The sequence below is a fragment of the Chanodichthys erythropterus genome, chromosome 4 (assembly GCF_024489055.1).
Source record: "Chanodichthys erythropterus isolate Z2021 chromosome 4, ASM2448905v1, whole genome shotgun sequence".
Taxonomy (NCBI): Eukaryota; Metazoa; Chordata; class Actinopteri; order Cypriniformes; family Xenocyprididae; genus Chanodichthys; species Chanodichthys erythropterus.
Window position 1 is genome coordinate 37,696,547 of NC_090224.1, and position 72,089 is coordinate 37,768,635.

Sequence of the window (72,089 nt, forward strand, 5' to 3'; positions counted from 1 at the left end):
TAGAAGCAGACGGATGTTCCCTTGTACAGTATCTACCCTTAATGCATATTAACAGTGTGACTGTTAATTTTTATCAGCTTTTGGAGTGTTTCACCTCCAGACCCACCAAACCACCCAATCTTGAAGTCTCAGTTTTATTTGTTCTGCCATCATTTCTTGCCATCTCAAATAAAACGAAAACAACTGTTACTGTAACTTCCAGAAAGAGTCGACATTCCATCACAGGCTGCAAAAATGTGGCAGAGCAGGTGAATTTCTCCACTTCTCTGGTAAAGAGGTAATATTCAGACACCTCAGTTCACCTCCAAAGCCAGCCCTCATGTTCACGTCACCCACAAAGCAGAACCAGTTTTACAATAAATAGATCCTTGACACAATGCTTCATACATTCACAGCCATGAAGTCCTGTCTTGAGGTTTGTGTGCTGGCCGTGATGATGCTGAGCTTGGGATTGTGGGTCCATTGCGACATTCCCAGCTCCCTGTGCAGATCGTACATGGAAGGAGACGTTAACATCGCAATTTTGAGCTCGATTCACTCAAAAGTATTCAACCTTCATAAGCGAACTAGACCTGAGCCATTCGTCTGTACTGAATGAGTATCCGCAAGGCTTTCTCATATTTTTAAATGCTGCTGACACCAAAAACTGATCATTTGGATACTTACTAATACTAAGATCACCAGATTTCTGAAATGGAAAGTATTGACAAGTTCAGTGATCAAAATGTCATTGAAATCTCATTTGTTATCATCTGAGAATTAAAAAACAATGCATTTTTTAAATTGTTGTGGGATCCATGTACTATTATTATAATTAATAATACATAATCTCACAGCTGGTCACCTAAGTAATTAATACTAAGAAGTATCTTTCTCTTTTTGCCAGTTTTGATCTGATCACATTTCTATAATCGCTGGGTGCCATCTTTGCAATTGAAGAAATCAATAACTCCATGTTGCTTCCAGGGATTAAGCTGGGATATGAAATCTGTGATCCCTGTGCATCTCCCACCAAAGCACTGCACTGTGTGGAACATTTACTGGCAATTAACGACTCTCTGCCGGCCCTTTCAGACTACTCAGACTTTCGTCCGCCAGTGAAAGCTTTTCTGGGAGAAAGATACTCAGAGTTATCCATCGCTATTGCCAAACTCCTCAGCCTCTACCTGTGTCCTCAGGTAATTTCTTAACTCTGCACCTCATTAAAGCCAGAGTTTGCATGAATAATTCACCAAATAATGTTCCGCCATCTTTTACTTGCACTCATGTTTCAAATGTATTTTTTTTCCAAATGTATTTCTTCTGTGAAGAATCTTCATGCCGCTTTTTTCCAAAAAACAACAGTTCATAGCCTATCAAACTCCAAGAAGAACAAAGAGTACCCTGAAAGGACAATTAAAGCAATTAAACGTAATAAAACTGTAGTTCTTATGACTTGCATGCTATATTCCATGAATTCTGAAGTCATTTGATCTGATGCTTTGGCAAATCTTTGCTTGATGGTTCCATAAAGAACCTTTAACATCAATGGAACTTTCCCATTCTACAAAGGTTTGCTACAGTGGAAAAAGTTTTTTCATTTGTTTGTTTTGTAGATTTTTAAATAAAAAGGATTCTTCTCACAAAGCAAAAATGGTTTCTTTTAAGAAATGATCACTAAAAGGTTTCTTTGGGAAACAAAAATGGCTCATCTATGGCATCACTGCAGCAATTTGAACCCATTTTGAACCCTTGTGTAGATTCAAAACTGGAAAGAGTACCACTGATAAACACTTGTAAACAAATGTTGGTCTGTCCGTCACACAAAGCTAGCATGGCTTTAGAGTAATATTGTCACGATCACCTGTGAGAGTGCCCTTCAGCCACTAGAGGGCACTCCTTCCCGGACTCTCTGTTTCACCCATTTCTTGGACTACATTTCCCATACACACTCCCCGGACTAATCACTATTCATCATTGCACCAAGCTGTTGTTTATTTTGTCATTAGTGTCTGTGTATTTAGTCTGAGTTGTTTCTGTCTGTTCTTGTGGTTCATTGTTGAATGTCACCCTCGAGTCTGATCCCTGGTTTTCATGTTTCCCCGTTTTGGTTTGTAGTTTCGTGTTTCGTGTTTCTTGTTTTATGTTTGGACTGTTGTTTTGGATTCTGACCCCTGCCTGTACTCTGGATTACGCCTTATGGAATTGCCCTCAATAAACACCTTTGCTGCAATTGGATCTTTACATCTTGTTCTTGTGCACCCGTGACAAATATAGCACACAAATCATATTTGGAGCTTGACGTGCTGAATAAAGTCATCTTCTGATGACAGAATTGTCAGTTTTGGGTAAGCTATTGCTTTAAGACCAGTAAAACTTTCCGATGTATGAGCAAAACTCACAATGAAGACACTTTTTAAACCAAGCAGCTTTCTGTTGGTCTTTTGAATTTGCATGACCAACTTGAAGCCAATGTGTGGGGGAGTCTTTCGTCCTCACGCAAAAGTCCCAATCATGTGGATTCCACTGCACTCGCAACCAAATCAATCAAAAATCACAGCCAATCAGAAGAGCGTGTGGGCAGAGTCTTTCTGCACTCGCAACCAAATCAATAGAAAATCACTGCGAATTAGAAGAGCATGTGGGCGGAGTCTCTCTGCAAACACACTACATTTGCCACCAAATCAATCCAAAATCACAGCCAATCAGAGAGCGTGTGGGTGGAGTGCTTGCGCACTGAACTCGCAACCAATTGGATCAATTCACAATCAAATGCATAAATATTAAACCATTTTAACATTATTAAAAACACATACTGAGTGGCTGAAACAGTTTTTGTCATAAAATACTTGTTTGTTTACAGTTTTAACATTCTTGTTTACTTTTATTTATTTTCAAGCTCTGAGGTGAATTATGTTGTTTCATTATGGCTATAAAAGGCAAACAAAATAATATCCAAACTCACAATAATTTTTTTAACATTAAATAAGGCACATAATCAGCACCTGTGATTATCATTGTCATAATGTACATTGTTGTTTCAGTCATGACATTACAGGGATAAAAAAAAAAAAAAAGTTTCTAAAATAGAATCGTTGTATATTGCTATCGCAGCTTGTTAAGACAAACTGATTAACATGGAAAAGATGCCTTTTATCATGTCACAGCATTGCATCTGTTTAGGACACCGTGTTAAGCAACTACCTTTATCTGTCAACAGGTCAGCACCTCATCCTCATCGCCAGTCCTAAGCGACAAACTGCGGTATCCGTCCTTCATGCGCGTGATTCCGAGTGACATCTACCAAGCTCAGGCGCTGGTCAGGCTCATATCTTATTTCTCATGGAACTGGGTTGGTGTCGTGTATGGAGATGATGACTACGGTAGAGCGGCCTACCAAAGCTTCATGCAAGAGTCAGCGGGAAAAATATGTGCTGACTTTGAGAAAGTGGTACCACACTACTTGGACCACGTCGATGTTGAAAAGTACATCAAAGATGCTGCCAAGACCATAAGAGAGTCTTCTGCCAAGGTGGTGCTGCTCATTCTGAAGCCACAGCTGGTGGAGAAGCTTTTCAAGGAGATGATCCAGACCAACACAAGCAGAGTCTGGATTGCAAGTGATGCCTGGGCCATGTACCGGCCCTTAACAAAGATGAACGACATAAACAAAGCGGGTAAAATATTTGGCTTTTCCTTTTCCATGGGAAATATACCAGGGTTTGAAGACTACTTGAGAAACCTCAGGCCAACGGCAGGAGCAAGAAATGATTACATAGAAGAGTACAAGCAGCAGAGACTGAACTGCTCGCTGTGGCCCTCGAACTGCACTGTAGATGACATTCTGTACGCAGTGGACCACAGAGAGGCCTACGGAGAGAGGGTGGCCATATATGCCATAGCGCATGGGCTCAGGACACTCCTGAAGTGCGACGAGACCGCCTGCTCCGGAGAGACCAACTTCCCACCCTGGAAGGTGAGATTTTTCTAGACAACATCTCTATACATGAGAACACTTTAGCGTGAGGTTCAGCTTGTTAACATGACATTTATTAGTCAAGGTTAATGGTTATTGTTAACTGTTGTTTGTTCGCAATACATTAACTGATGCTTTTTGTTACAACTGTTGGCAAAAATATGGTAAAAAATGCATTAGTATATGTAGAAATCAATGTTAACCTAGATTAGGGTTTCCCAAGTGGGGGTTTGTGAGTGGATTAAAAAATGTATATGTACATCATATGTAAAATTAAAATAAATTAATGAGGCTGCATGATAACATCCGCTGTTTTCAGCGTCTCAAAACCTGTTTTCAGCCAGTGGAACTGGAGCCTGTTGTGAATAGGCTGCGTGTTTCCTCAGACTTGAGGAACGAACAGTGATGTAACACCAGTATATCAGCAGCTCACATAAACTACCAGTACTATCATCTGTCCTTTTTGGAGATAAACTGAAACAAAAAACTGTTGACTCACGTTTGGTCGCTCTCGCGCACACAGTTTTGTATTTTTAAATATAAAGAGCAATGTAGTGCAGCGCAAACACTGAGCTAGATGAATAAATGCTGTCTATTGTTCATTGATAATGAATTAAACCTTACTGTAAATACCATGTTCTCCAGTGTTTTTGTAACAAGCATTTAGCAAGCATGAACTACAGTGTAATAAATTGTGTAATCTCAAGAACACATTCTTTTTTGCAGCTAGTGGAAAGTATGCGCCGTTTGAATTTCACGCTCGATGGCAATAGATATTTCTTTGATGAACACGGTGACTTTGTGGATGGTTACGACCTCATAATGTGGAAGGAAAATGGTGATGAACGAATTATTGAAACTGTGGGAAAATTCCTCTTAAAAAAAGGAGATGTAGAGATCTTCAGTGAATACCAGTCGATAAGTAACAGCGTGAGTTGTGCTGTCTCTATTCTAGCAATTCTGTTGACCACCACAATAAGAAAACTACTGACAATCATTGAGATGTCTCTCTTTTATCCTCCAGCTCGACTCTTCCAGGTGCTCAGCGTCTTGCGAACCTGGTACTGTGAAGAACCAGTCAAAGATCTCCTGCTGTTACAACTGTGTTAATTGTACTGAAGGAAATTATACTAATGGATTTGGTAAATCAAAATTCATGTTCTGTTGATGCTTCTTCTAGCACTAATGCTGACATTTTGGCCAATAGCCTTCAAAATTGTATAAATTATGTTTTATTAACTAAGTTTGAGCAATCCGTGTTTTCACTGTTATACGCTGTTATACGGTACACATCTTCTTAAAGAGTACAGAATCTCCAGATCAAAAAACAGGTGAAGAAGAAGCAGAAACAAGCGATCGAAGCACTGCTGATGCACATGTAAAATAATAACGTGATCATCAAACATTCAACAGCCTATAAAATGTTGACAGCACATTACCCCACTACTTTCCAGGTCAATTAATATATGGAAATAGTACAGCACCTCACCTGACCAACACAGCAATTCATTACAGTTTAGAGTAATTAGTTACAGTTAAGAATCCACTGACAATCACAATCAGAGAGAGGGGTAACAAGCCCTGATATTAGCTGCTTCCAATATACCAAAAAAATAAAGAAAAAAATGTTATTAGGGCTGATAGAGATATATATTGTGCTTTCCTAGAACAAATTTGATGCATTTTCATGATGACATGCATTTTCTTTTTCAGATTTCCCTGAATGCCTGAGATGTCCAGAATGACTGTGGTCTACTGTGAGAGCAAGTAAATGTGAGAAATTTAAGGAGATATATCTGTTTTGGACTGAAAGTTATCCCATAGCTCTGTTAGCAGCTACAGCAATAGGCTTGGCTCTGGTGTTCACCTCATTCATCATTTTCAGTGTGCACAGATACACCACAGTCATCAAAAAGGCTGACAATACAATGTCTTGTTTTATGTTTCTGGGGATGACGGTCAGCTTTGTAAGCGTTATCATGTTCATCGGCAGGCCAACTGTGCATCATTGCAGGGCACAGCAGGCCTTGTACGGTCTTGGTTTCACCCTGTGTGTTTCTTGCATCCTGGTTAAAGCCTACCGCACTTTCTTGGCTTTCATGGCCTTTGATCCGGACAAGCAGCACCAGCTTAAAAAGCTCTACAAGCCTGTTATCAATTTGGTCCTGCTTACGGGTGCTCAAGGACTCATCCTGTTGTTATGGATGACTCTGGGAAAGTCTCCTGTACCAGATATAAAGTGGCCTGGTACTGGCCTAGAAAAATATGTTGTCTGCGACGAGGGCTCCATTATAGGTTTTGGGGTGATGCATGGTTACATAGCTCTATTGGCCTTCATTTGTTTCTTTCTTGCATTCAAGGGTAGAAAAGTCCCACATGATTTCAATGAGACTGGGGTCATCATTTTCAGCATGTTGATTCATCTGTTTGTTTGGCTTTGCTTTATTCCCATTTATATTGAAAGAAACAAGACTGAACAACGGCACATCGTTCAGGCTTCAGCCATCCTGGTTTCCAACTATGGCATATTATTTTGTCATTTTGTCCCAAAGTGTTACATAGTCCTGTGGGAACTATCCGAGAACTCAAGGGCATCAATCATGGGGAGGTTAGCTGGAGGCGTTAAAGATGATGCTGCCTCGGACATTAACATATTAACATTAACAGACTCAGGCATCAACTCCCCTGGTGTAGGACCACTGGTGATAGAGATCAGTGCGATTTCTAAAGATGTTTCCAGTACTATAAAGACTGAGGATTTTTTTAATACAGATACAGGCAGTATAGATCCAACAGTGTCCCGCCATGTCCAGCTGAGGCAAAGACACAGTACGAAATAAAAATAGGAGTGTTGTCTTGCATTCTTCCAGCAATTACTGCAACAAACAAATCTTTCCTTGGCCAGAAAAGTTAATCTTCTTTCTTACATAAACTAGATTTTCATCTTACATACATTGTAAATAACTCAATACTGTATGTAACCACTTAGCAACTCATGATGAAAGTTGCTAAAAGGGTGATTTGATGATTTTTGCTATAAGTTTTTATATATTTATTCTTAATTTAAACATTTAGATATTAATGTACTAAATGTAATGGTGAAGTGTGTAATCCTAAAAATAACGAACCAAACTGTTGTTACCTCTGGCCCATGGCACAGAAATTACACACCTCTTGCTGTACTGTTCTTTTGCATATTGTAAAAACTGTACATTTAATAAACAATAAAAATGATTTGAGCTTTGAACTTTAATGACATTATCAGTGTCTGTCACTGTTTGTGATTCTTGTGGATCATTTTTCCCTGTTTAAATCCTTTGCCAGCAGATTGCGGACATCACTGGCAGAAATCCAGGGAGGATTTCAGTCAGAAGTAAACATCTATAAATTCTCCAACCTCAAGACACATTGAACTTAATTCACCATGTGCTACTGTTGGTTGTTGTTCAATTTCACAGAAACAAAATTGAAACAGTCACTTAAACAGTTTTTTAATGAAAACTCTTACCACTGTAGAAAAAAAACTGAAGTCACTTAAGATTTTTACTGCACATTGTGATTATAATGCATATACTGTATAATGTTAATTCAATCAGAATTAACCAGGGGTAAAAAAGAAAAAGAAAAGAAAGAATACAAGGTAACCAGCAGGGTATCTGATTAGAGAGATGAGCTCATGGTCTTAAGCTTTATTCCTGTAGCGTGATCATGTGTGTGGGAAGGACTGGAAGCTTCAATCCTGTTCTTCAGTCTTGGGCTCACTGTGGCATACAAAACACCAACTGGTCAGTGATAATAAGTAGAGAAAGTGTGGACAGGGTCAGTGAAGGACAACAGAAGACAACTGGTATGGTGCGTAAACAAGAACCAAGTTGAGGTTTTCTGGCACACCACTTTCAATCTGCAGTTGATAAAACTGATCAAAAGAAAAGGAACAGGATTCTCCCATCAACATGGGGTGCTCCCCCTCTAAAGGTCAACTATTTAGTAAAAAAGCTTTGCTGTCTGGTTCACCGGAAAGCAAGAAAAATGCTGACCTGCCCTCTGATGGGGCAGAACTTCAAATCAAAGAAGAGATAAACACTGCTTCAGAAACAAAAGTAACGTAACACATTACATAAAAACTAAGTAATGCAATTCGTTACTTGTTTTAGGGAGTAATGCAATATTGTAATGAATTACTTTTAAAAGTATCTTTCCCCAACACTGGTTGTATTATAAAGTGACCATTAATTTGATGTTTATTATTAATTTATTGTGTATTGCACCATCTCGGCCCTGGATCATTGGCTAGTCCTGAAGAACACAACATTTACCAGCGTAAAGACAATAAACAAACTGTTCTGAGAGGGATGCAATGCATGACATTCTGAATTAAGTATTACACAGTGGTGTAGTCCTAAAAAAATAAGTGGTGTACTATTAGTACACTCAGTTTTATATTATTTATTACTATATAAGCGTATCAGTTTGACAGAATTGTCTACTTCATTGTGTTATAAGAAGTCAAACTATCATTTTCCATTATAAAAGCATTTGTTATGAAAAAAATAGCCTATACACATAGCCTATAGAAACAAGATGTCACAGATGTAATATAAATCTAGTGAATTCCCTTAATTGTCACGGTTGCACACAAGAACAGGATGGTAGATCCAAGTGCAGCATAAGTATTTATTGGGTAGTCCAGAAACGTAAATCCAAGGCAGGCAAGAGGTCAAAATCCAGATAATCAGTCCACAAAACAACAAGCCAGAGATACAAAACAGTGCACGTAACAAATACAACAAACCATAACCAAGGACAGACACAACTGAGTATAAATAGACAGACACTAATGATGAAACACAAAACAGCTGAGTGCAATGAGTGTAATAATGAGTCCAGGGGTGAATATGGGAATTGTAGTCCAAGGGGTGAAAACAAGAGTCCAAGATGGAGTGCCCTCTAGTGGCTGATGGGCACTCTCACAGGTGATCGTGACATTACCCCCCCTCAAAGGAGCGGCTACCAGACGCTCCACCAGACAAAACAAAAACACCAAAACTCAGGAGGGAGGTGGACAGGAGGAGGATCAGGGGGAGGGATGGCGGGTCAGATCCAGGGTGCCCAACAGGTAGCCAGGGCGGTGCTGGAGGAACTGACCAGGCTGGTTCCAGCGGTTCTGGAGTCCTGGCTGAGAGCCAGGGTGGCGCTGGAGGAACTGACCAGGCTGGTTCCAGCGGTTCTGGAGTCCTGGCTGAATACCAAGGTGGCGCTGGAGGAACTGACCAGGCAGGCACTGGCAGGTCTGGATTCCTGGCTGAGTGCCAGGGCGGTGCTGGAGGAACAGACCAGGCGGGTCTCAACGGTTCTGGTAGTCTGGGCAGCGGCGGCAGGGCAGAAGGCTTGGATGGCGGCGGCAGGGCAGAAGGCTTGGATGGCGGGAGCAGGGCAGAAGGCTTGGACGGCGGCGGCAGGACTAGCCAAGGGTGCTTCGAGGCCATATCAGGGTGAGCGGGCAGCTCGGTAACGGCCTCCGTGGCTGTATCAGAGAGAGCGGCCAGCTCGGTGACGGCCTCTGTGGCCGTATCAGGGAGAGCGGCCAGCTCGGTGACGACCTCCGTGGCCGTATCAGGGAGAACGAGCAGCTCGGTGACGGCCTCCGTGGCCGTATCAGGGAGAGCGGCCAGCTCGGTGACGGCCTCCGTGGCCGTATCAGGGAGAGCGGACAGCTCGGTGACGGCCTCCGTGGCCGTATCAGGGAGAGCGGAGGACTCAGGGACGGCAACGTGCTCAGGCTGGAGCTGCTCTGGGACGGCCGCGTGCTCAGGCTGGGGCTGCTCTGGGACGGCAGCGTGCTCAGGCTGGGGCTGCTCTGGGACGGCAGCGTGCTCAGGCTGGGGCTGCTCTGGGACGGCAGCGTGCTCAGGCTGGGGCTGCTCTGGGACGGCAGCGTGCTCAGGCTGGGGCTGCTCTGGGACGGCAGCGTGCTCAGGCTGGGGCTGCTCTGGGACGGCAGCGTGCTCAGGCTGGGGCTGCTCTGGGACGGCAGCGTGCTCAGGCTGGGGCTGCTCTGGGACGGCAGCGTGCTCAGGCTGGGGCTGCTCTGGGACGGCAGCGTGCTCAGGCTGGGGCTGCTCTGGGACGGCAGCGTGCTCAGGCTGGGGCTGCTCTGGGACGGCAGCGTGCTCAGGCTGGGGCTGCTCTGGGACGGCAGCGTGCTCAGGCTGGGGCTGCTCTGGGACGGCAGCGTGCTCAGGCTGGGGCTGCTCTGGGACGGCAGCGTGCTCAGGCTGGGGCTGCTCTGGGACGGCAGCGTGCTCAGGCTGGGGCTGCTCTGGGACGGCAGCGTGCTCAGGCTGGGGCTGCTCTGGGACGGCAGCGTGCTCAGGCTGGGGCTGCTCTGGGACGGCAGCGTGCTCAGGCTGGGGCTGCTCTGGGACGGCAGCGTGCTCAGGCTGGGGCTGTTCTGAGAGCATCCTCCAGGCACGCAAGACCGCCACAACATAGAACGTGAGGACAGCCCTCTTGGCCCTCACTGGACTGATAGGGAGAGCATGCCGTACTGGAGCGGACTCACTGGCTGGAGCGGACTCACTGGCTGGAGCGGGCTCTGTAGTAGACCCACTGGCTGGAGCGGACTCACTGGCTGGAGCGGACTCACTGGCTGGAGCGGACTCACTGGCTGGAGCGGACTCTGGAGTGGACTCACTGACTGGAGCGGGCTCTGGAGTGGACTCACTAACTGGAGCGGACTCTGGGGTGGACTCACTAACTGGAGCGGACTCTGGAGTGGACTCACTGACTAGAGTGGACTCACTGACTGGAGCGGGCTCTGGAGTGGACTCACTAACTGGAGCGGGCTCTGGAGTGGACTCACTAACTGGAGCGGGCTCTGGAGTGGACTCACTGACTAGAGTGGACTCACTGACTGGAACGGGCTCTGGAGTGGAGTCACTAACTGGAGCGGGCTCTGGAGTGGACTTACTGACTGGAGCGGACTCTGGAGTGGACTCACTGACTGGAGCGGGCTCTGGAGTGGACTCACTAACTGGAGCGGGCTCTGGAGTGGACTCACTGACTGGAACGGGCTCTGGAGTGGAGTCACTAACTGGAGCGGGCTCTGGAGTGGACTTACTGACTGGAGCGGACTCTGGAGCGGACTCACTGGCTGGAGCGAGCTCACTGGCTGGAGCGGACTCACTGGCTGGAGCGGACTCACTGGCTGGAGCGGACTCACTGGCTGGAGCGGACTCACTGGCTGGAGCGGACTCACTGGCTGGAGCGGACTCACTGGCTGGAGCGGACTCACTGGCTGGAGCGGACTCACTGGCTGGAGCGGACTCACTGGCTGGAGCGGACTCACTGGCTGGAGCGGACTCACTGGCTGGAGCGGACTCCAAAAATTCAAGTCCTGTAGCCCTTCCATCTCACACGGAGGTAGAGGATCATCCAGGCAACAATTAAAAATCTCCTTCAGCGCCGCATCGTTGTACCTTAACCCCACCGCCATCGTCCAAAAGACCTTAGCGAAGCATCCTACCTCCCAGCCGTCCTGACGTTGGGCCATCAAAGCCCGAACTCGAGCCATCCGCTCCCTCGTGGTGGCTGGCGGAGGAATCCGGAAGCTCATGCTGCTGGATCTTTTGTGTGATGGTTTGTTCTGTCACGGTTGCACGCAAGAACAGGATGGTAGATCCAAGTGCAGCATAAGTATTTATTGGGTAGTCCAGAAACGTAAATCCAAGGCAGGCAAGAGGTCAAAATCCAGATAATCAGTCCACAAAACAACAAGCCAGAGATACAAAACAGTGCACGTAACAAATACAACAAACCATAACCAAGGACAGACACAACTGAGTATAAATAGACAGACACTAATGATGAAACACAAAACAGCTGAGTGCAATGAGTGTAATAATGAGTCCAGGGGTGAATATGGGAATTGTAGTCCAAGGGGTGAAAACAAGAGTCCAAGATGGAGTGCCCTCTAGTGGCTGATGGGCACTCTCACAGGTGATCGTGACATTAATAGGTTATAAATTCTACAAGTTAGCCAAATTTACCATAATTACTATAAAACTATATAAATTCTAATAAGGGAGGGTCATGAATAGTTTAAAAAGCTCCCTAATAATTGTTGGGGCAAGATTTGTCGTCCTCTTTTCAGTCTTTTGTTCATTTTGTCCATCAGTCTAGATCACGTTTGACTTTCTCTATAGCGTTATAAAGTGTTTAACTCTCAATAGAATTCAAATGGATCGCACATTTTATCATCAGTGTCGGGATGGCTCGTGGAAATCTTTTCACACTTTTGGAGCTTAATAAGATTCATAGTAGCAGCCTAGTATGTTTCGCTTTTGATTCGCGCACTAATGCATTAAATAAGCAAGGCTTCATTTGCGTTTATGGTCTTTTCAGTTTGTACGGGAACTTAGCGCTTATAAAAGCTCTGAACGCATGATGTAGGCTATATAATTAATGAATAGTCTTATTTCCTCACCACCATATTTCTCACGCCGAGACCGCTGCAGTGAGAGAACTGAAGAGAACAGTGAGAGCGCATGCGCTCAATGCGCCGCTCAAAACACCGAGCGGCTTTGATCGGAGTCTCTCACTGCAGCGCGAACACGCACAGCCTGGTTTTTAGCCGATGATGAGCGGAAAAAGGTAGAATGACAGAAGTGCTCATGCACCAATTACAACAAAGAATCGCGAGTTTACACAAAAGCATTGGACACACAGTTAAAGGAGAAGATAACAGGACATTATTTTATGGACTTTCGAAGCAAAAACAAGTGGGTATACGCAAATACTGATCCTTAGAAGTCGTAATACGCAAACAGCCCTGAGCAAAAAGTAAGCATACGGCGTATGCGTGCGTATCGCCCCGACTACACCACTGTGCTTACTATTTTTGTTTGTTTATTGTTTTTTATTTGTTTGTGTTTTAATAAATCAACTTTTTTTAAGGAATTTTCTTTGCATGAGTTAATGTGAACCTGTCGGTGAGCCAAAATCGGGGCTAAAATCATGCAGTCTGAACTCGGCATAAGTGTTTCAGGAGAAGGACACAAACCTGTAGTCATTAATATTCTTTTATTGTATCCATATTCAGGTTCAGATTTGATTGTTTCAGGTTCAGAATCATGAAAATATCTTTAAAATTGTATGTATGGCATAATTCTGTCCAGATTCAGTCAGTATAATATCATAATGAGATCATGTGAGAGGAATCTCTCATTGGAAATATCCCTCTATCTTCCCCTGTCACTCACAGAGATGTAAACTCACACAACAATGGGTCTCATTCGCTAATGCCGAGTTCAGACTGCACGATTTTAGCTCCGATTTTGGCTCGCCGACAGGTTTTGAGAAATCGCCGACAAATGCCAGAAATCACAGGCAATCACTGTGCTCGTTCACGCGAGTGACAATCACGCAGTGTGAATGAGCAAAGACACGATCTGAGACAATCGCCGATGAGTTGCCGACGCCCGTGAGATATTTGGCATGCTAAATATCTGGACCTGTCGGCGATTCAAAATCCTGCAGTGTGAAAAGTGTTCTGACTGAAAACTACATCGGCGATGACCGACAGCCAATGAGAGAGCAAGATACAGAGCAGCGGGGAGTTCGGGGAGGAGTTATGGACCACAATATCAGCAAGCATGGCTTCGTTTCAGATAAACATTACAATTCTATCAAACAGACACAAAGCACAAACATTTGCTTGACCATCCGCAACAGCAGCACATTGAAAAGTTATGTATTTACTTCCAACTCTCGTTGCAGAACACACAATCCACAGTCTCCCCAACCATTTTCTCCTCCATATTCCTCTTTTCTTTTTCTAGTTTTCGCGGCAAATCAGCACACAGGCATTTGATTCATCTGCGTATGAATGCGTATGAATGTTTTCACTAACAAACCATGATTCATCATTAAATTGTTATAAAATTTATTCTAAATTACAAAAAATGTAGGAACATTAGTGCAAAAATGACATTCTCTTGGTGGCCTTATAAACATGTTAAGATGAAATTTTAAACAAAGATATAAATCTTAAATAGGCCATATTTCATCATATATAGGCCTATCAGTAAAAAAAAAAAAAGAAAGGTGCTGTTACGTAACACAGGAGGTCGGAGACACAGGTAAAGGTTATGATGTTTATTGAGACAACCAGAGCAGTAGCAGGTGAATATCTCAGATGAAGTTTTCCAGAACAGAGCATATATCAAGACAGTAATACTTGACTTGATCTTCACACCAGGCTTGATGAAGGCAGAGAGACGTGGAGCCAGACAGAGGAGATATCCAGACAGGAATACTGAACTTGATCTTCACACCAGATACAACGACGACCAGGAGACTGGAACAGAGACTGCACATAGACACTCACGAAGGACTGGAGATCCTGGAGGATACAGGAGACACACTGGAGACAGGTAAGGAGTCCGTAAGGTAAGCATTCAGGTTAGTATGCATTAACGAGACCAGACAAGAGTGACTGTGAACGTCTTATATAGTGCCACTGATTGGACTGGTGATGAGTGACAGGTGCGTGTGATCAGTATTCTGGTGAGGGAGTGCGACGTGATTGGCTGGGTGCAGAGCCTGGTGTGTCTGTGACTGGTGCATCATAGCTCAAGCTGCAAGGTAACTCGGCATGAAGACGCAGATCTGCATATGTACAGCTAATCAGAGGTCTGTAATGTCTGTATACAAGGTGTTTATTGTGTTTGAACTTGTTTTGAGGATGCCACTCTTGGCAATGCTCGAAGATCTCGCTGTTTGAGAGTGATGAAAGCAAAGGGTGTGTGGAATGCCCTTATATGGACATGATGTGGGCGTGTTTTATGTAAATGACTAACCTCGGCAACCTCATGAACATTAGAACAAGGTTAAAGGCCTGTTCACACCAAGAATGATAATTATAAAGATAACTATAAAGATAACAATAACTATAACTATAAGATAACTAAAAAATTATAAAAATAACAATAACTATATTTGCGTCCACACCAACGAATGATAATGGTGCGTTTATTCTAATCACACACACTGCTGTTTCACAGTGTGTACATGTTTTTGCTGTTCTTGTTGCATTTATACGGCTTTAACCAGCAGATGTCATCAGCATGCTATGTTTTGAGTGAATAGCTAGTGTAATCGATCTAATCTAACAGTGAATTTAGCTGACAAAGTCAATATAGTGGAATAAAAACAAGACCTAGTCTTTTTCACTGCAACTTCAAAGTAAGCAAGACAATGTTGCGCTGGATACCTGAGGTAATTTTGTGTGCACTGTTAACTTGCCATAATAATCTCATTGTTAATACTTCTCAGCATTTATTTCCAAGGGTATGACCGATTGTTTTCCATATATCAGTTTTCTTTAAAGTATCCTTTAAAAAGGTGTTTTACAAGGGTAACTTGTCATCTCCTCTATTAGAATTCCAGCAGTGTAGACACTGCTAAGCGTATTACTGCCCTCCACAGGTCAAAGTTTGAACTAATTGTTATATACTATTGAACTAGCATATTGCATATAAAAATTAGTTCAAACTTTGACCTGTGGAGGGCAGTAATACACTTAGCAGCGTCTACACTGCCAGAATTCTAATAGAGAAGAAGAAGAAGAGAGCTAGTTCAAGATGAGCATTTCTGGTTAAAACTTATATAATTTTCTTTCTTTTTTTTTCAGAAAATGAGCAATGGTTTCACTAGATAAGACCCTTATTTCTCATCTGGGATCGTGTTGAACAATTTGAAGCTGCAGTGAAACTAATTATGACCTTCAACTGTTTGGTGCCTATTGAAGTCTACTGTAAGGAGAATAATGTTTTCATCAAAAACTTTAATTTCTTTTCGACTGAAGAAAGAAAGACATGGACATCTTGGATGACATGGGGGTGAGTAAATTATCAGGAAAGGTTTATTTAAAAGTGGACTAATCCTTTAAGAACAAAGTCAGGTGCATGCACATATGTTGTGAATTAGGCAGAAAGTTTTCGTGAGAAGTTCAAATGCGTATAAATACAAATCATGTTCTCAGTTATTAGTGAATGCGACCCAATGTGAGCAATGACCTAAGATTCATGTACATTTATCATTTTTAAATGGTCCAGTTATTGTTGACAATATGTAACATGAGTCATGGTGACGCCATAAAAAAAACAAAAAAAAAACTGCAGAAGTCAGAAAGGCAAACATGACTGGAAATGACCCTCCTATAGCTATAGGGAAGAGCAATAGCCATAGGGAAGACACAAAGCCTGTAAAAACACTCTCCTGCATTAATTTATAGAAAAAATGTTGAACATGCATCCCAGGACATTGTATGATTATAATAACTGTCTTGTAAAGTGACTCTTTGTCATGAACGCCAGTGAAGTTCCCTCGATCGGCCACCGGAGGTCTCACTCTCCCGAGTACTAACTGGACTACAAATCCCAGCGCCCACATACCTGGCCTGATTACGACGCACCTGATTCACGTCAGTCAGCTATTTAAGCCACACATACACACATACTCCTCGCGAAGTATTGTTTGCCCCGCAACAATTTCTGAGCGTTATTCCCTGTTTTCTATCTGCCTGTGTATCGACCTTGTTAGGATTACTGACCTTGGATCGTTTGCCGCCTGCCTGTTACCCTTTTTGCCTGGACTGCATTTCTGAATGTTTTGCTGATTGCCCCGATCTCTTGCCTGGTTATGACCACGATTCTGACACTTGTTGTTTACTCTGGTGATTCGACCCACGCCTGCCTGTATTTGAGTTTGCTGCTTACTAATAAACCGCTTATGGATCCCAATCCACCTGAGTCTGCGTCACACTCTTGCATTGTATTTTGCTTTACGTAAGTCTTAGGAGTGAACTGTTAGTTAACGTAACCCTACGTACATCATGTCTCCTATCAAATTAATGCTTATTTAATGACTTGCACTTTGGTGGACATCACCATCTCATAGAAGGCATTGTATGTTTCAAGTTCAAGTTCACATTTATTTATAAAGTACATTTAAAAACAACGTGTGTTGTACCAAAGTGCTGTACAATTTTACACGAGATAAAAGATAATAAAACTAATACATAAGATAAAATATAAAACATGCAAGATAGACCATAAACCACTCAAAATGCCCTTTTATAATTCAGGCAACATCATAAGCTAAAGAAAATAAATGAGTCTTTAGGCTAGATTTAAAAGTGTCGGTAACACTTTACTTGAAGGGGTGTGCATAAGACTGACATGACACCTTCATAATCTTGACATGACACGTGTCATGAATATGAAGGAGGTTTTATGAATGTTTATGACAACTGTCATTAAATGTCATTCGCTCAATTATGTCATTTTTAATGCAAAGATGACATTGTTTGAGATGTCTTTGTTACGACATCTTGACATAAACCAACACATCATAACCTGTCAGTGTCTTTGTCATGACAACTTCACATTAGCAAAACATCATAACCTGTCATAAACATGACATAGCAGATTCAAACTTAAAAAAACTATTTAGCTTTATGGGTTAACATTACATTACATTATTTTGGTAACATTTCAGTATAGGGAACTGTCACGGATCCCTTGTTCCCCTGGACTCCATTTCCCAAGATCCTCCTGTTCTCCACACCTGCACTCACTTCCCTCGTCAGCTCCTCATCATCACGGATCACCTGCACCTGGACTCTATCATCTGCACTCCCTTTATAATGCACTCACTCCCTGCACTCCTTGTCCGTTCTCTGTTTAGCTTTGTGTACGTTTGGTGTAACCTGCCTGTGTTTTTTGAAGTAAACTGTCTATTATTGTGGAAATCTGTATCTGCCTCATCTCTCTACCAATACACGTAACAGAAGAACGGACCTTAATACCGACTGGATTTCCACAGAAAGATGGAAACTTTCCCCAGCTCCCTGGCTCCTATTCCTCCAATGCCTCCCACAACTCTGTCAGCTGGCGATCGGCTCATCGGGCTCCTACAGGTGGGTCGTTCGCTGGATAGGTATGTGGAGGAGTTTGTTGAGTTGGCTTATTTGACAGATTGGTCAGATGCTCATTTGATCGCCCTGTTTTTGGATGGACTGGACGAGGACACCATCCGCTTTTCTGAACCTGACGATTATGTTTCCTTAGCTGATGCTATAAATTTAGTTTTGTATTTAAATTGCTCCAAATTCTTTATCCAAGAGGTTCAGGATGTTAAGTGTTCCTCTCGTCCAGTCCTTCCAAAAACACGGGCAGCCTGGCCAGTCTGCCAAGCTCCGTCCTCCTCCTCATACCCCTCCAGCGAACTTCCTGCCTGTCCTACACGGAACCCACACTCCTCCACTGGGTCCCGAAAGCGGAGGAGGAGTAAGCAAACCGCTCCAGTCCCTCCAGAATCCGCTCCAGTCTCTCCAGAGCCCGCTCCAACCCTCTCCAAGCCTGCTGCTGAGCTCTCTCCAGTGTCCGCCAGCGAGCCCACTCCCGTTCCAACGGGCATTCTAATTGTGTTTGAGGGGATGGACTGGCCCTCAGCTCCAGCCGCCGCCTACGAGCCCTCAGCTCCAGCCGCCGCCTACGAGCCCTCAGCTCCAGCCGCCGCCGCCGAGCCTGCCGCTCCAGCCGCCGCCGCCGAGCCAGCCGCTCCTGCCGCCACCGAGCCCTTTATTATGATGAACTTTGCTCTAAAAGTCTTTAATTCAAGAACTGTTCACCCTCCCTGCCTCCCTCTCCCGCCTCCTCCCATGTGTGTCTACATCACTGAACCTTCACCTCAAGCCCCCTCGCCCAGATCTCCACCTCGGACCTCTGGGCGATTACCTTCACCCCGGCTCCAACCTCCCTCTGCTCCACCGTTGTCCATCAGTCCTCCAGTATCACCAGTCTCCATCCTGCCTCCACTCACACCTTGGTCATTCGTCAGCCTGCCCTCCCCTCTGGACTGCACTCCTCCGTCTCCGCTCCGTCACTCCGTCCCTCGGATTCAGTTGGCCTCCTCACTCCCCCCGGTGTTCGTTTTGTTGTCTGTCGCCTGTCTCCTACTGCGGCCTTCTGGAGCACCGGCTGCGCTTCGGTCAGCGGAGCCTTGGTTTCCGCCATCTCCCGCCGGTCCTTCAGCGCCGACTGGGCTTGACGGCGTGGAGGCTTCGGCTACTGACCCGCCATGGCTGCCCGCTGCATCTGACCCGCCATGGCTGCCCGCTGCATCTGACCCGCCATGGCTGCCCGCTGCATCTGACCCGCCATGGCTGCCCGCTGCATCTGACCCGCCATGGCTGCCCGCTGCATCTGACCCGCCATGGCTGCCCGCTGCACCTGACCCGCCATGGCTGTCTTCGTCTCCTGACCCGCCATGGCTTTTGAAACCGCCCTGGAGACCTCTACTCCAGTCTTCTCCTCCCCCTGCTCCGGCTTGAGGTCTCCAGGGCGCCCACCCCCCTCCCGGTTGTTCCATCTACGGCGCGAGGACGCGCCTACCGGGAGGGGGAGGTACTGTCACGGATACCTTGTTCCCCTGGACTCCATTTCCCAAGATCCTCCTGTTCTCCACACCTGCACTCACTTCCCTCGTCAGCTCCTCATCACGAATCACCTGCACCTGGACTCTATCATCTGCACTCCCTTTATAATGCACTCACTCCCTGCACTCCTTGTCCGTTCTCTGTTTAGCTTTGTGTACGTTTGGTGTAACCTGCCTGTGTTATTTGAAGTAAACTGTCTATTATTGTGGAAATCCGTATCTGCCTCATCTCTCTACCAATACACGTAACAGGAACACCTATATAAACGATTAACTATGACTTTTCCCTCAAACTCTTAATTTACTGCTTATTATAGTTAATTGTTAGGTTTAGGTATTGGGTAGGATTAAGAATGTAGAATAAGATCATGCAGAATAAGGCATTAATATGTGCTTTATAAGTACTAATAAATAGCCAATATTTTAGCCATATGAATGCTAATAGTAATAAGCAACTAGTTAAAAGACCCTAAAATAAAGTGTTACCATTATTTTATAACAGTGTCATCTTTTTTACGAAATTTGAAATTGTCTATTATCTGACCTTCTGTTGGAGGAAACTTAAAAAAAAAAAAGAAAAAAAAGAAATGAAAAATAGTCATGATGCTGTTATAAAATTATTTGTCAGATTCAATTTGTACCACTGTACTTGAGCTCAAGATACATATTTATGACACTATTATAATGGCCTCATGACAGCCAATGTCAAAACCAACGACATGACAGTTTAATGTAATGTTAACCCATAAAGCTAAATGATGTCAAGTTGTCATGACAAAGACACTGACAGGTTATGATGTATTGGTTTATGTCAAGTTGTCATAACTCGGACATCTCAAACAATGTCATCTTTGCATTAAAAATGACATAACTGAGTGAATGACACTTAATGACAGTTGTCATAAACATTCATAAAACCTCCTTCATATTCATGACATGTGTCATGTCATGATTATGAAGGTGTCATGTCAGTCTTATGCACACCCCTTCAAGTAAAGTGTTACCAAAGTGTCCAATGTGGGTGAAGACCTCACTCCAACTGGAAGAACTCAAGAAACAGAGAGAAGGAATTTATTGCATGAGCGGAGAGATCTTAGAGCAGAGTAAGGATGAAGAGCAGAGGACTCAGAATGGAGCCTTGCGGAACGCCACATGTGATCAGTGTTGAAGATGAGTTATGTTTGCCAATATTAACTGAAAAAGTGCGACCTTTGAGATATGAGGAGAACCAACTTAACGCAACTCCCTGAATACCAACCACTCTCTCCAGAAGATGTAATAACATGGTATGATCTATTGTGTCAAATGCTGTGCTGAGATCTAGAAGAATTAAGATGACCCCGTCCCCAGAATCCAGGGAGCATAAGATATAATTTTATCTATATGACACCAAAAAACTGGATGATTTGGATACTTACTAATAGTGTTTGTTATATTTATCAGAGTATAAATGTACACAAACTTCATAACCACACCCCTCATGCAAATGAGGTCGCTCTCAAACAAAGAAAATCTACCGCCAGAGAATTGAACCTTTTCTCATTGGTTAACCCAAGATTGCTGTCTTGTGAGACTTCAGACCGAACCATCAAGATTTTCTCCTCAGCCTGCAGATTTGGATGCAAAGGTGCTTTGTTACTGAGAAAACTGTTTAATTGACTCTTCTCATCGCTTCATTTCCCTGTTATGATTTTAATTAATTAATTTGTTTATTTCTTTTAGTTTTGATGATTATAACTGACAACTAAGGAAAATCCCAAATTCAGTATCTCAGAAAATTACAATATTACTTAAGACCATTACAAAGAAAGGATTACTAGAAATCTTGGCCAACTGAAAAGTATGAACATGAAAAGTATGAGCATGTACAGCACTCAATACTTAGTTGGGTCTCCTTTTGCCTGAATTACTGCAGCAATGCGGCGTGGCATGGAGTCAATCAGTCTGTGGCACTGCTCAGGTGTTATGAGAGCCCAGGTTGCTCTGATAGTGGCCTCCAGCTCTTCTGTATTGTGGGGTCTGGCATATCGCATCTTCCTCTTCACAATACCCCATAGATTTTCTATGGGGTTAAGGTCAGGTGAGTTTGCTGGCCAATTAAGAACAGGGATACCATGGTCCTTAAACCAGGTACTGGTAGCTTTGGCACTGTGTGCAGGTGCCAAGTCCTGTTGGAAAATGAAATCTGCATCTCCATAAAGTTGGTCAGCAGCAGGAAGCATGAAGTGCTCTAAAACTTTCCTGGTATATGGCTGCGTTGACCTTGGACCTCAGAAAACACAGTGGACCAACACCAGCAGATGACATGGCACCCTAAACCATCACTGACTGTGGAAACTTTACACTGGACCTCAAGCAATGTGGATTGTGTGCCTCTCCTCTCTTCCTCCAGACTCTGGGACCCTGATTTCCAAAGGAAATGCAAAATTTACTTTCATCAGAGAATATAACTTTGGACCACTCAGCAGCAGTCAAGTCCTTTTTGTCTTTAGCACAGGCAAGACACTTCTGATGCTGTCTGTTGTTCAAGAGTGGAGGAATGCGACAGCTGAAACCCATGTCTTGCATACGTCTGCAGTCCACTCTTTGTGAATCTCCCCCACATTTTTGAATGGGTTTTGTTTCACAATCCTCTCCAGGGTGTGGTTATCCCTATTGCTTGTACACTTTTTTTCTACCACATCTTTTCCTTCCTTCCGCCTCTCTATTAATGTGCTTGGACACAGAGCTCTGTGAACAGCCAGCCTCTTTTGCAATGACCTTTTGTGTCTTGCCCTCCTTGTGCAAGGTGTCAATGGTCGTCTTTTGGACAACTGTCAAGTCAGCAGTCTTCCCCATGATTGTGTAGCCTACAGAACTAGACTGAGAGACCATTTAAAGGCCTTTGCAGGTGTTTTGAGTTAATTAGCTAATTTTCTGAGATACTGAATTTGGGATTTTCCTTAGTTGTCAGTTATAATCATCAAAATTAAAATAAATAAACATTTTAAATATATCAGTCTGTGTGTAATGAATGAATATAATATACAAGTTTCACTTTTTGAATGGAATTAGTGAAATAAATCAACTTTTTGATGATATTCTAATTATATGACCAGCACCTGTATTTGGTTCTGACTCCCTGTCTGCGAATAACTGTCACTTAAATAATCTTGATTTTATTACAAGCTCTAAGCGCTGTAAATTCTAAGAGATAGTTATTTTTCAGTGGCCATGAAAAATACCCTTCTCTCAGAATTAATTAATAATCAATTCTGAGTGTTCACAGAATGAACTGATTGGTTGATTGCAATTTTAATGTAGCTACATCAAGTTAATCTGATTAACTGATTCAAATATTCATAATAAATCATAATGAATAATCATAATGAGGGATATTGATATTTTCCCTTTGAGCTAATATTGCTACATGTGTGTGCCTAAAACCTTTTTATTTCATTCTCACTGCTTCTTTTTATAGTAATTGCTTCAGTTGGTTGGCTTGTCATTTCCTAATTCACTTTTCACCAAAAAATGCTTCTTTGGTCATGTCTTTTCTTAGCGCTTCTGCTGACCTCTAGAAGCTGGCGGATGTTCCTATGTACAGTACTCTTAATGCACATTAACAATGTGACTGTTGATTTATCACAGTTGATGTTGGAGTGTTTCACCTCCAGACCCGCCAAACCACCCAATCCTGAAATCTCAGCTCTTAATGGTTCTGCCATCACTTCTTGCCATCTCGATTAAAATGAAAACAACTGTTACTGTAACTTCCAGAAAGAGTCCACATTCCATCACGGGTTACAGAAATGTGGCAGAGCAGGTGAATTTCTCCACTTCTCTGGTAAAGCGTTAACGTTCACACACCTCAGTTCACCCCCAAAGCCAGCCCTCATGTTCACGTCACCCAAAAAGCAGAACTAGTTTCACAATAAATAGATCCTTGACACGATTTCTCCATACATTCACAGCCATGAAGTCCCATCTTGAGGTTTGTGTGCTGGCCGTGATGATGCTGAGCCTGGGATTGTGGGTCCGTTGCGACATTCCCAGCTCCCTGTGCGGAGCGTACATGGAAGGAGACGTTAACGTCGCAATTTTGGGCTCAATTCACTCAAAAGTAATCAACCTTTACAAGCGAACTAGACCTCAGCCATTTGTCTGTACTGAGTGAGTATCCGCAAGGCTTTCTCATATTTTTAAATGCTGCTGACAGCAAAAAACTGGATCATTTGGATACTTACTAATACTAAGGTGACCAGATTTCCGAAATGGAAAGTATTGACAAGTTCAGTTGTCAAAATATCATTGAAACCTCACTTGTTTTCATCTGAGAAATAAAAAACAAGGAAAATGTATTTTTGTTTTTAAATTATTGTGGGTTTCATATACTATTATTATTATTATTATTATTATTAATAATTATTAATCTCACAGCTGGTCACCTAAGTAATTAACAATAAGAAGTGTCTTTCTCTTTTTGCCAGTTTTGATCTGATCACATTTCTACAATCGCTGGGTGCCATCTTTGCAATTGAAGAAATCAATAACTCCATGTTGCTTCCAGGGATTAAGCTGGGATATAAAGTCTGTGATCCCTGTGCATCTCCCACCAAAGCACTGCACTGTGTGGAACATTTACTGGCGATTAACGGATCTCTGCCGGCCCTTTCAGACTACTCAGACTTTCGTCCACCAGTGAAAGCTTTTCTGGGAGAAAGATACTCAGAGTTATCCATCGCTATTGCCAAGCTCCTCAGCCTTTACCTAAGTCCTCAGGTAATTTCTTAACTCTGTACCTCATTAAAGCCAGAGTTTACATGAATAATTCACCAAATAATGTCAGTTCTGCCATCTTTTACTTGCACTCATGTTTCAAATTCATTTATTTCTTCTGTGGAGAATCTTTATGCTGCTTTATGCTCCAAAAAGAACAAAGAATGCCCTGAAAGGACAATTAAAGCATCATAAACATATCAAAACTGTAGTCCTTATTACTGAAGTCATGCTTTGGCAAATCTTTGCTTGATGGTTCCATAAAGAACCTTTAACATCAATGAAACCTTTCCATTCCACAAATGAGAAGATTCTTTATGCAAAGCAAAAATGGTTTCTTTTAAAAATTATCACTAAAAGGTTTCTTTAGGGGGGGAAAATGGCTCTTTTATGGCATCACTGCAACAATCCCATTTTGAACCCTTATAGATTAATCTTGTAAACAAATGTTGGTCCATCCGTCACACAAAGCTAGCATGGCTTTAGAAAACGTGTAATATAGCACAGAAGCCATATTTGGAGCTTGACAAGCTGAACAAAGTCTCCTTCTGATGACAGAATTGTCAGTTTTTGGTAAGATCAGTAAAACTTTCTGTAACTCTAGACAGTAAACCTGTCATGCTTTCATTATAACTGACTAAAGGTGCAGACACATCAGTAAAATCAGCACAGATCACAATGAAGACACTTTTTAAACCAAGCAGCTTTCTGTTGGTCTGTTGAATTTCCTTTACAAAAAAGAAATGGAGTATACTGAAGTACAACTGCAGTAAAAAGTAGTATAACTGCAGTATAATTAAGCACAACCATAGATTTGCAGTATAATGAAGTATAATCACAGTACAACTGCAATACATTGAAGTTCAACAGCAGTAAAACTGCAGTTGTATTGCAGCTATACTGCGATATTGCAGTTTTTTGTGTCCAAAAACCTGCATATTTCTATATGTAAAAACTGCAGTAATCTTTTGTAAGGGACACATCATAATGAGACACAAAAAATCAATCAAAAATCACAGCCAAACAAAAGAACGTGTAGGCAGAGTCTCTCTGCACTTGCGACCAAATCAGTCGAAAATCACAGCGAATCAGAAGAGCGTGTGGGCGGAGTCTCTCTGCAGGCGCACTGCACTCACATTCTAATCAATACAAAATCACAGCGAATCAGAAGAGCGTGTGGGTGGAGTCTCTCTGCAGGCGCACTGCACTCACATTCTAATCAATACAAAATCACAACCAATCAGAAGAGCGTGTGGGCAGAGTCTCTCTGCAAGAGCACTGAGCTCACAACTAAATGGATCAATTCACAATCAAATTCATAAACATTACACCATTTTAACATTATTAAATTAATTAATTAAACACATACTGAGTGACTGAAACATACTTGTAACAACAATATTTGTTTGCTTACACTTCCAACATTCTTGTTTACATTTATTTATTTTTAAGCTCTGAGGTGAATTATGTTGTTTCATTATGGCTTTAAAAGGCAAACAAAATAATATCCTAACTCACAATACATTTTTAACATTAAATAAAGCACATAATCAGCACCTGAGTTTATCATTGTCATAAGTATGTTGTTGTTTCAGTTACGACATTGCAGGGATAAAAAAAAATTGTAGCTTGTTAAGACAAACAATGATTAACATGGAATAGACACCTTTTATCATGTCGTGGCATCGCATTTGTTTAGGACACAGTGTTAAGCAACTATCTTTATCTGTCAACAGGTCAGCACCCAATCATCTGCACCACTTCTGAGTGACAAACTGCGGTATCCGTCCTTTATGCGTGTGATTCCGAGTGACATCTACCAAGCTCAGGCGCTGGTCAGGCTCATATCTCATTTCTCATGGAACTGGGTTGGTGTCGTGTATGGAGATGATGACTACGGTAGAGCGGCCTACCAAAGCTTCATGCAAGAGTCAGTGGGAAAAATATGTGCTGACTTTGAGAAAATGGTACCACACTACTTGGACCACATCGACATCGAAAAGGACATCAAAGATGCTGCCAAGACCATAAGAGAGTCTTCTGCCAAGGTGGTGCTGCTCATTCTGAAGCCACAGCTAGTGGAGAAGATTTTCAAAGAGATGATCCAGACCAACACAAGCAGAGTCTGGATTGCAAGTGATGCCTGGTCCATATACCGGCCCTTAACAAAGATGAACGACATAAACAAAGTGGGTAAAATATTTGGCTTTTCCTTTACCATGGGAAATATACCAGGGTTTGAAGACTACTTGAGAAACCTCAGGCCAACGCCAGGAGCAAGAAATGACTACATAGAAGAGTACAAGCAGCAGAGACTGAACTGCTCGCTGTGGCCCTCGAACTGCACCGTAGATGACATTCTGTACGCAGTGGACCACAGAGAGGCCTACGGAGAGAGGGTGGCCATATATGCTATAGCGCATGGGCTCAGGACACTCCTGAAATGCGATGAGACCGCCTGCTCCGGAGAGACCAACTTCCCACCCTGGAAGGTGAGATCTCTATACATGACATTTATTAGTCAAGGTTAATGGATATTGTTAACTGTTGTTCGTTCGCAATACATTAACTGATGCTTTTTGTTAAAACTGTTGGTAAAATTATGGTAAAAAATGCATTAGTATATGTAGAAATCATTGTTAACCTAGATCAGGATTTCCCAAGTGGGGGTTCGTGAGTGGATGAAAAAACGTATAATAATAATAAATTGTTTAATCTCAAGCACATTTACTCTTTTTTGCAGCTAGTGGAAAGTATGCGCAGTGTGAATTTCACGCTCGATGGCAATAGATATTTCTTTGATGAACATGGTGACTTTGTGGATGGTTACGACCTCATAATGTGGAAGGAAAATGGTGATGAACGAATTATTGAAGTTGTGGGAAAATTCCTATTGAATAAAGGAGACGTGGAGATCTTCAGTCAATACCAGTCAATAAATAACAGCGTGAGTTGGTCTGTCTCTATTCTAGCTATTTTATCCACCACCACAACAAGAAAACGACTGACAATCACTGAGATGTGTTTTTTCCCCTCCAGCTGCCCTTGTCCAAGTGCTCAAATTCTTGCATACCTGGTTATGCGAAGAACCAGTCAAAGATCTCCTGCTGCTACAACTGCGTTGAATGTCCTGAAGGAAAATATACTGATGGATATGGTAAATCAGAATTCATTCACATAATTCACTAGAAAATTTTGGATACAGAGTATCTGACCATAAATAGCAGAACACGGCAACACTGGAACTGTCTTCAGATTTTATTATTATTGACATTATTGAGCATAGTTAAGCCAAACCCATCAATCAGAATTGAGATGTGACAAAATGTGTAGTAACTGCATTTGAGTTTTTCACTGCAGTATGTCACACCCAGAGGTATTTCTTGTCAACAAGCCAATTATTTTAACTCCTTTCCCACCAGTGACAGAATTTTCCAGCAATCCGTGTTTTCACTGTTATATGGTAGGGGGCGCTATTACATCTTCTGAAATAGTACAGAATCTCCGGATCAAAACACATGTGAAGAAGAAGCAGAAACAAATGATTGAAGCTTTGCTGTTACACATGTAAAATAATAACATGATCATCAAACATTCAACAGCATATATATCAAAAGAGCCTAACATTACTGAATCAAATATTGAACATAATTTTCTCAGCTTTATGTTCAAGTAACAAGCCCCAATATTAGCTGCTTCCAATATACCAATAATAAATTTAAAAAAAAGCTTGTTAGGGCTAATAGCGATATATATTGTGCTTTCCAAATTCAAATTTGATGTCTCTATTCATGCTATTTCTTTTTCAGATCTCCCCGAATGCCTAAAATGTCCAGACAAAAAGTGGTCTCTTAACGGGTCAAGTAAATGCGAGGAATACCTAGAGATATATCTGGCTTGGAGTAATAGTTATCCCATAGCTCTTTTAGTGGCTACAGCAATAGGCTTGGCTCTGGTGTTCACCTCATTCGTCATTTTCAGTGTGCACAGATACACCACAGTCATCAAAAAGGCTGACAATACAATGTCCTGTTTCATGTTACTGGGGCTGACAGCCAGCTTTGTCAGCGTAATTATGTTCATCGGCAGGCCAACTGTGCATCATTGCAGGGCACAGCAGGCCTTGTACGGTCTTGGTTTCACCCTGTGTGTTTCTTGCATCCTGGTTAAAGCCTACCGCACTTTCCTGGCTTTCATGGCCTTTGATCCGGACAAGCAGCATCAGCTTAAAAAACTCTACAAGCCTGTTATAAATTTGGTCCTGCTTACGGGTGCTCAAGGACTCATCCTGTTGTTATGGATGACTCTGGGAAAGTCTCCTGTACCAGATATAAAGTGGCCTGGAAGTGGCCTAGAAAAATATGTTGTCTGTGATGAGGGCTCCATTATAGGTTTTGGGGTGATGCATGGTTACATAGCTCTATTGGCCTTCATTTGTTTCTTTCTTGCATTCAAGGGTAGAAAGGTCCCACATGATTTCAACGAGACTGGCGTCATCTTATTCAGCATGTTGATTCATCTGTTTGTTTGGCTTTGCTTTATTCCTATTTATATTGAAAGAAACAAGACCGAACAGCGGCACATTGTTCAGGCTTCGGCTATCCTGGTTTCCAACTATGGCATATTATTTTGTCATTTTGTCCCAAAGTGCTACATAGTCCTGTGGGAACTATCCGAGCACTCAAGGGCATCGATCATGGGGAGGTTAGCTGGAGGCATTAAAGATGATGCTGCCTCGGACATTAACATATTAACATTAACAGACTCAGGCATCAACTCCCCTGGTGTAGGACCACTGGTGCTAGAGATCAGTGCAATTTCTAAAGATGTTTCCAGTACTATAAAGACTGAGGATTTTTTTAATATGGATACAGGCAGTATAGATCCAACAGTGTCCCGCCATGTCCAGGTGAGACAAAGACACAGTACGAAATAAAAATATGAGTGTTGTCTTGCATTCTTCTAGCAGTTACTGCAACAAACAAATCTTTCCTTGGCCAGAAAAGTTAATCTTCTTTCTTACATAAACTGGATTTTCATCTTACATACATTGTAAATAACTCAATACTGTATGTAACCACTTAGCAACTCATGATAAAAGTTGCTAAAAGGGTGATTTGATGATTTTTGCTATAAGTTTTTATATATTTATTCTTAATTTAAACATTTACATATTAATGAACTAAATGTAATTGTGAAGTGTGTAATCCTAAAAATAATGAACCAAACTGTTGTTACCTCTGGCCCATGGCACAGAAATTACACACCTCTTGCTGTACTGTTCTTTTGCATATTGTAAAAACTGTACATTTAATAAACAATAAAAACTGATTTGAGCTTTGATTTGAGCTTTGAACTTTTCACTGTTTGTGATTCTTGTGGATCATTTTTCCCTGTTTAAATCCTTTCCCTGTTGCGGACATCACTGGCAGAAATCCAGGGAGGATTTCAGTCAGAAGTAAACATCTATAAATACTCCAACCTCAAGCCACATTGAACTTAATTCACCATGTGCTACTGTTGGTTGTTGTTCAATTTCACAGAAACAAAATTGAAACAGTCACTTAAACAGTTTTTTTTTTTAATGAAAACTCTTACCACTGTAGAAAAAAAAACTGAAGTCACTTAAGTTCCCTTTCGTGGGAACTGTCGATGCTGCATGGTAACGCATTGGGAACCTTCTGCGTGATGTCGTCACTGAAGCACTCATGTATCTAGCCAATCGCGTAGCGAGACGTCAGAGACGGGTGACGTCACGGACCAGGAAATTATAAAGCACACTCGGATGCAGAGCACGCCAGCTTCTGTGTCTTCAGCAAGCGCTCTATGTTATCTTGTGTGTCTTATTTGGTGTTGTTTGTCCCGCTTCATCGCAAAACATTATCTCTTCGTCTGAGGACAAGAGCTCTGCAGTACACCACACATATATACATATATATATATATATATTGTGAAAAAAGACACGAGTAAAATGGCGGAAGGCAGACAATTTAAGAAGTGTGTTCACCCATGTACACGGTACATTCCAGATGGGGACACCCATGAAATGTGTGTTGTCTGCCTGGGGGTTGAGCATGCACAGGCAGCTCTCGAGGGGGCTGTCTGTGTCCATTGCGAAAAGCTCACCCTCAGAGTTTTAAGATCACGCCGGGCACTCTTTAACAATAAAGAGGGTGCTCCGGTTGGCGTTCCCCGCGGATCGGGTCCCGCTGTTGCTGAGGCGCAGCGGCGGCTTCATTCGTGGGGTTCGCAAATGGAGCTGGCAGAGGGGGTTGAGACGGGCCCAGCCTTATCTCGCCCTTTACCTGCCAGCCCCAGTGCCTCTTCTCAGGCGGCGGAAGCACGCGCAGTGGTTTCTTCCCCCCAGAGAGAGGCACCCGCGCTTCATCTCTCTTCCTCCGAGGATGTTGATGTGATGAGCGTGGGGGAAGAGGAACCGCCATCCTCTTCCCCAGCACATGAGGAGCTCCTGGAGGTAGTGACCAGGGCTGTGGCCAAACTAAAAATCGACTGGCCAGCAGAGCAGAGCAGAGCAGAGGATGAGCGCTTTCTGCCCGCTCGGTCACTACCCCAGCGTCGGGGTTTGCCTTTCTTTCCTGACCTCCACACCGAGGTCTCGAGGTCATGGAAAAAGCCAGCATCATATCGCGTGTTCAGCCCCCAGACCTCAATGTACAGTGACATCATGGGGCTGAAACAGCAAGGCTATGCGGCGATGCCTCGGGTGGAAGAGACGCTTGCGGGCTATCTCTCCCCTGAATCTGCATCGTCTCTGAAAACCCCGACGTTGCCCACCAAGCCACTAAAAACCACATCAAGCTTGGTGGGCAAGGCTTACGCGGCAGTAGGTCAGGCGGCGGCATGCTTACACACCATGTCGCTCCTGCAAGCATATCAAGCTGACCTGCTGGGGGAAGTGGAAAATAGCGGGGAGGCCACGTATGAGTGCATCCAGGAAATCAGGATGGCAATTGACCTGGCTCTCCGTGCCACCAAAGAGACGGCAAAAGAAATCGGCCGCTCTATGGCAGCATTGCACTGCATGAAAAGAGCTGTATCCGGACAAATATGGGATGGGAAATCCCTGCTAAACTTGAAGTTTCCCAAATGTATGAGGCAGACTGCTTGGAAAGGTAATATGCGAATGTAAACTCTGTAAAACTTCCAGAAACCTGATGTATGTGGATGTATACAGGAATCGGTGAAAGTTTCCTAGGAATTCTCCCAGCTAGCTGCGAGGAGTGGTGGCTGTGAGGTGTGAAGGGTTTTAATATGTTAATGACTAGCAGGAGGTGCTGGCTTTGTTTTCATAGCCAGGTCTGGGAGGGGGGTTAGCCATTGTGTGCCTATACTAGAGCAAACTTTTCATTTTACAACAAACTTGCAAGCTGCAAACACTGCTCTTCTCGAAGATGCTATCCAGCGTCTTGGTGCTCTTGAGCGAAAGTTTGACGAGCAAAGACTGCAGGAAGAACAAAGACTGCAGGAAGAGCCATTCCATAAAAGAGTAAAGAGGGCACATAACGTGGGCATTGCGGTAAGTTGAGTTTTATTTTAGCGGACAATATAGTAGTAACAGTTAAATTATACATCGCCTTGACTAAATTATTTTTGACCCTTTCGTTGTTGTAGTTGTCCGGCCTTTTAAAAGTTTGTCGCATATGTACACAACGTCTTTGTTTCCAGCCAATGTATGTGTGCATGTGTTAAAGCGTTTTTCATTCAATGTTACAGGAAGCTGTAAGGCGCCTCCACAATTCGGAAAACAACCCACATAAATATGATCCACAAACTGGGTAAGACTGCTGTTTTTCTGCTATGTTTATTTGGCCTTTGTGGGCCATGCTGTTTATGGGGTTTTACGTATTTCTTTCAAATGTAATTAATGACACACTACTCTCTTTCCACACAGAATAAGTTCTCCTCGTAACCAAGCAGTCATGACTTATCTGCTAGAGGAACTGAGAACAACTTTTGCAGATGCAGACCCTGAGTGTATACAAGGTAATTTTGAAATGTTTGTTTAACTATTTTAATGTCCATAATTTTGGTCTCTTATATTTTGTCCATCTTATAATTTGAATAGTGTAGTTTCTGTCACTTATCTGAATTTTCTTTTATTCAGCGTGTTGCAAGACATACTTTGAGACACTTCGGAGAAAGTACAATTTGTCTTAGCCAGGAAAGTCCCAGCTAAGAGATGCCATTAAAACAGGAGCTAAAAACCGACAAAGGAAAAGACGAGTAAGTCTAGAAATTCATCAAGTTGTCTTTAAAGGGATAGTTCACCCAAAATGTAAAATTCTGTTATTTACTCACTTTCGTGTTATTACAATTCCTGTATAAATGTTTTTCTTCTGATAACCACAAAAGAAGATATTTTTTAGGAATGTTTGAAATCAAACCGATCATGAGTCAATGGGGCTCATGATTGGTTTAATTATAAACATTCCTTCAAAAATCAACTTTTGTGGTCATCAGAACAAAGACATTTATACAGGTTTGTAACAACATGAGAGTGAGTACATTATGACAGAATTTTCATTTTTGAGTGAACTATTCCTTTAAGTTTGATACATTTCTGGGTGTTTTTTTAGTGGTTAACATATTGTGTGTTTTGCAGTTGCTGGATTCCAGGTCCAAGGTTGTTCAAACAGATGCAGAGAGAGAGCTTTGGCAGACTGCAACGGTGGAGCTGATGTCTGATGAGGAGGATGCCATTGTTGATGGAAGGCCAGTGTGGATTGTGAGGTCTCCATCTCACAGGAACCCACAATTGTCAGAACTTTGTCAGCAGCTTCAGCGCAGATTGGAAGCAGACATGCGCTACACTCTTTTACATCATCAGCGTGTTAAGGCTAATGGAAATGGACATGATGGACCTTCATTTCTTGAACTTCAAACTGCACTGGCTTTGCAGTTTTAATAATTGCACCACAAACTGCACATTTGTTCACTTATTTTCTTCTGTTTTGTCTTATTCTTACTCTGTATACTTGTTAGGTTAGATTTATTTAGTTTCATATTCTGCAACTTATTTTTTTTTTATATTCTTTGTGTTTGCTTAAATTTTAAATACTTTGCTTTGTGTACATATTAAGTTAAATTTATTTAGTTTTATATTCTGTAACTGTTATAATATTGCTTGTGTTTGCTGTGTTTGGTTAAATTTTATAAAAGTACTTTTTCCCCTGTACAGTTCCTATATAGTTTTCTTTATATATTTAATGCTTTAAGTGTTTAGTTTAATTTTAATTAAAAGAAATTCTAAATCCATTCTGTTTTCCATTTTGAGGGGGTTGGGTTGTATAGTGGGTGGGGTGGGGTGGGGTGGGGTGGTTAAGGTTTATTAACATAGCTGGCCAAAACCAATCAAGTCACTATGCTATGAGGGCTTGGGTTGGGCTAAATGAAAACCGTGACCAATCAAATACTAGTATCAGGAAATTGACAGGGTACTGTCCCAATAGTTTTCAGGGTTTTGGGTGGGTTTTTGTTTAAAACAACCAATCAAAGTTGAGAAAAAACACCAATAGGGACAGCAGAGGTGTGTCAAGGTGTGAAGTGCAAAGGGCTCTTGAGGTGTGAAAATGTCTCCTGACAAAATTCTTGAGTGGATTACTTGCCATGGCAACAAATGGCTGTATGTACCACAGTAATATCCCTTCACCAGGATACATCCGAATTGGTATCATTACGGAAGTATCCTAACTTGGTGGAATTCGATGTATACACTCAGTGGAACTAGTAGATACGTCCGAAAATCAGTGGTGTATACAGGAGTTTCCTAGTACGGATACAGCTCTTTTCATGCAGTGTTGGTGGCTACGGAGAGGCACTTGTGGCTGAACCTCTCGGACCTAAGGGAGCGTGACAAAGCCTCCCTTATGGATGCGCCGCTGTCTCCTGCGGGCCTCTTCGGCGACGCTGTTACAACAGTCGTCGAGAGGTTCCAGGAGGCTAAGAAACAGTCTGCGGCATTCCAGAGGTTCATCCCCCGCAAACCTAGAAACCCTCGACGAGCTCGACGAGCTCCTCAGCGCACCACAGAGCGCAACAAAAGATCAGCGTGGCCGCCCATGCTCCCCCGCAGAGAGCTTGGGGATCGGGTCGGCCCGCTCAGTGAAGCCTTCTAGGGCCAGAACGGACCTGCGCGCCGTTATCCTGGCCCGGAAGGCTTCGAAGCGGTCCTGATATCTGTGGGTCAGGAACCGATGAGGGCGGCCCCCTCCGAAGGGAGCCGGCGAAAAATATATCTAACAGCCGCTCCCCTTCGGTGCCCTCAGGGAATCGTTATGCCAACCCTGCCCAGATTCGCCCACCCAGATTCAACGGGGTTCTTCCCACAGTGGTAACCCCCGAGCAGTCTCTGGTTATGGAACAAGAAGTTACGAAGTTTTTGCGAAAAGGAGCTATAGAAAGGGTCCCTCCTCCCAGCGATCAGTCAGGATTTTACAGCCGTTATTTCATTGTTCCAAAGAAGGATGGAGGTCTACGACCTATCATAGATTTACGTGTGCTAAATCGCTCAATACAAAAGCTCAAGTTCAAGATGCTGACACTCAAACAGATTATACCACAGATCAGATCCAAGGACTGGTTTGCGGCAATAGACCTGAAAGATGCGTACTTTCATGTGTCCATCCATCCTTCTCACAGGAAGTTCCTCAGGTTTGCTTTCGGGGGCGAAGCTTACCAGTACAGGGTTCTTCCTTTTGGCCTATCATTATCACCCTGCACATTCACGAAATGCGTGGACGCAGCTCTGGCTCCGTTGAGGATCCAGGGCATTCGCATACTGAATTATATCGACGATTGGTTGATTCTAGCTCAGTCAGAGCAATTAGCAGTTCAGCATCGAGATGCTGTTCTGTCCCATATGAAGAGGCTTGGGCTGAGGCTCAATGCCAAAAAGAGTGTGCTAGTTCCAGCTCAATCCACCAACTATCTGGGTGTAGTGTGGGACTCCACCACGATGCGGGCACATTTGTCTCCCGCTCGGGTGAGTGCCATTCTTATGGCTATGAAAGGGGTGAAGTTAGGCCAGTCACTCACTGTAAAACAGTTCCAGAAACTGCTGGGTCTGATGGCAGCTGCGTCCAACGTAATACCTTTTGGCCTTCTGCACGTGAGACCCCTACAGTGGTGGCTCAGGACCAGGGGGTTCTCCCCGAGGGGAAATCCCTTCCGCATGATCAAAGTCTCAAAACGATGTCTTCGTTCTCTGACCATGTGGAAAGACCCCTGGTTCCTGTCCCAGGGACCCGTGTTGGGGGCCACTGTTCGTCGAGTAATGCTTACGACAGACGCCTCCCTCACGGGCTGGGGAGCAATCATGAGTGGTCGCTCAGCTTAGGGTCTTTGGGAAGACCATCATCTCTCTTGGCACATAAATCGGCTAGAGATGATGGCAGTGTTCCTAGCTCTAAAACACTTTCTCCCAGACCTGAGAGGTTACCATGTGTTGGTTCGTACAGACAACACTGCAGTGGTTGCATATATAAATCATCAGGGGGGTCTGCGGTCTCGCCGACTATATTACTTGGCCCGTCAGATCCTCCTGTGGTCTCAAGGGAAGCTGCTCTCGCTGAGGGCAGCTTACATCCCGGGACATCAAAATGTGGGAGCAGATGCCCTGTCGAGGCAGGGGCCAAGGCCTGGGGAGTGGAGACTCCACCCAGAAGTGGTGGATCTCCTATGGAAAAATTTCGGTCGAGCGGAAGTCGACCTGTTTGCTTCGGGAGAGTCAACCCAGTGTCCGCTCTGGTACTCCCTAACACATCCAGCACCTCTGGGTCTGGATGCTATGGTACAGACGTGGCCGAGGCTGCGCCTGTACGCATTTCCCCCGATCGCCCTGCTCCCAGGAGTTCTGGAAAAAGTACTCCGAGAAGGGGCCAATCTAATACTGGTAGTCCCATTCTGGCCAACCAGGATATGGTTCTCAGACCTAGTGTCATTACTCAATGGCTCCCCAATGGAGCTTCCTCTCAGACAGGACCTCCTGTCTCAAGCGGGCGGCATGATTATACATCCCCGCCCAGAACGACTGAAACTATGGGCTTGGCCTCTGAGGGGGCCAGGCTCGTAGATGCTGGTCTCCCAACTGAGGCTGTGGAGACCATTCTTAACTCCAGAGCTCCCGCCACGAGGAAGTTGTATGCTTACAAATGGAATTTGTTTTCTACCTGGTGTAGACATAAGAATACGGACCCTGTCCTTTCTTCCATTAGCTGTGTGCTAAAATTCCTCCAGGAGAAATTCTCGGAGGGTCTATCTCACTCAACCTTAAAGGTTTACGTTGCAGCAATCTCAGCATATCATGCTCCTCTTGAGGGGAATATCTCGGTAGGTCGAGACCCCCTCGTCACACGCTTCCTCCGTGGCACACTGAGGTTGAGGCCTCCAGTGCGCACAAGGGTTCCGACCTGGGACTTGGCTGTGGTCTTACAGGGGTTAGCTGAGGCTCCCTTTGAACCACTAGAGGAGGATCCTGAGAGGTTCCACACTCTTAAAACGATTCTTTTATTGGCTATCATTTCTCTGAAGCGGATAGGAGACTTACAAGCACTCTCTGTTGCTCCTTCTTTTCTTGAATTTGCTCCAGAAATGGTGAAAGCATTCCTGTATCCTAGACCGGGTTATGTCCCAAAGGTCCCTACCAACGTCCCAGGCCCCATTGTGCTTCAGTCCTTCTATCTTCCTCCATTTGAATCTGCAGATCAGGAAAAATTTAATCTGTTATGCCCAGTAAGGGCTTTGGATGCTTATGTCCACAGAGCTGCCCTGTGGCGTAAGTCAGATCAGTTGTTTGTCTGTTATGGGTCCCCTAAAAAGGGGGGCCCAGCATCAAAACAAAGAATGAGCAAGTGGGTGGTCGAGGCCATTTCACTTGCCTATGAAGCGGCCGGACAACCCTCTCCTTTGAATGTTCGCGCCCATTCGACTAGGGGTATGGTGGCATCAAAAGCTCTGATGTCAGGAGTCTCCATGAGTGATATATGTGGTGCAGCTGGATGGTCATGCCAGCACACATTTATTAAGTATTATAATCTTGATATCGGCTCCACTCCGGGATCCTCTGTGTTGTCAAGATAACTTTGACAAGTGTTTGAGCTACGGCTCAGTTGGGATTGCGTTCCCAATGCGTTACCACGCAGCGTCGACAGTTCCCACGAAAGGGAACGTCTCAGGTTACAGATGTAACCCTGGTTCCCTGAGTAGGGAACGAGACGCTGCGTCTCTTGCCGTACCCCTGCACACTTGCGAGTGCTTGCTTCAGACTTACTTAGAAGCTGGCGTGCTCTGCATCCGAGTGTGCTTTATAATTTCCTGGTCCGTGACGTCACCCGTCTCTGACGTCTCGCTACGCAATTGGCTAGATACATGAGTGCTTCAGTGACGACATCACACAGAAGGTTCCCAATGCGTTACCACGCAGCGTCTCATTCCCTACTCAGGGAACCAGGGTTACATCTGTAACCTGAGACGATTTTTACTGCACATTGTGATTATAATGCATATACTGTATAATGTTAATTCAATCAGAATTAACCAGGGGTAAAAAAAAAAAAAAAAAGAAAAGAAAAAAAAGAATACAAGGTAACCAGCAGGGTATCTGATTAGGGAGATGAGCTTATGGTCTTTATTCCTGTAGCGTGTATGCTTTATTCCTGTAGCGGGATCATGTGTGTGGGAAGGACTGGAAGCTTCAATCCTGTTCTTCAGTCTTGGGCTCACTATGGCATACAAAACACCAACTGGTCAGTGATAATAAGTAGAGAAATTGTGGACAGGGACAGTGAAGGACAACAGAAGACAACTGGTATGGTGCGTAAACAAGAACCAAGTTGAGGTTTTCTGGCACACCACTTTCAATCTGCAGTCGATAAAACTGATCAAAAGAAAAGGAACAGGATTCTCCCATCAACATGGGGTGCTCCCCCTCTAAAGGTCAACTATTCAGTAAAAAAGCTTTGCTGTCTGGTTCACCGGAAAGCAAGAAAAATGCTGACCTGCCCTCTGATGGGGCAGAACTTCAAATCAAAGAAGAGATAAACACTGCTTCAGAAGGACTAGCAGCAACAGAGATACAAGAAAATGCAAAAAACATTCAAGGTTAGAAATCCTCAGTAGATGATGTAGATTGTGATGCCACTGTGGCAGTCAAAGAAGATGCTACTGAGAAGATGCTAGATGTGAAGATTATAAAAGGTTCATCAGGAGGACAGTGCTCAGCAAGGTACTATGGCCTCCAGTATGGCAGCAAAGGGCCTTTTAGGGCAGTACCACCAAGCTCTCCTCCAGAGTTTACTCCAGAACCACCTGGGCGAAATGCTGTCAAGAGGCTCATTAATACTTTTAGCCAAGGGGTGGAGGATAATTCAAGACAAAGTCCTTTAGACCAAAGACCAGTAAGAGTTAGGGGCAACAAGAAATGCACTCTCCCACTGCTGGAGAACAGGAGCACCAGTAGGAATATCAACAGTAGCATCCATTCGCATGAGCCCAGACTGGCTGACAAACCTGGAAATCTGGATATAGACAGCCTTCAATCTCCACCCTCAGAAATGCTCATGGACAACACATTTGAAAGCGGCGTAGGGTTGCCTGCTGTGGAGGGGGCTCATGATTCACAGTGTAGAAGGCAACAACTCCACACTTTAATTCAAAGAGAGACTGTTTCCTCTATCAGGGAAAACATGCATGAGGCTCCATGAGCTTCTCAACTACTCAGTCTGCTGAGACAGGTTTGCAAGGTTCCGTGCCTCATCAAGAATGCAAGAACCACAATGAGGGCGAGACTGCAACTATGCACTCAAAAGGTTTTCCAGCAACGACTCCACGATGAGGACGATGAGGACGATGAGGACATGGCTTCCACCCTCCTGTCCCACTCTGCACCACCCAGTGCCAAATCCTCCATCCACAACCTGTCCCCTTAGTGGGAGGTGGACTCCATCCACAACATCAACCACCTCTAGTATTTCTGGGTCACAAGTTCTGTCATTAATTCTGGGTCACAAATTCTGTCATTAATTACTCACCCTCATGCTGTTCTACACCCGTAAGACCTTCGTTCATCTTTTAAACAAATTAAGATATTTTTGATAAAATATGATGGCTCAGTGAGGCCTGCATAGCCAGCAATAACACTCCCTTTTTTCAATACCCAGAAAGTTACTAAAAACATATATAAAACAGTCATGTGACTACAGTGGTTCAAAGCTTAATTAATCATTTGTTTTGAATCAGTGGTTCAGAGCACGTATCAAACTGCCAAAGTCACATGAACTATTGTTGTTTCAAAACACTTATGACGTAACGAAGCCTCATTTACTGAAATCATGGGATTTTGGCTCTCTGAACCACTGATTCGAAACAAAAGATTCGTAAAGCTTTGAAGCTTCATGGCCATTGAAAAGGGAGTGTTATTGCTGACAATGCAGGCTTCACCGAGCCATCGGATTTTATCAAAAATATCTTAATTTGTGTTCAAAAGATGAACGAAGGTCTTACGGGTGTAGAACAACATGAGGGTGAGTAATTAATGATTGAATTTTCATCAATTCATGTGCGTACACAGAAGTTCAAATGTGTGTATAAATACGAATAGTGTATGCAGTTATTAGTGAATAAGATCCAATGTGAGCAATGACCTGAGATTCATGTACATTTATAATTTTTAAATGGTCCCGTTATGGTTGACAATATATGACATGACTCGGGGTGAAACCACAAAAAAAAAAAAAAAAAAAACTGCAGAAGTCAGAAAGGCAAAAACGATATTGTATGGAAGCCCGTTTCCGCCACTAAAAAAAAAAAAAAAAAAAAAAAAACTCAACTAAAAAAAAATAAAAAATAAAAAGCCACTAAAAAAAAAGATGAATTGCGACTTTTTTATCTCAGAATTCTGACTTTTTTTTTTTTTCCAACAATATCTTTATTTATTTTCAAACAACCTGACATTTACATATAGCCATTAGAACTCAAACCTCTTGCCCCAAACCCCGCGGAACCTTGTCCATCAACTGACCAAGACATGACATCACAACACAAATAATTAAATAAATATAAATAACTAAAGACAAAGGAAATTGAAATACACAATAAAGTAATAAACAAACACTACATAAGTAAATCAAAATGGAGAAATTACAAAACCTACCGTGCACAACCACTCTCACCAGTGTGCACTACACATGAATCAGAAATTAAAAATCAGACAGTACGCCTTTTCCCCAAATGAACTGCAGGAGGTTACTTATGGATCGTCCCCAGATATCTCCCCCAAACAAGACAAGTCTTTATTAGCAAGGAAGTTATTAAAGGGGCCCCAGATATTATCAAAAATTGGTTGCTTTCCCCTGATTGTATACGTGATCTTTTCTAAGGGCAAAGTTGCTGTTAATTCTGAAAGCCATCTACCTATCCTTGGTCTATCCACCTCTTTCCAAGCAATTGCAATGACTCTTTTGGCCAACAACAGACCTATATCTAAAAATAATCTATGCTTCTTTCTTATGTTACAGTTAGCTGGGTAGATACCCAATAGAAACATTTTTGGTTCTAAATGTAGTTTTATCTCTAATATTTCCTCAATACACTGTTTCACTTCTCCCCAGAAATCCTTTATTTGAGAACACTGCCACAGACAATGGAAGAGTGTGCCCTTTTCCTTGTCACATTTTATGCAAACATCTGGTATGTCATTATTGAATTTGTTAAGTTTAACTGGGGTCATATACGAACGCATTAACCAGTTGTACTGCAGAAGTTTCAAACGGGAGTTCACTGTTTGTATTTGTGCCTTGGTACACGCCCTCTCCCACTCTTCAATGGAGATATTCTCCTGTAAGTCCTCTCTCCAGTACTCAAGTTTACGTACTGACGTTTCTGAAGATTCACCAACCAGTTCATTATATATTTTGGAAATTATGCCCCTTTCCTGGCAATCTCTCACCATCATTTCTTCGAGCTTTGATAGACTAGGAATAGACAGGGACTGATTTTGTTGAGTTCTAATAAAATCTCTCAGTTGCAAATATCTAAAGAACTGACTGCGAGCTATGTCGTGCTTGACAACAATTTCATCAAAAGACATCAGATGTGTGTCATCAGGACTATAAAGATCTCCTATTTTTTGTAACCCCTGTTCCGCCCAAATTTTAAACTCCCCCTCACCTCTTCCTGGGGGGAAGTGGTCATTTCCCCATATCGGACTGAATACTGAGAGCGAGTCAGATACTTGGAGATATTTCTTAACCTGTTGCCACACGCTAATAATATTTTTGGCCATAGGGTTCTTTGTGTTATTTTTGAGTGACTTAGCTGAGTACAGGTAAATGGGCAAAGGCAGCTTCAATGCATCACCTTCCATTTCTCTCCACAGTGGCACATTCTCCTCAGAGAAGTAGAACATCATTGTTCTCAGTTGCGCCGCCCAGTAGTACCAAAGTGGGTTTGGGCATTTAAGCCCTCCCCTATCATACGGCAAGTACAACAGTGATAGGCGCTGCCTGGGGCGTCTATTGTTCCATAGAAACTTAATGAAAAGTGTCTTCAGCTGAGAAAATAAATTGCTTGGCGGTGGCAAAGGCAAATTTTGAAACAAATACAACAGTTTAGGAAGTACATTCATTTTGAGAGTATTTATTTTCCCCATTAACGACATTGGTAGAGCAGCCCATCTATCTAAAGAAATTGAGATCCCTTGCATAACTGGTCTATAGTTAATTTCTATGATATTGTTAAGCAGTGGAACAATTTGAATACTTAGATAAGAGAAGCGATTGACGACCTTAAATTGTGCAACTACATTAGTTGGATTTTCCCTGTCTACTTGGTTTAGTAACATAATGGATGTTTTAGACTTATTAATTTTATATCCTGAGATCTCGCCAAACTTCCTAATCAAGTCTAGCAGGGCCGGGATGGATTTGTTGGTATTTTTGAGAAAAACAATTATGTCATCTGCATATAAAGCTAAACGATGCTCCGTCTGTCCTATAGATATTCCAGAAATGCTATCATGTGACCTCACTGCAATTGCCAAAGGTTCAATTGCCATAATAAACAACAATGGAGACAAAGGGTCCCCTTGTCTACACCCTCGCTTTATTTTTATACTTTTTGAGGTATTACTGTTAGTCAAAATTTGTGCATATGGCTCCTTATAGAGTAATCTTATCCAATTACAAAACGTCTCCCCCAAACCAAAGCGTGCCAGAATCTCAAACAAATAAGACCATTCCACTCTGTCAAATGCTTTTTCAGCATCGAGTGACAGTAAAGCAGTGTCTGGGGCCCCCTTTTGATGATAAAGAATATTCAAGATCCTTCTGACATTGTGGAAGCCTTGTCTGCCACGAATAAACCCATTCTGATCCCTCCCAATTATCGTAGTTATTATGTCTTCAATTCTTTTTGCTAAAACCTTACAAAGTATTTTCAAATCTGCATTTAGCAGGCTAATAGGTCTCCAATTTTCACATTTATTAGTTGGTTTATCTACCTTCGGAAGCAGAGTAATTAATGCTCCTCTTAAAGACCACGGCAAGATACCGTTTCGGAAGGACTCTGTAAACATTTCTAAAATTGGAATCAACAATTTATTTTTAAATTTTTTATAGATTTCAATTGGGAGACCATCAGGTCCAGGAGTTTTCCCTGCTTTAATACTATCAATTGCTGTAGATAGTTCCTCTACTGTTATATCTCTCTCCAAATTCGTCCTAAGAATTTCTGGTATCTTGGGTATATTAATACTATTTAAAAACACTTTTAGTTCTGAATTGGCATTAATCATTTCGGAACTATAGAGACCCTCATAAAATTTCTTGAAGGTTTCATTAATTTCTGTTGGATCTACGATGGTTTCTCCTTGATCGCTCTGCAGTGAGGTTATAACTTTTTCACTCTGTAGCTGCTTAAGACGCCATGCAAGAACTTTCCCAGGTTTTTCACCCTGCTCATAGAAGGACTGTTTAAGTCGCAACAGACTGGCTACCGCTTTTGATGCAGATAATTCGTTGTATTGTGCTCTAAGCAGCAATAGATTTTGATGAGATTCTGTTGACCTTGTTCGATAATACTCATTTTCCATTTCTGTTATTTTTGTCTCTAAATTTTTTGCCTTCTCAAAAGTCAGTCTAGCTTTAGAGCTCGTGATGCTGATTATTTGGCCTCTAATATAAGCCTTGAACGCCTCCCATCTCATGCCTGCTGAGGTTTCTGTTGTATTAGTTTCAAAATAGAACCTGATTTGTTCATCCAGAAAAGAGACAAAACCGGGGTCAGTCAGCCACTTTTGTTTGCAACGCCAAATCTTAGCGTCTTTCACTAGCTTTGAGTCCTGATATACCAATGAGTTGGGAGCGTGATCTGAAATTAGGATAGCATCATAAGTACAATCCTTGACTTTGTGCCTTAGCTCTGCAGATATCAAAAAGAAGTCAATTCTTGAATAGGACTTATGTATACTGGAATAACACGAAAACTTTAGATCGGCAGGGTTTTTTTCCCTCCAGATATCTATTAGGTTCAATTCTTTCATGAAATGATATATCGTTACCCTACTACAAATGTGAGACTCTACAGCTCCAGAGCTCCTATCCTTCACCGGATCTAATGCACAGTTAAAATCGCCCGCCACCACACATTTACCAGGAAGAGTGGACAAAATAAGAAATAGGTTTTGAAAAAAATTGGGGTCATCTGTATTTGGTGCATAAATATTCGCCAAGATAATTTGCTCTTTTAGTAAATTTCCTTGAATGATAAGATATCGTCCAAATTTGTCTTTGATAACCTTATTCACCTGGAGTGGTATTGACTCATGCACCAACAAAGTGACACCTCTAGCTTGAGAGTTAAACGATGCAGAAAAGACCTTGCCTCTCCACCTCCTCCTAATTTTCAGATCCTCATTGTACATCAGGTGTGTTTCTTGAAGAAACACAATATTAGACTGCATTGATTTTATCCTGTTCATGACCTGTTTGGTTTTCTTAAGGTTTCGTAACCCCCTGCAGTTCCATGATGTAATTTTAATTTTTATCTCACTAGACATTTTGCATAGTTTGTATAGTTATAATCTCCAAACATTTTAGGAGCCTGTAAAAAAAAAAAAAAAAAAAAAAAAAAAAAAAAGGGGGACTAAAATCAATAAAACTACTGATGAACACTATAACCCCCCAACACCCATATTCAGGACACTTAGCCTGAATTTTTCCCCTTGTAATCTTAAAACTTCCAGAAAGCTGTTAACTGTTAACCTAAGGTTAAGACAGTATCACTGAGCTAACAAACGATGATTAACTAATAACACTAACCTTACCCTCCCAAGTTACCATAATTGAACATTATAAATTTTCTTTCATAAACCTCATTTTACCATAAACTGCAGGCCCTATATTATTCTAAGAGAATCCGAACACCAATGAAGTACGATAGTATAACCCCAATTACTTTAAAATTAACGCAGTGGCAATTGCCAAAGATACATTTTGCCTCTTAACTATTGTTTATAAAGGGTAAAATTATAAAAAAAAAAAAAAAAAAAAAAAGAAATACGTATAGAGCTTAGACTCGGAGAAAGGAGAGTGACATAGCTTTAACAGTCACTATAAACTCTGAGAAAAAAACCTTGAACATACTATAATCGGCTCAATCTTGTAAACTGTTTGTAAACCGCTTTGTAAACCGCGACGCTCCAAGTCATTTTCAATAATTAAGACCGGTCCCTCTTCTGACCTGATCCGTTTGATGAAGTCCTCTGCCTCAACACGGTTGTTAAAGATGTGCGACCGTTCTTTATAAGTCACTAGTAGTCGGGCAGGAGGGATGATGCCGTATCGGAGCCCCATTAGACGAAGTTGCCGTCTCGCCTCGTCAAACTGCTTTTGCTTCTTGTGAACACCTGCCGCCACATCTTGGTAAAATCTCACTGTATGGTTCTTGTAACGTACTTCTCTTTTTGTCTTGGCTGCTCTCGTCACCAGTTCTTTATCCCTGAAGTTCAGAAACTTCATTATCAGCGTTCGGGGTGAGGGGTTATTGTGTGCTCCTGGTCCGATTCTATGAGCCCTCTCCACCGTTAGTTTTGTACAGCCCATCGGCAGTTCCAGCGCGTCCGGTAGCCAGTTCTCCAAAAAGGCACACGCATCGTCACCCTCCGCTCCCTCAGGCAAATTGACCAGCCTCAAATTGGAGCGCCTTGATCTCGTCTCCAGGTCCAGTAGTTTTTCCTCCATGTCCTTGTTTTTGTTTTCTAGGACTCTTACTTTTGTTTGGAGCGCGGCGACATTATCTTCAGTTGTCGAAATCCTTGTTTCTGCCTCCGTGACTCGTTCTGCACAGTCAGTGATGTCTTTCCTGACACTTTCAATAGCAGACAATATGCCATCAAACTTGGTGGAAAACTCCGTTTTCATGTCGTTAATAGCAGTCAGAATGGTAGCTGCCATATGGCCGGACTCTCCCTCCGCCGTGTCATTGCTTCTGTCCGACGATTTATCCTCAGGAGTCGAGCTAGCATTAGCCTCGTCGGAATCCATGGCTTCGAAGTTAGCTGAGGCTTTCTTACTAGAGTTAACCGTCGTAAAGTCCGACAATTTAGCTTGAAGAGTTTTATTTCGCCCCTGACCGACTTTCTTCTGTGACAACGGCATCCCCCTAAGCTTATCTATCGAAATAGAGGTATTGTACTCGTTCAAGTCCAATATTTATGAAGGAATTAGCCAACAGGGTAGGAGAGCAGGTTAACGTGCGTTCACTCAGCTCGCCGCCATACCGGAAGTCCAGAATTCTGACTTTTTAACTCACAATTGCGAGTTTATATCTCACAATTGCGAGTTATAAAGTCAGAATTCTGAGATATAAAGTCGCAATTGCGAGTTATAAAGTCAGAATTCTGAGATATAAAGTCGCAATTGCGTGATATAAAGTCAGAATTGCGAGATATAAAGTCGCAATTGCGAGTTATAAAGTCAGAATTCTGAGATATAAAGTCGCAATTGCGTGATATAAAGTCAGAATTGCGAGATATAAAGTCGCAATTGCGTGATATAAAGTCAGAATTCTGAGATATGAAGTCGCAACTGCGAGTTATAAAGTCAGAATTCTGAGATAAAAAGTCGCAATTGCGTGATAAAAAGTCAGAATTCTGAGATATAAAGTCGCAATTGTGTGATAAAAAGTCAGAATTCTGAGATAAAAAGTCGCAATTGCGTGATAAAAAGTCAGAATTCTGACTTTTTTTCTTGCAATTAACTGATGGTCAGTATCTCTGTCTGTAACAGTGCATCCAACGATAGCCGTGCTGCCGTGAAGTCTGAAGCTGTTGGTGTATAAAATGTGCCACTTCAGCTTTGTCTGATTTATTGCGCCTCCGCCACAGCTGATTCTTCTTCTTATTATGATTATTATTATATTGTTATTATTGTGCAAAATTCATTAGTGTATCCATTCTGTTAAAAACAACTTTTATTGCCCAAATACCTCGACTGTAATTTGCAGAATTGCATGATTCTACCCTTGAGTTGCAAAGTTAATGAAACATGATAGGTATTGGTTGTTTTAGTATTAAGCCCACTAGATGGCAGTAAAAGCTGTTTTTTCTCCTTAAAACGCTGTGTACAAGGTTACCGTGGAAACATTCTATATGCATATTCCTGCATAATGCATATGTCCGGAGACTAATCTTTGTGTCTCCTCCAGTAAAATCAATATTTCTTTATTGGTAAATCGGCGCTAAAAATAATCCTTTATGATGTCCTCTATTTTATGTATAAAAATAACAAAGCAGCAATCCTGATGGTCTATTTAATGTATAATAATAATAACAAAGCAGTAATGCTGATGGTCAGTCGCAATGAAAGGAAACGCAAGCAAAGTAAGAACTGTGAGAAATAACGTTTCACAGTAGTGAGAAAAAGTCAGAATATAAAGTCGCAATTGCGAGAAATAAAGTCAGAATTCTGACTTTTTATCACGCAATTGCGACTTTTTATCTCAGAATTCTGACTTTATATCACGCAATTGCGACTTTATATCTCAGAATTCTGACTTTATAACTCGCAATTGCGACTTTATATCTCATAATTCTGACTTTTTATCACGCAATTGCGACTTTATATCTCATAATTCTGACTTTTTATCACGCAATTGCGACTTTATATCTCATAATTCTGACTTTATAACTCGCAATTGCGACTTTATATCTCTTAATTTTGACTTTATATCACGCAATTGCGACTTTATATCTCAGAATTCTGACTTTATATCACGCAATTGCGACTTTATATCTCATAATTCTGACTTTTTATCACGCAATTGCGACTTTATATCTCATAATTCTGACTTTATAACTCGCAATTGCGACTTTATATCTCAGAATTCTGACTTTATATCACGCAATTGCGACTTTATATCTCAGAATTCTGACTTTTTATCACGCAATTGCGACTTTATATCTCAGAATTCTGACTTTATAACTCGCAATTGCGACTTTATATCTCAGAATTCTGACTTTATATCACGCAATTGCGAGTTTATATCTCAGAATTCTGACTTTATAACTCGCAATTCTGAGATAAAAAGTCGCAATTAATCTTTTTTTTTTTTTTTTTTTTTTTTTTTTTTTAGTGGCGTTTTTTTTTTTTTTTTTGTGGCGGAAACGGGCTTCCATAGTATTGACTGGTTTAGTGTGGTTGCAGATATTGGAAAGCAACATCTCACTATTTAGGAGAGATTCAATGGCATGTAAGGTCAATATGTAGGAAATTATACTGTATTAATATCACATGTATTTGTGTTTATGCAGAGGATCATGTGTGTGTGTCTAAAACCCTTTCCATTTTATTCTCACTGCTCCTTTTTATAGCTATTACTTCAGTTGGTTGGTTTTCATTTCCCAATTCACTTTTCTTAGCGCTGCTGCTGACATCTAGAAGCAGACGTATGTTCCCTTGTACAGTATCTACCCCTTAATGCACATTAACAGTGTGACTGTTGATTTATCACAGCTGATGTTGGAGTGTTTCACCTCCAGACCCAATCCTGAAGTCTCAGCTCTTCTTGGTTCTGCCATCATTTCTTGCCATCTCAAATAAAATGAAAACAACTGTTACTGTAACTTCCAGAAAGAGTTTACATTCCATCACAGGCTGCAAAAATGTGGCAGAGCAGGTGAATTTCTCCACTTCCCTGGGAAAGAGGTAACGTTCAGACACCTCAGTTCACCTCCAAAGCCAGCCCTCATGTTCACGTCACCCAAAAAGCAGAACTAGTTTCACAATAAATAGATCCTTGACACGATGCTCCATACATTCACAGCCATGAAGTCCCGTCTTGAGGTTTGTGTGCTGGCCGTGATGATGCTGAGCATGGGATTGTGGGTCCGTTGCGACATTCCCAGCTCCCTGTGCGGAGCGTACATGGAAGGAGACGTTAACATCGCAATTTTTAACTCAATTCACTCAAAAGTAATCGATCTTCATAAGCGAACTAGACCTCAGCCATTCGTCTGTACTGAGTGAGTATCTGCAAGGCTTTCTCATATTTTTAAATGCTGCTGACACCAAAAAAAACTGATCTTTTGGATACTTATTAATACTAAGGTGATCAGATTTCTGAAATGAAAAGTATTGACAAGTTCAGTGGTCAAAATGTCATTAAAATCTCATTTGTTAACAATGCATTTTTGTTTTTAAATTGTTGTGGGATCCATGTACTATTATTATTATAATTAATAATAAATAATCTGCAATAATAGGCTGGTCACCTAAGTAATTAACAATAAGAAGTGTCTTTCTCTTTTTGCCAGTTTTGATCTGGTCACATTTCTACAATCGCTGGGTGCCATCTTTACAATTGAAGAAATCAATAACTCCATGTTGCTTCCGGGGATTAAGCTGGGATATAAAGTCTGTGATCCCTGTGCATCTCCCACCAAAGCACTGCACTGTGTGGAACATTTACTGGCAATTAACGACTCTCTGCCGGCCCTTTCAGACTACTCAGACTTTCGTCCGCCAGTGAAAGCTCTTCTGGGAGAAAGATACTCAGAGTTATCCATCGCTATTGCCAAACTCCTCAGCCTCTACCTGTGTCCTCAGGTAATTGCTTAACTCTGTACCTCATTAAAGCCAGAGTTTGCATGAATAATTCACCAAATAATGTCAGTTCTGTCATCTTTTACTTGCACTCATGTTCCAAATCTATTTATTTCTTCTGGGAAGAATCTTCATGCCACTTTTTTCCAAACAGTTCATAGCCTATAAAACTCCAAGAAGAACAAAGAGTGCCCTGAAAGAACAATTAAAGCATCATAAACATATCAAAACTGTAGTCCTTATGACTCACACGTTATATTCCATGAATTCTGAAGTCATGCTTTGGCAAATCTTTGCTTGATGGTTCCATGAAGAACCTTTAACATCAATGAAACCTTTCCAATCCACAAAATTTCATTGTTTTTTAAATGAGAAGATTCTTCATACAAAGAAAAAATGGTTTCTTTTAAGAAATGATCACTAAAAGGTTTCTTTGGGAAACAAAAAATGGCTCTTCTGTGGCATCATTGCAACAATCCCTTTGTGTAGATTCAAAACTGGAAAGATTACCAGTGATAAACTCTTCTTGTAAACAAATGTTTGTCCATCCGTCACACAAAGCTAGCATGGCTTCAGAAAACGTGTAATATAGCACAGAAGCCATATTTGGAGCTTGACAAGCTGAACAAAATCTCCCTCTGATAACAGAATTGTCAGTTTTGGGTGAGCTGTTGCTTTAAGACCAGTAAAACTTTCTGTAACTCTAGACAGTAAACCTGTCATGCTTTCATTATAACTGACTAAAGGTGCAGACACATTGGTAAAAACAGGTCTATTGTCAATAGCGTAGCAATGTATGAGCACAGCTCACAATTAAGACACTTTTTAAACCAAGCAGCTTTCTGTTGGTCTGTTGAATTTCCCTTGCAAAAAATAACTGTAGTATATTGAAGTACAACTGCAATATATTGAAGTACAACTGCAGCAAAACTGCAGTAAAAAAGTAGTATAACTTTAGTATAATTAAGCACAACCATAGATTTGCAGTATAATGAAGTATAATCACAGTACAACTGTACATTGAAAAGTACATTGAAGTTCAACAGCATTAAAACTGCAGTTGTATTGCAGCTATACTGCGATATTGCAGTTTTTTCGTGTCCAAAAAAATGCATTTTAAAATCTGAAGTAATCTTTTGTAATGGACATAATATGATGAGACACAAAAAAAAAAATCAATCAAAAAACACAGCCAATCAGAAGAGCGTGTGGATGGAGTCTCTCTGCAAGCGCACTGCAGTCGCAACCAAATCAATTAAAATCAAAGCCAATCAGAACAGCATGTGGGAGGAGTCTCACTGCACTTGCAACCAAATCAATAGAAAATCACAGCTAATCAGAAGAGCTTGTGTGCGGAGTCTCTCTACAATAGCACTGCACTCACAACCAAATCATTCCAAGGTCACATCCACTCAGAAGAGCTTGTGGGCGGAGTCTCTCTACAATCACACTGCACTCACAACCAAATCATTCTAAGGTCACATCCGATCAGAAGAGCATGTGGGTGGAGTCTCTCTGCAAGAACACTGCACTTACAACCAAATCAATAGAAAATCACAGCCAATCAGAAGAGAGTGTGGGCGGAGTCTCTCTACAATCACACTGCGCTCACAACCAAATCAATCCAAGATCACATCCAATCAGAAGAGCGTGTGGGCGGAGTCTCTCTGCAAGAGCACTGCACTCACAACCAAATCAATACAAAATCACAGCCAATCAGAAGAGAGTGTGGGCGGAGTCTCTCTGCAAACACACTGGTCTGGCAACCAAATGGATTAATTCACAATCAAATTCATAAATATTACACATAATTTTAACATTATTAAAAATACATACTGAGTGACTGAAACAGACTTTGTCATAAAATACTTGTTTGCTTACAGTTCCAACGTTCTTGTTTACATTCATTTATTTTCAAGCTTTGAGGTGAATTATGTTGTTTCAGCATGGCTATAAAAGGCAAATAAAATAATATCCTAACTCACAATCATTTTTTTAACATTAAATAAAGCACATAATCAGCATCTGAGATTATCATTGTCATAATGTACATTGTTGTTTCAGTCACGACATTGCAGGGATAAAAAAAAAAACTTGTAGCTTGCTAAGACAAACTCTGAATAACATGGAAAAGATGCCTTTTATCATGTCACAGCATTGCATCTGTTTAGGACACAGTGTTAAAGGTGCCCTAGATTGTTTTTTTACAAGATGTAATATAAGTCCTAGGTGTCCCCTGAATATGTCTGTGAAGTTTCAGCTCAAAATACCCCATAGATTTTTTTTAATTAATTTTTTTAACTGCCTATTTTGGGGCATACGGAAGCCCTAAACGGCCATGGATTACAATTTTTTTCTATCTTGTTTTCTCGTGATCACGACTTATTTTCTCGTGATCTCGAGATAACAAAAGTTGTTTTCTCGTGATCACGACTTATTTTTCTCGTGATCTCGAGATAACAAAAGTTGTTCCCTTTCATGGGAACATCGACGCTGCGTAGTCGCTTTGGGAACGCCTCTGCGTGATTACGTCTTGAAGCACTTGTGTAATCGAACCAATAGTGTAACGGGACGTCAGAGCGGGTGACGTCACGGACCAGGAAACTATAAAGCACCCCTGAGAACAAAGAACGCTAGCTTCTGCGTCTTCAGCAAGCGCTCTGTGTATTGTGTGTCTTATTTGGTGTTGTCTGTCCGTTATACAGTTCGAAAATATCTCTTAGTCCGAGGGCAAGAGTATTTTCAGTCCACCAAGCACTTATATATATATATATATTGAAAGACACGTTTATAGAAATATGGCGGCAGGACAAACAGGCAAGCAGCAGTTCATTCAGTGTGCTTCTCCCTGCCCTCGCTTCATCACGGGCGGGGATACACACAAGTTATGTGTAGCCTGTTTGGGAGTGGAGCATGCCCAGGCAGCTCTTGAGGGAGCTGTCTGTGTGCATTGCGAAAAGTTAACGCTCCGTACACTCCGTTCACGCCGGGCGTTCTTCGAGAAAGATAAAGAGGGCGCCGCGGCGAGTGTTCCCCAGGGATCGGGTCCCGCTGCTGCTGAGGCACAGCGGCGGCTGCATTCCTGGGGTTCACAGATGGATCTGGTGGAGGGGTTAGAGACGGGCCCAGCCCTATCTCGGCCCTCACCCGCCAGACCCAGTGTCTCTCCTTTGGTTGCGGAAGCACGCGCTGCGGTTTCTTCCCCCAGAGGAGAGGCACCAGCGCTTCACCTGTCTAGCTCTGAGGAGTTGGATGTGGTGAGCGTTGAAGCTGGAGAGGAGGACTCGCCATCCTCATCTCCAGCATATGAGGAGCTGCTGGAGGTTGTGACTAGGGCAGTGGCAAAACTTAATATCGAATGGCCAGCAGAAAAAAGCGAAGCGCGTCACAAAAGCAAACTGGATGAGCGCTTTCTCCCTGCCCGGTCACAGCCTCAGCGTCGGGGATTACCATTCTTTCCCGACCTCCACACCGAGGTGACGAGGTCGTGGAAAAAGCCAGCACAATATCGTGTATATAACCCTCAAACATCTATATATTCCAATATATTGGGGCTTAAACAACATGGCTATGGGACGATGCCTCGGGTCGAAGAGACGCTCGCGAGCTATCTCTCGCCCGAGTCTGCGTCGTCCCTAAAATCCCCGACGCTGCCCACCAGACCACTAAGAACAACATCAGCTCTGGTGGGCAAAGCATATGCCTCAGCAGGTCAGGCCGCAGCGTGTTTACACACAATGTCTGTCCTTCAAGCATATCAGGCTGACCTGCTGGGGGAGATCGATGAGAGCGGTGAGGCTAGCTTTGATGTGATTCAGGAACTTCGTAAAGCCACTGATCTATCTCTCCGTGCCACCAAGGAGACGGCAAAAACAATTGGTCGCTCTATGGCAGCCCTGGTGGCAACGGAGAGGCATTTATGGCTAAACTTATCAGACATCAGAGAAAGAGATAAGAGCGTCTTATTGGATGCGCCGCTGTCTCCCCTGGGCCTCTTCGGCGACTCTGTCACTTCGGTCGTCGAGAGGTTCCAGGAGGCAAAAAGCAGTCAGCGGCCTTCCAGAAGTTCCTCCCTCGCCGCTCTCTCCCGTCCGAGGCTGCTGAGCGGGAGCAGCCTCGGGCGTCTAGCAGCTCCTCATCCGCGCAGAGAGCGCAACAAAAACAGAGTGTTGCTGCCCGTGCTCCCCCGCAAAGAGCTTGGGGACCGGGACGGGCAACACAGTCGAAGCCTTCCCGGGGTAGAACAGATCTGAGGACTGTTATTATCGCCAGGAAGGCTTCGAAGAAGTCCTGACGCCAGTGGCCCAGGACTTCCGAGGGTAGCCCCCTCCGGAGAGGGTCCTGTATTAAAATCTATAAAATTAACTCCTCTCCGGCACCCTCAAGGGGCCGTTCTGCCAACCCTGCCACCCCGTGTGCTTCAGGGCGCAGCGGTCCCCACCGACCCTCTGAGGGGGGTCGGCCAGCGCTTGATTCGGCTGCTCCCTGCCGGTACGCCGCTTCAGGGCACCGAGCCAAGTGCTCAAAAAACACCAGAGGCCAGTCTCGAGAGGCTGGTTCCCTTAGTGAAATTTCTGGAGGAATGGAAACGTCTTCCCAACATTTCTCAATGGGTACTGCGTATGATAGAAAAGGGTTACAAAATACAATTCGGGTTTCGCCCGCCCCGGTTCAATGGGGTCCTCCCTACAGTGGTGGGCCCCCAGCAGTCTCTGGTTATGGAACAAGAAGTTATGACACTTTTGCAAAAAGGAGCTATAGAAAGGGTTCCTCCTCCCAGCAAACAGTCAGGGTTTTACAGCCGTTACTTCATCGTTCCGAAGAAGGATGGAGGGTTGCGTCCCATAATAGATTTACGTATGTTAAATCGCTCAGTACAAAAACTCAAGTTCAAGATGCTAACACTCAAACAGATCACCACTCAGATCAGGTCCGAGGACTGGTTTGTGACAATAGATCTGAAAGACGCTTACTTTCATGTGTCAATCCATCCTTCACATTGGAAGTACCTCAGGTTTGCTTTCGGGGGCGAAGCTTACCAATACAAGGTTCTTCCCTTTGGCCTATCCCTTTCACCCCGCACCTTCACGAAGTTCGTGGATGCAGCCCTGGCTCCTCTGAGACTCCAGGGCATCCGCATACTGAATTATATCGACGATTGGTTGATTTTAGCTCAATCAGAGCAACAGGCAGTTCTACATCGAGATGTAGTTCTGTCACACATGAGAAGGTTAGGGTTGAGACTCAATGCCAAGAAGAGTGTGCTTCTACCAGCTCAGACTACCAACTATCTAGGGGTAGTTTGGGATTCTACTACGATGCAGGCACGTCTGTCTCCTGCTCGGGTGAATTCCATTCTCTCAACCGTGAAAGGGGTGAAATTAGGCCAGTCACTCACTGTAAAACAGTTTCAGAGACTGTTGGGTCTGATGGCAGCGGCGTCCAACGTGATACCTTTTGGCCTGCTGCACATGAGACCCTTACAGTGGTGGCTCAGGACCAGGGGGTTTTCTCCGAGGGGAAATCCTCTCCGCATGATCAAAGTCACGCGGCGATGCCTTCGTGCTTTATCCATGTGGAAGAAGCCCTGGTTCCTGTCCCAGGGTCCTGTGTTGGGAGCTCCTTGTCGTCGCGTAATGCTAACGACGGACGCATCTCTCACAGGCTGGGGGGCGATCATGAGTGGTCGCTCAGCTCAGGGTCTTTGGGAGGACCATCATCGTTCTTGGCACATAAATCGGCTGGAAATGATGGCAGTATTTCGAGCACTCAAATACTTCCTCCCAGACCTGAGGGGCCACCATGTGTTGGTCCGTACAGACAACATGTCGGTGGTCTCATATATCAACCATCAGGGGGGTCTGAGGTCTCGTCAGTTGTACAAATTAGTCCTTCGGATCCTCCTGTGGTCCCAGGGGAAGCTCCTCTCCCTGAGAGCAGCTTACATCCCGGGGCATCAAAATGTGGGGGCAGACATCCTGTCGAGGCAGGGGCCGAGGCCCGGGGAATGGAGACTTCACCCTGAGGCGGTGGAGTTGATATGGAAAGAATTCGGTCGCGCAGAAGTCGACTTATTTGCCTCGAAAGAGACGTCTCACTGCCCGCTGTGGTACTCACTAACTCATCCATCCCCCCTGGGGTTGGATGCCATGGTACAGACGTGGCCGAGGCTGCGTCTGTACGCCTTTCCCCCGATTGCTCTGCTCCCCGGAGTTCTGGAGAGGGTTCGGCGGGACGGGGCCCGTCTCATATTGGTAGCCCCGTTCTGGCCAACCCGAGTATGGTTCACGGACCTAGTGTCCCTTCTAGACGGCTCCCCCATGGAGATTCCAATCAGGCAGGACCTTCTGTCTCAAGCGGGCGGCACAATAATTCATCCCCGCCCAGAGTTATGGAAACTGTGGGCTTGGCCTCTGAGGGGGCCGAGCTCATAGAATCTGGTCTCCCAACTGAGGTTGTGGAGACCATACTCCACTCCAGAGCTCCGTCCACGAGAAAACTATATGCATACAAGTGGAAGCTGTTCGCTACTTGGTGTAGCCAGTCTCAAGTGGACCCGTTCCACTCTTCTATCAGTCACATACTGCAATTTCTCCAAGAAAAATTCTCGGATGGCCTAACTCCTTCTACATTAAAGGTCTATATAGCAGCAATCTCCGCTTATCACTCTCCTTTGGAGGGTGTTTCTGTGGGAAGAAACCCACTAGTCATACGTTTTCTCTGTGGCACCCAGAGGCTGAGGCCGGCTGTACGTACAAAAACTCCATCCTGGGACTTAGCTATTGTACTCGAAGGGCTGTCTGCGGCTCCCTTTGAACCTTTGGAGGAAGTACATGAGAGGTTCCTCACGCTAAAAACCGTATTTCTGCTGGCTATTACATCTCTTAAAAGAATTGGAGACCTTCAGGCACTTTCAGTTGCTCCTTCATGCTTAGACTTTGCGCCTGGAATGGTCAAAGCTTTCTTGCATCCTAGACCTGGGTATATACCCAAGGTCCCTACTCATGTCCCAGGGCCTATTGTACTGCAGGCCTTTTATCCTCCACCTTTCACGAATGAGGATCAGGAAAAACTAAATCTGCTCTGCCCAGTGAGGGCTTTAGACACCTATGTCCACAGAGCTGCCCTGTGGCGAAAAACAGAACAGCTGTTTATATGTTACGGGTCCCCTAACAAGGGAGGTCCTGCGTCTAAGCAGAGAATGAGCAAGTGGGTGGTCGAGGCCATCTCTCTTGCTTATAAGTCATCCGGACAGCCCTCGCCTTTGGCCGTCCGGGCACACTCTACCAGGGGTATGGCTGCCTCAAAGGCTCTGATTTCGGGGGTTCCCCTCAATGATATCTGCGATGCTGCTGGGTGGTCATCTCATCATACCTTCGTTAGATTCTACAACCTTGACTTGGGCTCCACTCCAGGGTCCTCAGTACTGTCATCCTAAAAGGTGATTCAGACAGGCATTTGGTCTTATGGCCTAGTTGGGATAGCGTTCCCAAAGCGACTACGCAGCGTCGATGTTCCCATGAAAGGGAACGTCTCGGGTTACGTTTGTAACCCTGGTTCCCTGAATAAGGGAACGAGACGCTGCGTAGCTTAGCCATACTCCCTGCACGCCTGTGAGCGCTTGCTTCATCCGTATCAGAAGCTAGCGTTCTTTGTTCTCAGGGGTGCTTTATAGTTTCCTGGTCCGTGACGTCACCCGCTCTGACGTCCCGTTACACTATTGGTTCGATTACACAAGTGCTTCAAGACGTAATCACGCAGAGGCGTTCCCAAAGCGACTACGCAGCGTCTCGTTCCCTTATTCAGGGAACCAGGGTTACAAACGTAACCCGAGACGTTTTCTCGTGATCACGACTTATTTTTCTCGTGATCTCGAGATAACAAAAGTTGTTTTCTCGTGATCACGACTTAATTTTCTCGTGATCTCGAGATAACAAAAGTTGTTTTCTTGTGATCACAACTTATTTTTCTCGTGATCTCGAGATAACAAAAGTTGTTTTCTCGTGATCACGACTTATTAAAAGTTATTTTTACAATGATTGATTCTGAAACACTGTACCCAGATTCTACTGTTGCTATAGTAACGAACACAACTTTGACGCGCATCTGATCGACGGATAAATCATGCGCTCTTATATCTTGTGGATATTTCAGCTAAATGTTTACTTCACTTAATAATAAAGTTTACAATAAATAAATACATATAGGCTATTTAATCACTGTTCAATAAATGTACGCTTAACATATTGTTTGTGTAATTAACATAGCTAATATTCAACAGAGCATCTCAAGCGCAGGCAGAGTGCCTTCAGAAAGATGCTAGATTATTCTATAATTCTAAAACCTTTTAGATTAAACCAACTTTATTTTCCATATTCATTTAATATATATATATATATATATATACACACACACACACGACGAATAAAAATAACATACACATTATGTAATATATATATATTACATAATGTGTATGTTATTTTTATTCGTCATGTAGGATAGGCTGTGACGATATGTGCTTTAAACTGTCTTCCTCCTATCTTCCATTAAAAATGGGTGCAATACTCCAGATTTCCTGTTTGAGAAGCGTGTTTTTGTGTATGTTTTCTACAAAGAAATGTAGAAAATACAATAGGTTACACACTATCACTGAATTAAATGACATAGGCTATAAATCACATTTCTTATCAATATACATTGTGACATATTTAGCTAAACAAACACTGAAACTGCGATGATTAAAATAGCGTCTTAAAGATACACAATGAAGTTCAAACAGAACAGTGACATCAAAATTAGTTTTAATAAACAATAAGTTTAGTATCACACCGAACTATTGCGGTCGTGAAACTGTGGTGAGTCATGCAACTAGTCAGAACGATAACAGATACACTAATTATAATCAGTCATTTCACAGTAGAGTTAATCGCTTAAGGCACACAATACTGCACAAAATAAAGCGATCAGGAAAACTATCTCTGTCCGAAACTCGTACAATCTGAGCCAATATGAACTAATACAGTAAAGTGGATATTTACAGCGCATCACCACTTATATTTGGTAATATACTGCCACCTGTTGGCACATTTGTGTAATGTCGAGCAGAGATTAAGTCGTGATCACGAGAAAACAACTTTTGTTATCTCGAGATCACGAGAAAATATTAAGTCGTGATCACGAGAAAACAACTTTTGTTATCTCGAGATCACGAGAAAATTAAGTCGTGATCACGAGAAAACAACTTTTGTTATCTCGAGATCACGAGAAAATTAAGTCGTGATCACGAGAAAACAACTTTTGTTATCTCAAGATCACGAGAAAATAAGTCGTGATCACGAGAAAACAAGATAAAAAAAAAAAAGTAATCCATGGCCGTTTAGGGCTTCCGTAGGGGCATCATTAACTATGCACTGATTTTTTCAGCACGGCCCCTTTAAGAGATGCGCTTCCTCTGCCACACGAGCTGTCGACTATATTACAGCGCATTTACAAAGTTCACACAGCTAATATAACCCTCAAATGGATCTTTACAAGATGTTCGTCATGCATGCTGTATGCATGCTTCGAATTATGTAAGTAAAGTATTTATTTAGATGGTTACGTTTGATTCTGTGTGAGTTTGAGGCTATGCTCTGTGGCTAAAGCTAACATTACACACTGTTGGAGAGATTTATAAAGAATGAAGTTGTGTTTATGCATTATACAGACTGCAAGTGTTTAAAAATGAAAATAGCGACGGCTCTTGTCTCCGTAAATACAGTAAGAAACGATGGTAACTTTAACCACATTTAACAGTACATTAGCAACATGCTAATAAAACATTTAGAAAGACAATTTACAAATATCACTAAAAATATCATAATATCATGGATCATGTCAGTTATTATTGCTCCATCTGCCATTTTTCGCTGTTGTTCTTGCTTTCTTACCTAGTCTGTGCACAGATCGAGCCGTTAATACTGCCTTTCCTTGTCTAATGCGTCAAATGGGCTGGCATTATGCAAATATTGGGGTCATACATATTAATGACCCCTACTGTTACGTAACAGTCGGTGTTATGTTGAGATCCGAGTGTTTTCCGGAAGTCTTTTAAACAAATGAGATTTACATAAGAAGGAGGAAACAATGGGGTTTGAAAATCAATGTATGTCTTTTCCATGTACTGAACTCTTGTTATTTAACTATGCCGAGGTAAATTCAAATTCTGATTCGAGGGCACCTTTAAGCAACTATCTTTATCTGTCAACAGGTCAGCACCCAATCCTCTGCGCCAGTTCTGAGTGACAAACTGCGGTATCCGTCTTTTATGCGTGTGATTCCGAGTGACATCTACCAAGCTCAGGCACTGGTCAAGCTCATATCTCATTTCTCATGGAACTGGGTTGGTGTCGTGTATGGAGATGATGACTACGGTAGAGCGGCCTACCAAAGCTTTGTGGAAGAGTCAGCGGGAAAAATATGTGCTGACTTTGAGAAAATGGTACCACACTACTTAGACCACGTTGACATCGAAAAGTACATCAAAGATGCTGCCAAGACCATAAGAGAGTCTTCTGCCAAGGTGGTGCTGCTCATTCTGAAGCCGCAGCTAGTGGAGAAGATTTTCAAGGAGATGATCCAGACCAACACAAGCAGAGTCTGGATTGCAAGTGACGTCTGGTCCTTATACCGGCCCTTAACAAAGATGAACGACATAAAAAAAGTGGGTAAAATATTTGGCTTTTCTTTTACCATGGGAAATATACCAGGGTTTGAAGACTACTTGAGAAACCTCAGGCCAACGGCAGGAGCAAGAAATGACTACATAGAAGAGTACAAGCAGCAGAGACTGAACTGCTCGCTGTGGCCCTCGAACTGCACCGTAGATGACATTCTGTACGCAGTGGACCACAGGGAGGCCTACGGAGAGAGGGTGGCCATATATGCTATAGCGCATGGGCTCAGGACACTCCTGAAGTGCGACGAGACCGCCTGCTCCGGAGAGACCAACTTCCCACCCTGGAAGGTGAGATCTCTATACATGACATTTATTAGTCTAGGAGGTTAACGGTTATTATTAACAGTTGTTCGTTCGCAATACATTGATGCTTTTTATTAAAACTGTTGGCAAAATTAAGGTAAAAATGCATTAGTATATGCAGAAATTATTGTTAATCTAGTTCAGGGTTTCCCAAGTGGGGGTTCGTGAGTGGATGAAAAAAACGTACATGAACATTAAATGTAAAATTGAAATAAATAAATGAGGCTGCATGAACTACAGTGTAATAAATTATTAAATCTCAAGAACATTTACTCTTTTTTTGCAGCTAGTGGAAAGTATGCGCAGTGTGAATTTCACACTCGATGGCAATAGATATTTCTTTGATGAACACGGTGACTTTGTGGATGGCTATGACCTCATTATGTGGAAGGAAAATGGTGATGAACGAATTATTGAAGTTGTGGGAAAATTCCTATTGAATAAAGGAGACGTGGAGATCTTCAGTCAATACCAGTCTATGAATAACAGCGTGAGTTGTGCTGTCTCTATTCTAGCTATTTTATCCACCACCACAACAAGAAAACGACTGACAATCACTGAGATGTGTTTTTTTCCCCTCCAGCTGCCCTTGTCCAAGTGCTCAAATTCTTGCATACCTGGTTATGTGAAGAACCAGTCAAAGATCTCCTGCTGCTACAACTGCGTTGAATGTCCTGAAGGAAAATATACTGATGGATATGGTAAATCAGAATTCATTCACAGAATTCACTAGAAAATTTTTGATACAGGGTATCTGACCATAAATAGCAGAAACCAGCAACACTGGAACTGTCTTCAGATTTTATTATTATTGACATTATTGAGAGTTAAGCATAGATAGTTAAGCCAAACCCATCAATCAAAATTAAGTTGTGACAAAAAGTATAGTAACTGCATTTGAGTTTTTCACTGCAGTATGTCACACCCAGAGGTATTTCTTGTCAACAAGGCAATTATTTTAACTCCTTCCCCACCAGTGACAGAATTTTCCAGCAATTGGTGTTTTCACTGTTATATGGTAGGGGGCACTATTACATCTTCTGAAAGAGTACAGAATCTCTGGATCAAAACACATGTGAAGAAGAAGCAGAAACAAATGATCTAAGCATTGTTGTTACACATGTAAAATAATAACATGATCATCAAACATTCAACAGCATATAAATCAAAACTGAATGAAATGTTGAACATCATTTTCTCAGCTTTATGTTCAAGTAAATTTAGGCATCAAAATAGTTGTTAATGTACAGTAGATGGATAATTGTTGAGTACTTTTGAAACCTGGAACAGAAAAAGAAACAAAAAACTCAACACAAAGCTGCTGACAGCACATTATCACACTACTTACCAGATCGATTAATAGATGAACATTAAGGGTGTGTTCACACTTGTAGTTTGTTTTGCTTGGTTCATTTGGTCCTGACCAAAAAAACAAACAAACAAACAAAAAAAAACATTTGGTCCTGATCCACTTATCGCTCACCAAACAAAAAGATACCGAACCTAAAGGCACAAGGACACATTCACAATCTGATTGGTTGGCATTTATGACATATTGCCTATTTTGAGAGAGAACTTACTGAACATCCAGAACTGTCCTTTTATAGGGTCTCTTCTTTCTGTTTTTGGTTTGTTTACATGTCTTTGGTCCATGTTGTTATAACAGAGACACCGGAGGCAGGAATAAAAGCAGTTAAGATGTTTATTGAGCAAACAGCAGAGCAAAACGGGTGGTGAATGAAGTGGTGGAAGATCTCAGAGGTGGAATGAGAGATAATACTGTCCTTGTTGTTGTTGCAGATGAATGAAGAGGGAGACGCTGGAGAAGGCAGATGGAAACACTCACACACACTGGCAGGTAGGCACACGAGGAGACTGGAGACAATGGAGACGAAGGAGATGATGAGGCTGGGTAAGTATCGCTTTGGGAGTCCTTGAGGTAAGTTTACAACTGGTGTAACACAAACGAGACCGGACAGTGAGTGTGTGTGAGTGTGGGGTTTAAGTGCTGGTGTTGATGACTGATGTGATGAGCTTCAGGTGGCGGTGATTAGTACGCTGGTGATTGGGTGCGCGGGTACTGAAGTGAGGTGGAACCTGACGTGTCTGTGACAGTACCCCCCCTTCCACGGCCCGCTCCTGAGGGCCAAGGACCCCGACGTCGTGGTGGTCGTCCTCGAGGTCGTGGGGCAGGTCTGTCTGGGTGGTTGGTGTGGAAAGCCTGTAACAGAGCAGGATCACGGATATCATTCTTGGGGACCCATGAGCGTTCTTCGGGGCCGTAGCCTTCCCAGTCCACCAGGTATTCCAAGAGACCACCACGGCGCCGGGAGTCCAGGATCTCTCGTACCACATAAGCAGTTCCATCGTCCAGGATGAGTGGAAGGGGGGGCTCGACGGCTGCCACGTCAGGTTCTGTGGAGGGAAGAACAGAAGGGTGGTGAGGTTTTAATAGTGACACGTGGAAGGTGGGATGAATTCTTTTGTACTGTGCAGGGAGTTGTAACCGGTAGGTGACGGGGTTGATCTGTCGCAGGATGGTGAATGGGCCAATGAAGCGGGGACTCAGCTTCTTGCAGGGCAGGCGCATCCTGATGTCCCTGGTGGACAGCCAGACCTTCTGCCCCGGTTGGTAGGTTGGAGCGTGGGAGCGCCGAAGGTCGGCTGTCATCTTGCGCCTGCGCAGGGCTCTCTGCAACTGGTGGTGAGCTGAGTCCCATACCCTCTCGCTCTCCCGAAACCAGTAGTCGACGGCAGGAACGTTGGAGGGTTCCCCGTTCCAGGGGAACAGTGGGGGTTGGAAACCGAGTACGCATTGGAAAGGTGTTAATCCAGTGGTGGCTTGACGGAGGGAGTTCTGGGCGTACTCGGCCCAACCCAGGTACTGGTTCCAGGAGTTCTGGTGGCCGTGACAGAAGGTACGCAGGAAGCGGCCGATCTCCTGGATCTTCCGTTCCGTCTGCCCGTTCGACTGAGGATGGTATCCAGACGATAGGCTGACGGTCACACCCAGGAGCGAGAAGAAAGCCTTCCAGACTCGGGAGATAAATTGAGGTCCTCTATCAGAGACAATGTCCTCGGGGATTCCATAATGACGGAAGACATGGTTGAACATTAACTCGGCTGTGGTCATGGCTGTGGGTAGACCCTCCAGGGGAATGAGTCGGCAGGCCTTGGAGAAACGGTCTACGACGACTAGAATGCATGTGTTACCCTCAGACTCTGGGAGGTCGGTGACGAAGTCGACCCCCAGGTGTGACCAGGGCCTCTCAGGAACGGGCAGAGGATGGAGCTTGCCGGTGGGAAGATGGCGTGGGCTCTTGGAGATGGCGCACTCCCTGCAGCCCTGCACGTACCTTCTGACGTCGTTGGCCATGTTTGGCCACCAGAAGCGCTGTTTGAGCAGCGAGAGGGTCTCATTGACCCCCGGGTGACCAGTGCCAAGTGAAGAGTGAACGGAGTGCAGGAGTGGAGTGCGTCGTGTCCGGGTGATGTACCGCAAGCCCTGGGGGCAACCCGGCGGAGTTCGTGAGGAGGCATTGGAGGAGGGGAGTGTCTCTTCTGACCACTCGATGGGGCTCATAAATATGGATTCGGGCAGGATGGTGTCGGGGTTTTCGTTCTTTTCCTCGGGTGCATGGAGACGTGAGAGAGCGTCAGCTTTGAGATTTTTGGAGCCTGGACGGTAGGATATTGTAAAGTTGAATCTTGAAAAGAACATCGCCCATCTGGCTTGGCGAGGGTTGAGTCGTTTGGCAGCCTTTAGGTACTCAAGGTTTTTGTGGTCAGTGAGTACCTGGAACGGATGGTTAGCTCCCTCCAACCAATGCCTCCACTCTTCAAGGGCGAGCTTGACAGCCAGGAGTTCCCGGTCCCCGATGTCGTAATTAACCTCCGCCGGGTTGAGCTTGCGGGAGAAGAAGGCACATGGCCGCAGCCTACTTGGATTCCCCTGCTGCTGTGATAGGACCGCTCCCACTCCGGTGGTGGAGGCGTCCACCTCAACGACGAATGGCAGGTCTGGATTGGGGTGGACGAGGAGGGGAGCGGTGGTGAAGGCTTTCTTGAGGTGTTCAAAAGCTTCGTTGGCAGGTTGGGACCAGGACAGAGACTTGGGCTGATGGAATGAGCACTTCTCTGCTTTCAGGAATAGATGGAACTGCCGTAAGCGTTGGAGGACCTCCGCAACGTGGTGGCGATGTTCGGCCAGGCTCCGGGAGTAAATAAGGATGTCATCTATATACACTAGGACGGACTTGTGGAGGAACTCCCGGAGCACCTCATGGATGAAGTCCTGGAATACGGAGGGGGCGTTGACCAGGCCATACGGCATAACGAGGTACTCGTAGTGGCCGGTGGGCGTGACGAAGGCGGTCTTCCACTCGTCCCCCTCGCGTATCCGGATGAGGTTATACGCGCTGCGGAGGTCCAGCTTCGTGAACACAGTGGCACCACGGAGGTGTTCCAGGGCCGCTGGGACGAGGGGAAGTGGGTACCTGAACTTGACGGTTATCTTGTTTAAGGAGCGATAATCGATGCAGGGCCGCAAGCCTCCGTCCTTCTTGGCCACGAAGAAGAAGCTTGAAGCAGCAGGGGAAGTAGACGGGCGGATGTATCCTTGGTTTAGGGCCTCTTTGATATATTCATCCATGGCCTTCTCCTCCGGTACTGACAGGGGGTATATGCGTCCCCTAGGCACTGGTTCACCCGGCAACAGATCGATGGCGCAGTCCCATGGCCGGTGTGGAGGAAGCTTGGAGGCGCGTTGCGGGCAGAAGACGTCACTGAAGTGGGCATAATCGGGTGGAATGTCGACGGAGAGCTTATCCACAGGACTTTCGATGGAGGTTGCGTTAATGGAGATGTCTTTGGAGAGAGGAGATCTTGGAGTAGGAAGGTCTGGGAAGCAGCTGTAGAAGCAGTGGTCGCCCCACTTCAGGACTTCGCCCGTGCGCCAGGAGATGGTGGGGTTGTGTTGTTCCAACCATGGACGCCCTAGAACCACGTCAGCGGTGGATTCCTCCAGAACCAGCAGATGGATGTTCTCAGTGTGGAAGATACCCACTTGCAGCTGAAGCGGTCCAGTCATCCGTCGGATCATTCTTCGGCTCAGGGGTTTGCCCGTGATGGAGTGGACCTTGTAAACATTCGGAGAAGGCGAGGTCTTGAGCCCGAGGTGTCGACAGAGGGCGCCGGAGATGAAATTTCCTGCTGACCCTGAATCGAGGAGCGCCACCACTGAAATAGAAGCATTAGCAGCAGTAAGGTTTACTACAGTAGTGAGTGGTTTCATTTTTTGGATTGAGGGAATGATGGCACTCACCACGGGTCGAGGAGGACGAATTGGGCATGTGGAGATTACATGCCCAGGGGAACCACAATATAGACATAGATTCAGGGTCAGCCGTCTCTGTCTTTCTGTAGAAGATAAGCGGGAGTTATCCACTTGCATTGGTTCACTTGCTGGTTCTGGGGAGCTGACGGGTTCGAACCGACGGAGGAGTGTGGTGGTTGGTGGCTGGCTCTGGTGCTCTAGGAGGCACGACTGCATACGAGAACCCACGCGGATGGCGAGTTGGATGAAGCGTTCGAGTCCTAGGGAGTCCTCGTATGCAGCGAGATGCAACCGCACGTTGGGCTCCAGCCCTTGTCGAAAGGTGGTGATGAGGGCTTGTTCATTCCAACCACTGGTTGCGGCTAGCGTTCGAAACTGCAAGGCATAATCATTGACACTCTTATTTCCTTGTTTAAGGTTGTACAATTTCTCCCCAGTAGACGAGTCGGTCAGGGGTTTTCCGAAGACTTCTCTGAAGTGAGAGACGAATGCAGGGTATGATTTAACGACAGAGCTTCTTTGAGTCCAGAGAGAATCCGCCCATAGAAGGGCCTTACCTTGCAGTTGTGATATTATAAACGCTATTTTAGCCGTATCGGTGGGGTAGAGGTGCGGTTGCATCTCCAGAACCAACTCACACTGCAGAAGGAATCCGCTGCATTCCTCCGCCGATCCAGAGTAGGGCGCCGGTTTGGCCATGGGACTGGCGGTGAAGACTGGAGAAGCAGCCGTGGCGGTGGATGCGGAAGCGGCAGCGGCGGTGGGTGCTGGTGATGGTGATGGTGGTTGTGAGGTGAGTGCTCGACGTAAAACGTCCACGAGCTCCTGAAAGGGGTCCTGTTGGCTCATGCTGATGCTTAGCTGTTATGGTCCGGTCTTCTGTTATAACAGAGACACCGGAGGCAGGAATAAAAGCAGTTAAGATGTTTATTGAGCAAACAGCAGAGCAAAACGGGTGGTGAATGAAGTGGTGGAAGATCTCAGAGGTGGAATGAGAGATAATACTGTCCTTGTTGTTGTTGCAGATGAATGAAGAGGGAGACGCTGGAGAAGGCAGATGGAAACACTCACACACACTGGCAGGTAGGCACACGAGGAGACTGGAGACAATGGAGACGAAGGAGATGATGAGGCTGGGTAAGTATCGCTTTGGGAGTCCTTGAGGTAAGTTTACAACTGGTGTAACACAAACGAGACCGGACAGTGAGTGTGTGTGAGTGTGGGGTTTAAGTGCTGGTGTTGATGACTGATGTGATGAGCTTCAGGTGGCGGTGATTAGTACGCTGGTGATTGGGTGCGCGGGTACTGAAGTGAGGTGGAACCTGACGTGTCTGTGACACATGTTGTGTTCATATACCATTCGAACCATACCAGAGTTCATTTAGAAGCATATGTGAACGCTGCCATCCAAACCTTGGTGGCCAAACCAAATTTATATGCCAAGTGTGAACGCACCCTAAATATCACAGTGTAGATGATTTTATTAAGGGAGAAGAAAGAAATTTTGGAAGGATGAGACATGTGAAACTAGTACAGCACCTCACCTCACCAGACCAACACAACCATCCATTAAACAGTTTAGAGTCATTAGTTATAGATAAAACACCATTGGCAAATCACAATCAAGAGAGATGGGTAACAAGCCTGCTTCCAATATACCAATAATAAAGAAAAAAAAAGCTTGTAAGGGCTGATAGCAATATATATTGTGCTTTCCAAATTCAAATTTGATGACTCTATACATGCAATTTCTTTTTCAGATCTCCCCGAATGCCTAAAATGTCCAGACGGAAAGTGGTCTCTTAATGGGTCAAGTAAATGCGAGGAATACCTAGAGATATATCTGGCTTGGAGTAATAGTTATCCCATAGCTCTGTTAGTGGCTACAGCAATAGGCTTGGCTCTGGTGTTCACCTCATTCATCATTTTCAGTGTGCACAGATACACCACAGTCATCAAAAAAGCTGACAATACAATGTCTTGTTTCATGTTACTGGGGCTGACGGTCAGCTTTGTCAGTGTAATCATGTTCATTGGCAGGCCAACTGTGCATCATTGCAGGGCACAGCAGGCCTTGTACGGTCTCGGCTTCACCCTGTGCGTTTCATGCATCCTGGTTAAAGCCTACCGCACTTTCTTGGCTTTCATGGCCTTTGATCCGGACAAGCAGCATCAGCTTAAAAAACTCTACAAGCCTGTTATAAATTTGGTCCTGCTTACGGGTGCTCAAGGACTCATCCTGTTATTATGGATGACTTTGGGAAAGTCTCCTGTACCAGATATAAAGTGGCCTGGAAGTGGCCTCGAAAAATATGTTGTCTGCGATGAGGGCTCCATTATAGGTTTTGGGGTGATGCATGGTTACATAGCTCTATTGGCCTTCATTTGTTTCTTTCTTGCATTCAAGGGTAGAAAAGTCCCACATGATTTCAACGAGACTGGGGTCATCATTTTCAGCATGTTGATTCATCTGTTTGTTTGGCTTTGCTTTATTCCTATTTATATTGAAAGAAACAAGACCGAACAGCGACACATTGTTCAGGCTTCAGCTATCCTGGTTTCCAACTATGGCATAATATTTTGTCATTTTGTCCCAAAGTGCTACATAGTCCTGTGGGAACTGTCCGAGAACTCAAGGGCATCAATCATGGGGAGGTTAGCTGGAGGCATTAAAGATGACGCTGCCTCTGACATTAACATATTTCATGGGGGCCGAAACACTCCAGACTCCGGCATCATCTCCCCTAGTGTAGGACCATTTGTGATAGAGATCAGTACGATTCATAAAGATGTTTCCAGTACTATAAAGACTGAGGATTTTTTTAATATGGATAGAGGCAGTATAGATTCCACAGTGTCCCGCCATGTCCAGCTGAGGCAAAGACACAGTACGAAATAAAAATAGGAGTGTTGTCTTGCATTCTTCCAGCAATTACTGCAACAAACAAATCTTTCCTTGGCCAGAAAAGTTAATCTTCTTTCTTACATAAACTGGATTTTCATCTTGCATTCATTGTAAATATCTCAATACTGTATGTAACCACTTAGCAACTCATGATGAAAGTTGCTAAAATGGTGATTTAATGATTTTTGCTGTAAGTTTTTATACATTTATTTTTAATTTAAACATTTACATATTAATGTACTAAATGTAATGGTGAAGTGTGTAATCCTAAAAATAACTTGCCAAACTGTTGTTACCTCTGGCCTATGGCACAGAAATTACACACCTCTTTCTGTTCTGTTCTTTTGCATATTGTAAAAACTGTACATTTAATAAACAATAAAAATGATTTGAGCTTTGAACTTTAATGACATTATCAGTGTCTGCCACTGTTTGTGATTCTTGTGGATCATTTTTCCCTGTTTAAATCCTTTGCCAGCAGATTGCGGACATCACTGGCAGAAATCCAGGGAGGATTTCAGTCAGAAGTAAACATCTATAAATACTCCAACCGCAAGCCACATTGAACTTAATTCACCATGTGCTACTGTTGGTTGTTGTTCAATTTCACAGAAACGAAATTGAAACAGTCACTTAAACAGTTTTTGTTTTTTTTTAATGAAAACTCTTACCACTGTATAAAAAAAAACTGAAGTCACTTAAGATTTTTACTGCACATTGTGATTATAAAGCATATACTGTATAATGTTAATTCAATCAGAATTAACCAGGGGTAAAAAAAAAAAAAGAAAAGAAAAAAAAGAATACAAGGTAACCAGCAGGGTATCTGATTAGGGAGATGAGCTTATGGTCTTTATTCCTGTAGCGTGTATGCTTTATTCCTGTAGCGTGATCATGTGTGTGGGAAGGACTGGAAGCTTCAATCCTGTTCTTCAGCCTTGGGCTCACTATGGCATACAAAACACCAACTGGTCAGTGATAATAAGTAGAGAAATTGTGGACAGGGAAAGTGAAGGACAACAGAAGACAACTGGTATGGTGCGTAAACAAGAACCAAGTTGAGGTTTTCTGGCACACCACTTTCAATCTGCAGTCGATAAAACTGATCAAAAGAAAAGGAACAGGATTCTCCCATCAACATGGGGTGCTCCCCCTCTAAAGGTCAACTATTCAGTAAAAAAGCTTTGCTGTCTGGTTCACCGGAAAGCAAGAAAAATGCTGACCTGCCCTCTGATGGGGCAGAACTTCAAATCAAAGAAGAGATAAACACTGCTTCAGAAGGACTAGCAGCAACAGAGATACAAGAAAATGCAAAAAACATTCAAGGTTAGATATCCTCAGTAGATGATGTAGATTGTGATGCCACTGTGGCAGTCAACTGAGAAGATGCTAGATGTGGTCCATTGTCAGGATGGACAAGGTGCACAAGAGGGCCTCTTAGAAAACCAAAAAGAAGGATTAGAAGAGATACGGACAAAAGATAAGCAAGGAAAGCGGAGGAAGCAGAGGAAACAGAGACTGAGAAAAAATTCCTGTTTGCAGTTAAAGGCAGAGTTCATATTGAAAGCGCACCAGGCAGTCTATGCATACCTGAACCCCAGCATATCCAAATATGAGTCTCTTTTAGGACTCTTAAGCCAGGCTGCTCAGACCCAGCTCTCTGTACAGACCACAGTAGCTACAGTAGTCTTGCACTATGAAGAGATCAACCAGGCTTTGGAGGAAATGGCCACTGAAGGCGAGCAGCTGCTGAGGGAACATGGACACAACATGAAGTAGCCCTTTACTTAAAGACTATCCACCTACAACCAAACCAAGCAATAACCTGAACCAGCTTCCTTCCGAACTGCTGCAGCAAATGCTTCTTCACTCCACAGTTAAAATGATCTCAGTGGGAGACTCTGTGAAATGCCTGGGTGACTCAGCCTTAAAGAACTAGCTGACTACTTTGGGTGCCTGTCTCAGGTCTTAGGAGAGAAGCTGCTGGCTAAGCATGTGGCCGAGAAGTGCCTGAAGCAGGTTTTGTCTCATGTGGAAGCTGCTGCCCTCAGGAAACCAGGTCCAGAGGATTCTGCACTGCACAGTGAGGACAGCGGCATAGGTGCAGACAATGAGTGTCAGAATGGATTGGAGCGCTTCCGTCGAAATAGAGGGAGCTTGGGATCAGGAGCAAACACTGGAAAAACATCTGTCCTTACCACCACTTGCTCTCCAGATCAGCAGCTCCTTAATGCCAATGAGGAAGGTACAGACAATGATGATGAGGATGATGATGACAATGATGATAACGATGATGAGGATGCAGAACTTGAGGATGACATCAGTGGTAAAGATGAGCTGGGGAGGTTGACTGACAAGACAAGGAGAACAATGTGTGGTTCTTTTGAAGCAAATTCCAGCTTTCCACAAGATCAGGGTGGTCTTCAAAACCAAGATCAAGTCAAGACCAGTAACTTGAAAAGGAAAATTAGATGACCAAAAACAGCAGACAATACCCTTCAGCTGAAACTAAAACACCGCCACTTAAGATGACCAAAGCGCTCGCAATCCTCCAGGTGTTTGTGTAGCAAAGCAGAAGAATCAGTTCCTAATGAGGAACAAGGAAACTTGAGGAACATGCAAACACCTCACTGGAGGAGAAAAAATAATTTTCCAGATGATCTTGTTCATGGAGGCCATGTACGGACAAAGATTAGAAAAGGTTCATCAGGAGGACAGTGCTCAGCAAGGTACTATGGCCTCCAGTATGGCAGCAAAGGGCCTTTTAGGGCAGTACCACCAAGCTCTCCTCCAGAGTTTACTCCAGAACCACCTGGGCGAAATGCTGTCAAGAGGCTCATTAATACTTTTAGCCAAGGGGTGGAGGATAATTCAAGACAAAGTCCTTTAGACCAAAGACCAGTAAGAGTTAGGGGCAACAAGAAATGCACTCTCCCACTGCTGGAGAACAGGAGCACTTACCACCAGTAGGAATATCAACAGTAGCATCCATTCGCATGAGCCCAGACTGGCTGACAAACCTGGAAATCTGGATATTGACAGCCTTCAATCTCCACCCTCAGAAATGCTCATGGACAACACATTTGAAAGCGGCGTAGGGTTGCCTGCTGTAGAGGGGGCTCATGATTCACAGTGTAGAAGGCAACAACTCCACACTTTAATTCAAAGAGAGACTGTTTCCTCCAACAGGGAAAACATGCATGAGGCTCCATGAGCTTCTCAACTACTCAGTCTGCTGAGACAGGTTTGCAAGGTTTCGTGCCTCATCAAGAATGCAAGAACCACAATGAGGGCGAGACTGCAACTATGCACTCAAAAGGTTTTCCACCAACGACTCCACGATGAGGACGATGAGGACATGGCTTCCACCCTCCTGTCCCACTCTGCACCACCCAGTGCCAAATCCTCCATCCACAACCTGTCCCCTTAGTGGGAGGTGGACTCCATCCACAACATCAACCACCTCTAGTATTTCTGGGTCACAATCATATTTTGAAGCT

At 43.5% G+C, this 72,089-nt stretch overlaps 1 protein-coding gene and 1 pseudogene across 1 annotated transcript; both read left to right on the top strand.

Moving 5' to 3' along the window:
• The first annotated feature begins 397 nt into the window (after positions 1-397).
• On the top strand, positions 398-20,624 carry LOC137018316 (G-protein coupled receptor family C group 6 member A-like; annotated as a pseudogene).
• Positions 20,625-48,552: 27,928 nt separating this feature from the next.
• Positions 48,553-71,064, top strand: LOC137018317 (G-protein coupled receptor family C group 6 member A-like). Its single transcript, XM_067382920.1, has 8 exons — positions 48,553-48,749; positions 49,041-49,332; positions 59,579-60,334; positions 60,636-60,839; positions 60,933-61,050; positions 67,445-68,433; positions 69,964-70,364; positions 70,515-71,064. The coding sequence occupies exons 1-8, from the start codon at positions 48,553-48,555 to the stop codon at positions 71,062-71,064; spliced, it is 3,507 nt and encodes a 1,168-aa protein (XP_067239021.1).
• The last annotated feature ends 1,025 nt before the right edge of the window (positions 71,065-72,089 follow it).

Bases quoted from the DNA above. Each gene is read 5' to 3' on its own strand.
- LOC137018317 (XM_067382920.1), top strand. From the start codon at position 48,553: ATGAAGTCCCGTCTTGAGGTTTGTGTGCTGGCCGTGATGATGCTGAGC. The intron at 49,333-59,578 runs GTAATTGCTTAA...ATCTGTCAACAG, and splicing joins GCCTCTACCTGTGTCCTCAG to GTCAGCACCCAATCCTCTGC. The intron at 60,840-60,932 runs GTGAGTTGTGCT...TTTCCCCTCCAG, and splicing joins ACCAGTCTATGAATAACAGC to CTGCCCTTGTCCAAGTGCTC.